The sequence below is a fragment of the Saccopteryx leptura genome, chromosome 2 (genome assembly GCF_036850995.1).
Source record: "Saccopteryx leptura isolate mSacLep1 chromosome 2, mSacLep1_pri_phased_curated, whole genome shotgun sequence".
NCBI classification, from domain to species: domain Eukaryota; kingdom Metazoa; phylum Chordata; class Mammalia; order Chiroptera; family Emballonuridae; genus Saccopteryx; species Saccopteryx leptura.
Genome location: NC_089504.1, coordinates 381,242,237 through 381,303,184, shown reverse-complemented (window position 1 = coordinate 381,303,184; position 60,948 = coordinate 381,242,237). Strand labels below are relative to the sequence as shown.

At 47.8% G+C, this 60,948-nt stretch overlaps 3 protein-coding genes across 4 annotated transcripts; 1 reads left to right on the top strand and 2 right to left on the bottom strand.

Moving 5' to 3' along the window:
* Nucleotides 1–353: 353 nt before the first annotated feature.
* On the bottom strand, nucleotides 354–17,053 carry UFD1 (ubiquitin recognition factor in ER associated degradation 1). The gene is made up of 12 exons (XM_066365379.1): nucleotides 16,941–17,053; nucleotides 13,555–13,687; nucleotides 13,154–13,186; nucleotides 11,316–11,437; nucleotides 9,780–9,910; nucleotides 9,232–9,304; nucleotides 6,751–6,819; nucleotides 5,621–5,686; nucleotides 5,330–5,377; nucleotides 4,476–4,564; nucleotides 3,311–3,392; nucleotides 354–766 (listed from the first exon to the last, which is right to left on the bottom strand). The coding sequence occupies exons 1-12, from the start codon at nucleotides 16,941–16,943 to the stop codon at nucleotides 692–694; spliced, it is 924 nt and encodes a 307-aa protein (XP_066221476.1). The 5' UTR covers nucleotides 16,944–17,053; the 3' UTR covers nucleotides 354–691.
* Nucleotides 17,054–17,728: 675 nt separating this feature from the next.
* CDC45 (cell division cycle 45) lies at nucleotides 17,729–46,369 on the top strand. 2 transcript variants are annotated; one of them, XM_066366486.1, is made up of 19 exons: nucleotides 17,729–17,853; nucleotides 17,982–18,041; nucleotides 18,797–18,889; nucleotides 19,902–20,039; nucleotides 21,642–21,788; nucleotides 22,877–22,932; nucleotides 24,280–24,328; nucleotides 24,993–25,054; nucleotides 26,280–26,330; nucleotides 27,709–27,828; nucleotides 29,507–29,638; nucleotides 29,914–30,012; nucleotides 30,660–30,821; nucleotides 37,748–37,886; nucleotides 37,965–38,048; nucleotides 39,340–39,458; nucleotides 41,159–41,235; nucleotides 45,054–45,120; nucleotides 46,252–46,369. In XM_066366486.1, the coding sequence occupies exons 1-18, from the start codon at nucleotides 17,803–17,805 to the stop codon at nucleotides 45,116–45,118; spliced, it is 1,704 nt and encodes a 567-aa protein (XP_066222583.1). In that variant the 5' UTR covers nucleotides 17,729–17,802; the 3' UTR covers nucleotides 45,119–45,120; nucleotides 46,252–46,369. The 2 variants fall into 2 exon arrangements, with proteins under 2 accessions (XP_066222583.1, XP_066222584.1); XM_066366487.1 differs by lacking the exon at nucleotides 26,280–26,330.
* Nucleotides 46,370–48,863: 2,494 nt separating this feature from the next.
* CLDN5 (claudin 5) lies at nucleotides 48,864–50,339 on the bottom strand. The gene has a single exon (XM_066365371.1). It carries the CDS (start codon nucleotides 50,148–50,150, stop codon nucleotides 49,494–49,496), a length of 657 nt encoding a protein of 218 aa, XP_066221468.1. The 5' UTR covers nucleotides 50,151–50,339; the 3' UTR covers nucleotides 48,864–49,493.
* Between the last annotated feature and the right edge of the window lie 10,609 nt (nucleotides 50,340–60,948).

Here is a 60,948-nt window from a genome sequence, read left to right as displayed (position 1 = left end):
CTGCTACAGTATCTTGAACTTCTATTTATTCTCATGTTCACTTTTGTGCTTCACTATGAAGTACCTCCTCCCATATAACAGATTCAATGAGTTATTTTGAAATGAAATCTAAAAGTAGAAATGCTTTCAAATCAGGTTTTCCTTGTGAGAATGGTTATTTTTGGAACTAAAAAGTAAAATAAAAATAGAAATACCCATCCTCAAACATTTAAATTGCAGCCTGAGTAATGGAATAACCACTATTTATACAGCACAAATCTATTTAAACCACTTTTCTACTAGGCCAAAGGCAATGTCTAACTAATAGATTCACAGAAAGAAAGGATAATAAAAAGGAGAAAGACCACCACAAGTTAGAGCAATTCAATTCCCTCCATTGGTTTTTATTAGGAGCTGGGGAACTGTGCTTCTGCTGAGACAGTGGTAGTGCTTCCAAGGGCGCAAAGTAAGAACTAGCCAGGAGGCTGCCTCAGCGACCTCAGAGAAAGCTTTCTCTTTCCTCAATTAAAGTACACAACCTCAAAGTCCTGTTCCACTTCCAGGTTAAACTCAACAATTCTTAGGTAACTCTAAACAAACCTAAAGTGACAGAGCATCCTCTCCCTTAGTCTCATCCCTGTCAGAGCCAGTAACTAAAAGCCATTACGTTGCAATTGATTGTTTTATTTTCCAATCAGCTAATAGTCCCAGCTTATGGCTTTCTTCCCTTTTTACGCAATGACTGGCCTTCTCCAGAGAAAGCAACGAATCTGCCTCCAGCTTCATCCTGTGGGAAGATAAAATAGTCTTTTCAGAAACTTCTTGGAGATTTATAGAAAATGCTTTATTCTGTTGACTCACGTACCATCCACCCATTTTCCTTACTATATTATTCATATAAAAATGTCTTTGAAATATAGATACAAATCATAATCAATTGAATTGGAAACATAACCACACAATCACAACTATGTGCCTACCATAGCCTTTCTTAGGTTGAATGTATCCTTTTGCAGAAGCATCACATTTTCAATATAAAAAGTATAAAAATCACCTATAACTCTACCACCCCAAAGTTACATTTCTAGTCACTTTTCTGTACATGCTTATGTAAACTATTTTCATACTTCATTCCTAAGTCTCAAATCAATGAATTTCTTTTTTTTTTTTTAAGTGAGAGAGCCAGAGAGACAGAAAGAGGAACAGATAGGGACAGACAGGAAGGGGGGAGAGATGAGAAACATCAACTCTTTGGTGTGGCTCCTTAGTTGTTCTTTGATTGCTTTCTCATATGTGCCTTGACCAGGGGGCTACAGCAGAGCGAGTGACCTCTTGCCCAAAACAGCAACCTTGGGCTCAAGCCAGCGACCATAGGGTCATGTCTATGATCCCATGTTCAAGCCAGTGACTGCACACTCAAGCTGGTAAGTCTGCACTCAAGCTGGCGACCTCGGGGTTTCGAACCTGGGTCCTCTGCATCCCACTCCAATGCTCTATCCACTGCGCCACAACCTGGTCAGGCAGTCAGTTTCTTATCTAGTACATTCTAAAGCCTACAGAGAATTCCATCACATGGAAGACGTAGTCTTCTACCATTGGATACTTTCAGGTTTGTAGTATTTTAAATTACTGTGGTAAGCAGCTTAATGTGTTTGTACACAGCTCTAATAATTCCTAGAAGTTAAATTCCTCAGTAAGCTCTTCTCCTGCCAGCAGAAAGAGGGCTTATTTTTTCGGAACCCTCAGAAACAGCAAGTATCTTTCATGTTTGTATTGTTAGTCAGAGGCATTATCTATAGAAGATGAAGATTCTGAGTTCCCCAACACAGTTGTGTCACAAGTCAGCCCTGAGAGGCCTCTAGGCTTTTTTTTGTGTGTGTGACAGACAGAGAGACAGAGAGAGAAAGAGTGATAGGGAGAGACAGGAAGGGAGAGAGATGAGAAGCATTAATTTTTCGTTACGGCATCTTAATTATTCTTTGATTGCTTTCTCACATGTTCCTTGACTGGGGGTGGTACAACAGACTGAGTGACCCCTTGCTCAAGCCAGCGACCTCAGGGTTTTGAACATGGGTCCTCTGCATCCCAGTCTAATGCTCTATCCACTGCGCCACTGCCTGGTCAGGTGAGAGGCCTCTAGACTTGAGTCAGCAAGATGGCAAAGGCCTGGACGGGGCCTCAAGGAGGACTCAGAGGGTGAGGTATGACTGGGGACTACATTTGTTCCTCTGAGCCTGGGAGGTTCCCAACACTGTGTGGAGAATTTTTTTTTTTTTTTACAGTGACAGAGAGAGAGTCAGAGAGAGGGATAGAGACAGAAACGGAGAGAGATGAGAAGCATCAATCATTAGTTTTTCGTTGTGACTCCTTAGTTGTTCATTGATTGCTTTCTCATATGTGCCTTTACCGTTGGCCTTCAGCAGAACAAGTGACCTTTTGCTCGAGCCAGTGATCTTGGATCCAAGCTGGTGAACTTTGCTCAAATCAGATGAGCCCGTGCTCAAGCTGGCGACCTCGGGTTCTTGAACCTGGGTCCTCTGCGTCCCAGTCTGATGCCCTATCCACTGTGCCACCGCCTGGTCAGGCTATGTTGAGAATATTAAGCCTAGGAGTAGCTGTGAGTGGGGCTGGGGTATGCAGCCAGCATTGTGGTCTCTATCCCCAACCACATAAAGGCTACAGGTTAGATGTTCAGTTGTCAGAGGGGCCCATAGCTAGTGACTGGTCCCATCTGACAGCCCACCCTGAATAGGTTCACAGTCAGAGTCACAGTCACATTTTCCCTCTGCTACCCCTATTACCTGAGAGTGAACCTGTGAGAAAAGGAACCAGGAAAGTGTTGGTGTTCTAGAATACACAGTACACACAGCCACAGCTGCTGGGTGAAGCAAGCGACCTGCACCTACATGTGCTGGATTTTCTGAGTCAGTTTCCAGAACCTGGAAGAAGTGCCCATAGATGGAATCTCCTCTTTGCCAAAACCTCCTGTCCCTACCTGCACCCATCCCTTTCTGTCACATGAGAACTTCAGGGATGAGGGAGGCCACTCTCATCAGGTCTTGGTGGAGGCTGTTTATGGAGAGTGGTGGCACTGAGGCAGCCATGAAGCTGTTGGGAGCTCTGCCCCCAGGCCCTGGGCATCCTGACTGCCATGTACCTTCTCGCTCACAGCAGCTGCCTCATGGGACAGTCCCAGGGATTATATGATTAAGTATAAAGCATGAGCCTGACACCTGGTAAGGTCTCTGTGAACTGGTATTGTGCTGATCAAGAAAGAACTCCTCCAGCCATCATTAGAAAGTAAAATTTATCATCCATTAAATACACTCACCTCTTCAACCTTTTTGACCAGTGGACGTGAATTTCTGATGAAAGTGATCTTACCAAGTTTAAATTCATAATTGGGAATTCCTCTGTAAGGAAGACAGAAAGGAGAAATGTTAGTTCCAGGAGAAATAGGACTCAAATTCAATGTTGACCATCAAGAGCAGCGGTTCTCAACTTGTGGGTAGTGACCCCAGCGGGGGTCGAACGACCAAAACACAGGGGTCGCCTAAAGCCATATTTATTATACAATACATTTTTAAATAAAATATGTATTTCCGATGGCTTTAGGCGACCCCTGTGTTTTGGTCGTTCGACCCCTGCCAGGGTCGCGACCCACAGATTGAGAACCGCTGATCAAGAGGAAGGCAAGCCAAAGAGAAGACGAGTGTCCTCTTGGTGATTCTCATTCTGGGGTATATGTATATACTCCACCCCGGCCTTGGGCCAGCCCTCCAATACTTCCCAGCATCCCTCCATGAGAGAGTCAGGGGCCTTCAGACTTGGGGTCTGGCCTGCAGTGAGGGGTCACCTGGAAGATTGGGAGGCTCTGATCAAATCTGTCCTCTAGCCTCATGGATCACCCTGGAAGGGATACACTTGCACTAAACTCTTTTCATTCCTTCAGAGAGCAGGTAAAAAAACCATGATTTTTTTTTTACCCGCTCTAACACATAGTTGACAAGTGACATATGACAGGTGACGTATCTCATCTCTGGCATCACTGTGACAGCCACCAGAGCAAGGAATCTGCTTTGAGTCCCTGGGCCAAACAATAGAAACACACCCCAGTGAGGCAGCTCCTGATTCCTGTTTGAGGGAAGCAGAGATACAGTGACTTGATGAAGTCACAAAACAGAAAATTAGATTACTAGATAGGAACCAGAAGAGTTTTAAGTGGGAGAGAGAACTAATGAGGGGCCACTTGTGGAGGCTAAACTGTGGTGGTCCTGGACTAGGGGGGACGATACTGATACACTTCCACTGGGAAACACACACCAACCCGTCATGTTCCAGTCCTCCAGGGAGAGTGGGTAGGGGGGTGGTGTAGGGATTCATCCATCCTGCTAGTCAATTTGGTCTGGCTTTGTCTCCAGAGCTAGAGAGGCTGCCCACCCCAGAAGTCTGGCACAGACCCTCCCTAGATGAGAATAGCGACAGGGTAGACCCACCTTTTAATGTCTCCAGGCTTGATTGGTGAGGGGCTGGGCTCTACACCCTTCTTCTTCCCGTCCAGTCTATTCCCAGAGCCAGAGAAGGCCTAGACAGAGAAGCAGGAGAGTGTATGTGTCCTGAACCCCAAAAGAATAAGCAAATGCTCTTTGCTGAGACTGCTGCAGGATATGTGCTGGGGGAACCACCCAGTCTCCTCAGCAATTAAGCCCTCACTCCCCAGCTGCTGAAGTATGGGCAGCCAAGAATTCTCTGCTTAGCCTGTGAGCTGGAGGGAGCCTTTTGGCCCAAGAGCAGCCAGTAGCCAATTATAGGTTCAAAAGTCTGGCCCTGGCCTCTATAGGACAACCCATCCTGGGGCCCTGTGGGTGGATTTAGACCTCTGCTGCAACTATCCCACAGCTCAGCTTCTAGTCCTGCCTCCTCTGCTGTCTCCAGTGCTCTAGTGACCTCACACTAGCCATCTCCACTTTTTCCCCAGGGTCATGTTGCAATTTACTTTCAAACAGTGCAGGCAAAGAGAGAGAGACAACATATTCTTAGAGATAAAGCAAATGTAGTCACATTGGTGAGTCTAAGTGAAGGGTGTATGTGTGTGTCTACTGTACTATTTTAATTTGGTAGGTTAGAATTTTAAAAAGAAGAAAAAGTTCTATTTGCCTTACAGATTTGTTAGGAGAATTCCAAGAGAAAGTGGTAACACAACTGACAAAATGTCAGATATGTGAGAGTACAGATACCCAAAGGCCCAATCCCTGCAGAGGTCCATGGAGCATTAAAGAGGGTGGCTGAGAGAAGCAGATGGCAGGCACAGCAGAAGCACAGGGAATAAAACATGTGGCTTGGTACTTACACGGAAGCCCAGCTCTCCAGCATAGCCACTATGGTCAGTTTCGCCTTCCTGATGGGACAGAAAAGTGGAAGATAAGCTTCTCAGTGGGACACCCCCACTTTTCTACTGGGCCCCTTATTTATATTGCTGTCTCTGCATCTGAACAGCTAGGATATTCCCAGGGAATATGGCTGCATTGGCACCAACAGAGGCCAAACATGGGCTGGCAGTCAGGACAGATCAGGACACACTCCCAAAGACCATTACCAAAGAGGCGAAGCCTGCCAGGTTGGGGAGGGAGAAACAACTTACAGCTGACTCCTCATGCTGGACTTGTCTTTCGGGTTCTTTGTAGCCCAGCGGAGCATCAAAATCCACCTGTGTTCCCAAGGTGAAAAGTAAAATTGTGAGACATGATAGCACTTAGGTTTCCTTAGCTTTTCTGTTTGTAATTGGGACAACTATAGATTGACATACAGTTTTCAGAAATAACACAGAAAGATGCCCTATACACTTGGCCCAGCTTTCCCAGTGGTGACAGTTTATAAAATTATAGTATAGTGTCACCACCAGGATATCAACATCTACATTATTCAGAATTCCTGTTTTACAAGAACTCACTTTGTGGGAGTTCTCACAAGCTTATCAGCAGTATAGGTCTATGCATCCATGCCCACAGTCAAGATACTGAACAGTTCCAACACCACAGGATCTCTTCATGTTGTCCTTCCATATCCACACCCACACCCCTGCTGGTGCCCTGCACTACCACCCAGAGCCCCTTGCAACCACTATTCTGTCCTCCCTTTCTAAAGTGTTGTCATTTCAAGAATGTTATAAAAATGGAACCAGTGTGTAATCATTTGGGATTGGCCTTTTGCTCAGCATCATTCTCTGGAAAGCCACCAGGCTGTTGTGTGTCCCAAAAGTTCCTACTCAGGAGCTGAGTAGCTGTCCTTAGGTTTTTTTTTCAACTGAGTTTCTAGCTTCCAGGAAGATTCATTCCTTAGAATTTTAAAAAGAAGAAAAAATTGTGTTTGCCTTACAGATTTGTTAGGAGAATTCCAAGAGAAAGTGGTAACACAACTGACAAAATGGCAGATATGTGAGTGTACAGATACCCAGAGGCCCAATCCCTGCAGAAGTCCATGGAGCATTAAAGAGGGTAGCTGAGAGAAGCAGATGGCACAGCAGGAGCACAGGGAATAAAACACGTGGCTTGGCATGTGGATTTAGCCATGTCAAAACCAGAGGCAGCTCTGTCACCTCCACTGGCCCGTGAAGGATCCAAGGTCAGTGGTACTGACAGCACCTCTCTCACCCAAATAGTCCTGGGGCTATGTGACAGTGACACCCTCCTGGGGCAATGGCCTGCAGGGGCTACCAAATGCCCATCTCCCCTAGTCCCGAATGCACTGTAAGCAGTAAAGCCACTCACTCACATTCATGTCACACTCAATAATGGACACAGCCTTGTCAGGCTTGGTCTCCATCACCCGCAGTTCATAGATCTATGGGAAGAACACAGAAAACAGTTGGACAATTTCACGGCAGCACTGAGAACCATCAGCATTCATGTTACTGTGACTCCCTACCAGGCTCTTGCAGACACATCATTCACCTCCATGACTCCCTCCTCAGCCACACCACAGCAACAATAAAGCTATGGGGGTGGACTGCCTCGATGCCTGCTCATCACTCAACAGACACTATTCCCAAAAAGTACTTCAAATCAGACAAGTGAATTATGCATCAAACTGCAAGACACTCATAAACCTTATCCCAGAAAAAACACTCCTAGGATTTTTTTCTAAGTTATTAGCTTTAATATGCAGAGAGAGAGAGAGAAACATAGATTCATTGCTATACTTCCCCATAAATACATTGATTGATTCTTGTACGTGTCCCGACCAGGGATTGAACCTACAACCTTGGTGTGTTGGGACAATGCTCTAACCAACTAAACGCCCGGCCAGGGCATAAAGTATACACTTTTGAAATTCCACTGTTAAATAAACTCAGATTTTGTTTACATTAAAATATTTAAACTTTTCCGTCCCCTCCTTTAAAAAAATATTTTTGATAGTATATTTATTAAAGCTGGAGAAGTGAAAGTGTGGGTTTAGGATAGAAGAAGGAACAGGAGAGAGATGAGGTGGTGCTGCTTTGGCTCTCCAGAACGTTACAGGAAAGAAGTGAGTCACGTGGAGTTGCATGGACTCACTGAGAAGTAAAAGTCTCAGTGACAGAAGTGAGCCAAGGTGGGGCTTTTAGCTCACTGGGAAGTCAGAGAAAAGGGGGCTTTGGAGACAGTTTCAGGGGGTTAGGCTGGGATAAGCCACCACTACCCCTGCTCCCCTGGTTGCAAGTCTTGTAGTTGCCCTCATTCTTTACAGGTTTGGTGAGTTAATTTCTCTCAGCATCTGCTCTTCTTTGCTATAATGGTTGCTATTTGAAGGCCCTCTATTTGTTTTTCTTCTGGAAGTACTGTATTTTCTTTGTTCACCTCTCAGTATTTAGTATTTGTTATTTGTAATTTGCCCTATTTGATTTATATACTTCTGTAACTATGGGCTGATGGCCATTCATAAAACAAGTTCACTTATTATCTCTTCACAATATTCATGTTCCTCCATTCTCTCCTGTTGGAATTTTCACAGAGCATGCTTGACTTTCTTAGTATCTCCTGTATCTCAATTTTTCTTTCTTTCTTTTTTTTTTAAATTGAGGTGTTTTTTTTGTTTTGTTTTTTTCAGAGAGAGAAAGGGATAGACAGGGACAGACAGACAGGAACGGAGAGAGATGAGAAGCATCAATCATTAGTTTTTAATTGCGTGTTGCAACACCTTAGTTGTTCATTGATTGCTTTCTCTTATGTGCCTTGACCGCAGGCCTTCAGCAGACCGAGCAACCCCCTGCTGGAGCCAGCAACCCTGGTTCAAGCTGGTGGGCTTTTTGCTCAAACCAGATGAGCCCGCGCTCAATCAGGCGACCACAGGGTCTCGAACCTGGGTCCTCTGCATCCCAGTCCAATGCTCTATCCACTGCGCCACCGCCTGGTCAGGCTTTCTTATGTTCCATCACCTTGCCTCTCAGTGCAGAATTGACTCACTTTTCCAGATTTAACTTTCATTTCATTAACGCTGTCAGCTCTTAACTCTTTAACTGTTTTCAAAACTTTATGGGTTTTTTAAAAGTTTTTTGTTTGCTAAATTTTATAATTCTACTTTTTAATTTCTTTGACCATTTTATATACAACACTTTTATATTTGCACCTGGAAACCCCCAATACTGATTTCCTTAAGTGTAAAAACCTGCTTTTGTTTTCTCTGCTTTGTGTCTGGTAGTTATGAGATCCTGTGTGCTTATTCAATCTATAGCAATCTTGAGGGCTTAAAGAATCCGGGGATGGTTTTCCCAAACAGAATTTTGGTTCCTTGTCCTGGGATGAGAACAATATCCACCTCTGGGTCTATTTTGGCCCCTTTAGGAGTTCCAGTTTAATGTGGAAGTCTCCAATTCGGATCTACTATAGCACTGATGTGGCTCATTTCTGTGTCCTGACAGCTTAGCAAAGGGCTTATCTCAGATTTTAGGTGCAATGCAGGCCTTTCTAACTGAGGCACAGTTGGCAGTCTTGTGACAGTGATACATAAACGTGTGATTAATAAGTATAACAATGTGAAGCTCATTCACCTATAAATATAATCAATCAATTACCAAAACATAGTTGCTGAATGATTAGATTACTACAAGGTTCTATAAAGGAAAGAGTAGGCAGCAATTACTTGGCAAACATCAGGTATACACTGCTTAAACAGAACCCCCATTCAAATATGAGAATGGCAACACAGGTCCTCATTAGGTGTGACCTGCTCTGAGCTGGCACCCGACCCTCCTAGCTGAACAGCCGACACACTTACCTTCTCATTATAGTTGATGGCAATCACATCCCCAGTGGTCAGACAGGCAAAGTTTCTCAATGCATTTTCTAATCTGCAGACACACATTGTCAAGGAACAAATATAAACTGTGGCTCCAAGAATGCACCACTGTGAAATGGCACATCCCAGAGAGGATCAGAGAGTCTGAGGCAGAAAGAGCCAAGGTTCACATCTCTTGGTCACACAGCCCTTCAGGGCGAGAGCAACTTTGTGACAAGAGCCTTATGTGGTATGCTGTCTTCATTACTCATGTGAAATGCCATGCTGCAGGAGTGCTCTGCCCTCAACCTCTCCTGAGGACCCAAGTTGTTAGACCCAATCCACTCAGCCTCTGAAGATGGAAATGACTCCCATACCACTACTACCAGGGAGCACTGTGTTGCTTCTCAGCTGATGAAAAATTACAACTCTAATCACAATAAGTATGTACTCCCCAAAGTAGGCACAAGTTCACCAAAGCGCTGTTTACAGACTGCCCACATACCCCTCTTCTGTCCAGAAGAACCCTTCTTATTTCAAAAGGATACACTGCTTTGGGGTTGGTGATATCCAAGAAGTCAGGGCTCTGAGGCTGAAATTTGGAGTATGTGGCCACTTGAAGGTTGACACTCTCTACCTGAACCAGACCCCCTTCTTCCAGCAGCAAATTCTGCATCATCTAAAGGAAAAAGGTTACATGAGGCTCCTGGAAATTAAGTGGCCAGCAGGACTGTCACTGACCCATATACTAGGCAGGCTAAAGCCTCTTCCTTGGGACCCTGTTCTAGGGTGTCTCACCATGAGAAAGCCTGGGAGCCTGAGGTGAGATGGAGCCTGCCAACTGGCTAACAGGAAGCATGTGCATGGGGGCTGACTTAGCAGCAGCAGCAAAACCCCAGGCAACCACCTACTCTTGCCAAGAGCTGGAAAATTGGCTCAAGAAGTGAGCCTGCAGCTCCATGGTGCCTAAAGAGGTATTCTAGGGGATGTGATGTTTCTTAGCAAAAGGGATTCAATTATTTTCTGGTCTAAAATGGTTTAAGAACCTAGACAAGGGTCCACCCAAACTATGTCTGAGGGTTAGAGAGAGAAGCTTTGAGGTAGTGTTTTCTAGTAATCACTATCTCCTCTTGTCTCTATAGAGGGGCCAGGGAGGGGTCTCTGCACATTCAGAGTGGCCTCAGGAAGTTGTCATTGCCAAATAAAACACGTCAGCTACCCGCAGTGCTCTACTGGATGAGCAGGCGAAGGTCTTGAAACCAGAAGGACCTCCAGACACACAGAAGAGTAAGGCAATGAAAGGTAAGTGCTAGGGAGGGCAAATGAGCAGGAAAGCAAGTAGGGTCTGGGCTGTGAGGTATAAGAGCTCCCCATAGGACCGAGACTAGGAAACATTACAAGAGAGATCAGGTAGCAGGTGAAATGGAGTAGAGGGCTCCTGTGGGGGAGAGGCTGGCCCCACCTCACACTCAGGAGGGATGTAGGCTTAAGAGAAAGCCTAAGTGCTCTAGAGAGGGTTTGTTTCCCTGGCAATACAGTCAAGTGCTTTAAAAAGACTCAGTTACACCCTGGTGAGATAGCTCAGTTGGTTAGAGCATTGCCCCAAATGCAGAGGTTGCTGGTTTGATCCCCGGTCAGGGCACATACAGGACAGATTGATGTTCCTGTCTCTTTCTTCCCCGTCCTCTCTCACTAAAAATCAATAAATTAAAAAAGGACTCAATTATAGGCAAGAGAGTAAATGCGCACTCCCGCAACAGATGTGGGAGAGAAACTACTAAAAACGGGGAGAAAATATTTAAAAATCTAAAATTCTGTACTTAGACAATTTCAAAAGTACTCCTGCTTCATTATCTTTGAAAAGCCTTACCCAGAAGATTGCAGGTAAATAGTATGGCTGTGTTGTCTGGCTACCATTTGAGCAACCATTAAAGAAAAGGCTATTCCAAATGCCCTCCCTCATTCTGAACCTGGGGCAAGACACTTGCATATGCTGGTGTTGGGCAGAGGGGAGGTCCCTGCCAGAGGCCCCACCTTTGAGACAGGCTCACAGACTCTCCTGAGATTGGGATGGCCCCACTCACCCAGTGTGGCAGATAGCAGATACCCTCATCAGCCACAAATTCCAGCACACCACAATGTGTCATGCGGTCTGAATTCTTGTTGGTCAGTTTGAAAAGCATGGGGTAGGTAATGTTGAGTCGGCCTGAAAACAAGAGAGGCTATGAGACCAGGCTTCTGCATGGCAGAAATCCTGTTCCCCCAACATGTCTCGCTAGAAAGCAACCTCCCAAGGACCCACTGTGGCTCCATGCAGCCTTGCCTTGTGTGGCTCCACACCCTAGAGCAGGCACTTGGACCTATGTGGTGCTTAGCTCTTCAGTGCCTGCCCACCCACCAGACCTCACATTCCCTGTGAGATCACAGAACTTTGCACAGAACTTGGAAATTTTCAGTGACTTGTGTTCTCAGCAGCAGCTTACACTTGTGATTTTCTGAAATTCCAATTTTAAAGTGGCATGTTCACTCATTTATCTGCAAATAATTTAAGTGCCAAGCATGTGCTAGGCAGAAAACTGCCACCTTCAAAGGTTTTTAATGAGCAGGCTTAGAAAGAAAACAAATGCACCCAGATGCAAGGAACTGTGGGAAGGGTGGGGAGGGAGGAAGGAGGACTCCTGGAGGATGATTCAGGTATCATGATGGGAAGGCCAGGAAGGGAATTCCAGGCAGAGGAAGCAGCCTGATCAAAGGTATGAAAGAAAGGAGAGCCTGGTCAATTCAGGAATGACTGACAATTATGTGAGACTGGGGCACAGGACAGGGTATGGGTGTGCTCAGGAGGGGAAGCTGGGTGGGACACTGTACAGGATGACTGACACCAGTCAGCAGTGTGGGCTTTCTGCAGGGTTATGATACAGTACATCCCCTTTGAGAGTGAGGCCACATACAGGGCCATAGGCAGGCAAACAGAATTGTGGCATGCTGACTCAGCAGTGCCAGGGACACAAAAAGGAGGATCTATCAATGGGAAGCAGAACCCAGTAGTCAGGGACTGCGAGAGATGGACATAATAATGGTTTTTGTCACATGCCTGGCCCTTGCTCAGTTTTCCCAGAATAGTGAGACAGGTACAGTCATTACCCCCCCCCCCCTTTTTTTTGTGTGGCAGAGTCGGAGAGAGTCAGAGAGAGGGACAGACAGACAGGAAGGGAGAGAGTTGAGAAACATCAATTCTTCATTGCGGTTCCTTAGTTGTTCATTGGTTGATTTATCATATGTGCCTTGACAGGGGGGCTACAGCAGACCGAGTGATCCCTTGCTCGAGCCAGCGACCTTGGGCTCAAGCTGGTGAGCCTTGCTCAAAGCATATGAGCCCGCGCTCAAGTTGGCCACCTTGAAGTCTCGAACCTGGGTCCTCCGCATCCCAGTCTGACGCTCTAGCCACTGCATGGTCAGGCTCATTACCCCTTTTATCTATGGGGAACTAAGGCATGCAGGCTCAGCAACATGCCCCGGGTCGATGGCCCAGAAGTGGCAACAGTGAGATCAATCCAAGCTACGGACCCAGGTCTGGGCCATGCCACACAGCATCCTGTTGAGAGTCAACCACCATCTTCTAGGAGAAAACCTAGTAAACACAGCCACCAGTATCAGCTGCTCAGGCAGTGTGACAAGCACTGGTGCTGGAACCCTCCCTTAGTCCTGATGGGATCAGAGACTGGGGGACAGGGTCAGAGGAGATCCCTTCGCAGAAGAGGGACCTGGAGCTGAACATTCACTGGCCCTAGGGCCACCACACTGGGGCAAGTGGTGGTCTCAACTCTCCCAGGGCAGCATGCATATCCAGGGACAATTCCTGGCCAGACATGGCATCCATCCTTTATATTACCTCAGTTTTCAAGTCATGTAAAATACTTACTGAGTTGATCGAGGGCTGATGGTGGCATAATTACTGTGGAAAAGAATGTTTTATTAAAAAATATTAGAAAATAAAAATTAAAAGGACAGAACAAAAGCCAAAGTGCAGTTTCCATTATATCTTTAAAAAATATTAAAGAATGCTCATATGGTAGTCAGAATTTAAAAATGATCTTTCATAAAAAGTTTTACTTGCTGTAATTTACTTTGGGGGAACCTAGTGGCTACTAGCCATGAATCTAACCATAAATTGGACCTCCCACCCCACCAAATCTGGGATAAACAATATTTTCACTGTAAGTAGCTACTGTTACACATGCAAAATAAGGACTGTTGAAGACTATAAGCACTGCAGGCTGAGGACAAGAAAAGTTACTATTCAAAATAAAAACAAGCACATACTCTTCCCGCCTTTCTCCACATCTGACCTGTCATTAGGCCCTGCAAGCATGGACACGGAGAAGCAACGGTACTGTGTGGAAAAGCGGTTCTGGAAGACCCGGGGAATCGGGTGGTCAAACATGTTGAAAGAAAACTAGAGGGAGGAAAGAGATGTCAGAGTTAGAACAGAACAAAGGTATATTTTCCTCATCAAAAGTCAAAACATATCAGGGTAGTTAATGCTGCTAACGTTGTCAAAGAACAAGATGCACTGAAATCCTGATGGAACAGAGCGGTCTGCCTGATGTACTTCCTGGTAGCACAGTGAATCTCAAATCTGATGCCACCCTTTACGCCATGTCCATCCAATCTGTTCTTCCATTCTAGTTTTCATAATTTAAAAATGGTATGAACTTACTAAAATAACTGGGCACATTAAGCCTGTCCTTAATCTCTTTCAGCCGCCTCCTCCACCCTGTGATCCAGGTAGGACCTCCATATACTTCAGTGACTGGTAACTGAAGGCCCCACAATCTCCTACCTACACCTTCCATCTCCCCAGTCTCCAACCCTGGGCTGGTTCCTCTGCTTGGTACACTTTTCTTCTAATTAATTTAAAAATATCTATTTATTGAGTGGCCACTATCTGCCAGGCTCAGATCTAAGCACTAGGGGAACATCACACCAGTGATGTCTGTTTACTAACAAAACAGGGACCAGCTCTGCCCTGGAAGAGCTGACACTCAATAAAAGGGAAAGAAGCAAAAGAAAATGCCCACATTTCAGGTGATAAATGCTCTAAAAACAAAAGAGATTAAAAGACTGAGAGCTCCTGGATGGTCAGGAAGCTACCCTGCAGAATTGGGAATGCCTGGAAAGAGAGCCAAGCAGAAAACTAGCACTTCAGGCAGCAGGAAGAGCAGGTGCCCAGTGTTAGCACCCCTTCCCCCACTTCCATGACCATCCTTTTCCTTCCCCAGGAACCTTCCTGCTCTGCACAGGGTCAGGGCTGGTGACCTTCCAATGTACCTCGTGTTGTGCTACCCTGCTTCCTGTTAGTTAAGTAAAGCTGAGACATGGTGCCATCAAGGTAAGATCCCAGCTCTTAAAGCTGTGGATTATGATCAGGCTTTTATTGCAACAACCTGGGGTCTTCTTTTTTTTTTTGTATTTTTCTGAAGCTGGAAACAGGGAGAGACAGACAGACTCCCGCATGCGCCCGACCGGGATCCTCCTGGCACGCCCACCAGGGGGTGATGCTCTGCCCCTCCGGGGCGTCGCTCTGCCGCGACCAGAGCCACTCTAGCGCCTGGGGCAGAGGCCAAGGAGCCATCCCCAGCGCCTGGACCATCTTTGCTCCAATGGAGCCTTGGCTGCGGGAGGAGAAGAGAGAGACAGAGAGGAAGGAGGGGAGGGGAGGTGGAAAAGCAAATGGGCGCTTCTTCTATGTGCCCTGGCCGGGAATCGAACCCGGGTCCCCCGCACGCCAGGCCGACGCTCTACCGCTGAGCCAACCAGCCAGGGCCAACCTGGGGTCTTCTTAAAGCACTGCAATTATTATGACATTTCAAAAAGACAAAAGAATATAATAGCACAACAGGGTATATATTCAAAAGAATTGAAAGTGGGGTCTTGAAGAGATATTTGTACATCCATGTTTACAGCAGTGCTACTCACAATTGTGAAGAGGTGGACACAACTGAAATGTCCATTGATAAATGAATGGATAAAGAAAATGTGTATACATACAATTGAATATTGTTCAGCTCTCAAAAAGGAAATTCTGACATATGCTACAACATGGATAAACCTTGTGGACATTTGCTAAGTGAAATAAGCTCAATATAAAAAGACACTATGATTCCCCTTATATGAGGTCCCTAGAGTAGTCAAATTCATATAGACAAAAAGCAGAATGTTGGTTTCCAGGGGTGGGAGGAGGGGGAACTGGAGAGTTGTTTAATGGGTTCCACAGTTTCAGTACGCAAGATAAAAACGTTCGGCAGACCCATTACACAATGTCAACTTTACTCGACTGTACACTTAAAAATGGTTGAGATAGATGTTTAAACCACAAGTTTTTTTTAAATCTCAGACAAATATTTCTTGACTTGATTCCAAATATACATTAAATAGAAAGAAAGCCATCTACTGATAAGGTAGTTTATTAGCAATTCCAAAATTCACAAGCTGATTCAGCTGTCTTCCTAAGATGCAAATACAGTACACCATGCTCCTGCTTAAAATCTCAAATGGTTCTTCACTCCCAGTGTTCTAGCACAGTAGTTTTCAAACCTTTGACTCTCTTAACAAATAGAACTCTGTTCAACAAAACCTTGGCGAGAGCCTAACAAATGAAAGTTTCTGGGTGAAAGAAGGAAGTAGAGTGGGGGCTTCCCTGAGTGCCTCCCACTACATCACCCCACCTGAGCCATTTCTTCCCTTTGCAATATTAAAGAGGAAAATGTGCAAACCATTTAAAACCTGTATCAGCCTGCCTTCAATCCACCCAGGAACCTTTCTGCCCCGCCCTGTTGCTCTCCACACCAAATCCTACTTTTCCGTATAATCCCAATGCCTACTAGCATGTTGCCTAACACATATTAGGTATTCAATGTCTGTTATGTGGATAAACCTGAGAACAGAAGTGTGATTGGACATCGACACATTTAGGATAAACTCTAATAACTTGTTTTTTAAAAATGAAAAGGTAACACCGAGACAATGCTGCAGTACTCATTAGACTGAGTGTTGCGGCCAGCCAGATTTGATTTCAAATTTCCACTTCCCACTTTTGTGACTTAAACTATCTACCTCTTTAAATCTTAGTTTTCTCATGTTTAAAACGATAATCATCATCCTTGCCTCTAAGGACACTGTAGGGATTAAATGAGATAAATGTAACGAGGGGCTGTAAAGAAAACCAGTGTAACGGGAAAAGCGCCAACACATACAGTACTCGCTGTTATCTTTACAGAATCGCTTAAATAACCAAAGGCATGATCACCACCCAGGCATGACCAGGAGGTTGAGCTCAGGGAACTGGGGCAAGAGCGGAGTGTTCCCGCTCACAGGGAGGTTCCCCATGCATTCTTCCAAGGAAACCCCTGATTCTGCCCCTCACCATAGCAACCTCTCAACTAATTTGGCGTTTATGGAAACCTGTTTCGTGATTACCACTTGAGAAACTCGTAAGTGGACACAAACATGGAAGGAGCTCAAATCCAACAGAGAGGAAATGCGAACTTTATCCCAAACTATCAGGAATGACCCGCTCTTGCTTGATGCTTCCCGGACGGGCCTGACTCAGGTCCGGGTGACTCGGCACCTCCACAACCACGTCCACCCCGCCGGGCCCCAAACCCGGCCCCGACTCCAGCTCCCGGCTCAGGCCCCGCCGCGCTCACCATGATGGCGCCTGTGCCACAACAGATGCCGCTAAGTTCAGGGAACTTGGTGACCTGAGTTCGCCGACAAGCTCTCTCACAACAACCGCCGCAACCGCCTGTGCCCGGAAGTTCTGGGAGGCTCACCGGAAGTGCCTGACTTTAGACCCCGGGGGAGGTGCCGAGGACAGGGCTTGGTTGCAAAAGAAAAAATGCCAGGCAAAGGCGCCAGGTCTAAAGTTTCCCAGGAATGAACGCTAAAGTACCTTTTCTAACTGTGTCCTCTTTAGAGGAATTTTAAAAATTACTTTAAATTACGCTTTGATAGTTCCCTCACCTCGACGAATTTACTATGGCCCATTTTCCTTAATGACTACACTACCCAGAATGCACGTAGACCTTCTGGCCTTTGCGGCAGTTCAGGAGGACTAGGGCGGAAGTAAGCTACACGTCCACCTTCGAAGTAGAAACAAGAGCCTGTTGAAATCATAAACTGACGCCTTCATTCGATGTATAAACGTATTTAGGGTGGATGATTTCTTTTTCCTGGAGTTCCAAGGTGGGGGAAATAATAGGCTTCTCGGACCAAAATAAAGATGTCCACGAACCGCGGGGTTTCTGGGTAAATGGGCGTCAAAGTTTAAGTGGGCAATTGTGTTTTTACCATGCTTGACTACGACGCGCCTTTGGGGCGGGCCAGAACGTCCCCAGCAGTGGATGCAACTGCTGCAATATGAACCAATCAGGAAGAAAGGCTGGGAACTAGGGAATTATTGGTTGGCCTATGGGCCAATTGGAAGAAACCTGATTTGGCGGGAGCCTTGACCACCGCCGGGGCTCTTGGTGTCTGTGTGTGAGCTCTGGTTATCTCGCTGCCGTGGTCATGTTTGTGTCCGATTTCCGCAAAGAGTTCTATGAGGTGGTCCAGAACCAGGTGATCCCCTTTCTTCAACCCCCGAAACCTTTTCGAGGGGAAAGGATGAAGGGGAGCGACCATGGGAGAACAGGAGGGGCTCGGGTTAGGGGCGCTGCTTTCAGCGCTCTTTTTCTCTCCCCCGACAGAGGGTTCTTCTCTTCGTGGCTTCGGACGTGGACGCACTGTGCGCTTGCAAGATCCTTCAGGTAAGCACTGAGTACCCTGGGAGGGTGGGATCGGGCGAGAGGTTGGGGCGTAGAGTCCGGAAGGAACGTGATGCAATAGGGAAAAGAGAGGGAGGTGGTGAGCAAGGTAAGAAACAACTTCCCAGCTGAGAACTCAGGTTGGGGTAGGGGCTGGAGCAACAACTGAAAGCGGGGGAGGGGGATTCTTGAGAGGTCGCCTCCCGGGCAGGACAGTATTGGGTGGGTTATAGAAGGAGAACGATTAGGCAGAAGTGAAGGAGACTAGTTAGTAGTTTTGCAATATCCTAGGCAAAAAGTGGCTGCATTAGAGAGACTTGTTAACCTGTAGTCGAGGTTGGTTGAGACAGGAATCTGTCACAACTGAGGACATAGTGGCGCCATAAACAATACTGGAAATACAGAATTCCTTAGTATATTAGGGAAGATCATTGGTTTGTTTTTGAAAATGGTATGTTGGATGTTTACATGAGCTTTGGTCAGGCCCTTGGTTCAGGAACTACTTAGAATACTTAGAAATAAGATCATCCTATCTCCCGATGTTTTCCTTTGGTAAATTTCAATATTTGGCAAAGTATACAGAATAGTATAGTGAACAATCACATTCCTATCACCTAGTTTTTCCCATTAATATTTTACTAACTTTACTTTATTCCATGTAACTTGTCTCTCAATCCATCTTATTTTTTTTTAGTGCATTTCAAGGTAAATTAAAGATATTCCAAATATGGTAGGGTTTGAAATTAATATCTCTCCAGGCCCTGCTCCAGTGTGACCATGTGCAATATACACTGGTCCCTGTTTCTGGGTGGCAAGAACTTGAAACTGCATTTCTTGAACATAAAGAACAGGTATGTAAGATGTATTTTGGAATAATTAGCCTTTCTAAGTATCAAATGTAGTAGGCAGTACAGAAGAGAAAAAACAAGCTTTATGCCAGAGTAACTTACCCTCAAGTAGACAACTACAAAAAAGAAAAAGATATTGAATAAGGACAACCTCTAATTTTGAACTTGTGTTGCAGACATTTTATTGTAAGGTGCTTGGAATTTAGCAGTTTGTTTTAGATGTGGCCTAGTTAAAATTATTTTAGATTAGATTACTATTTTACGTTACCTCTTCTAGAAAATATGTCCCAGTTTCCAACTTGGGATCCAAGAACATAATTTAAACAGGATTCCTCCCACCTCTCCCTAGGGTTATAATGAGAGCTAGAATATCTGAGACCCCCACAGGGAGGGACTGGAGTATGGAAGAGGGTCCCTGGAGTCTACCATATCTAGGACTGTCTGACAGAGGTAAAGCCTCACCAGGAGCTCCTGTCATCATGGGAGGGACCTTTGTGAGTTCTGTTTTTATAAGGAAAGGATTTTCTATAGTGAGGGGATGTAATAAAAACTTAATATTTAGGTGTCCATTAAGTATGGGCCACTCAAAGATTTGCTAAAATTTTAAACCTGTAGAATACTGTTAGAACGGAGAAGCTGTTTATCACATAGAGTGATTGAGATCTGGAGAGGCCCAGTTATGTCTTTGAGGTTTTGGTTTGTTCTTCATCAAATTCTTGACCCTGTACATTAGAATTCGTGAGACTTGGGCATGCTGAGCCTCTGCAGGCTCCACGGTGAAGCGAGAACAATCACAGGACCTTGCTCACAAAGTTGTCATGGAAATTAAATAGTATATGGAGTATGTTAAAGCACTTAGCACAGCCAGCTATGGCCCTGTTTGGAGCCCCTTGCCATCAGGGCCTTGCCAAGTGTCGGGTTAGATGTGTCTCAGCGGAAGGACTCAGAGGCCTAGTATGCTGAAGGTAAAGGAATCCTCTTGATGTACTTCACAATATCTCTCTTCTTTTTTCAGTTCCGGTATTTTATTCTCATAAACTGTGGAGCTAACATAGACCTATTAGATGTTCTTCAACCTGATGAAGATGTCATATTTTTTGTGTGTGACACCCATAGGCCAGTCAATGTTGTGAATGTATACAATGATACCCAGGTAACTAGGCCTTTGGGGCCCGTGCCTGTCCTGCATTCTCCCATCTATCTGTCTGTTCCTTTTTATGCTGAGGACATTACACCTGGTGTCCTTAGCAAGATAAGAACCTGGTTTTGTTCATCTTTGATGAGAAACGTGACACCTAACCCTTGGAGTTGCTCAGAATGCGCTTGTGGAATTTGCTTGACCTGAAAGATATAGGGACTGGAATCCTGCACCAAGTCTGTCCTCGGAGCTTAGGGGTCCAGCCCAGCCTCATTAAATATCAAGGGACCTCAGCCCTGGCTGGTTGGCTCAGCAGTAGAGCCCAGCGTGTGGAAGTCCCTGGTTCGATTCCTGCCAAGGCACACAGAAGAAGTGCCCATCTGCTTCTCCACCCCTCCCCCTGTCCCTTCTCTCTCTCTCTCTCTCTCTCTCTCCCTCCCTCCCGCAGCCACGGCTCCATTGGAGCAAAGTTGTCCCAGGCGCTAAGGATGGCTCCATGGTCTCCACCTCATTGCTAATCAGGTGCTATAATGGCTAAGGCTTCAATGGAGTGATGCCCCAGATGGGTAGAGCATCGCCCCCTGGTGCACATGCCGGGTGGATACCGGTCAGGCGCATGTGGGAGTCTGACTGTCTCCACGCTTCTAACTTTGGAAAAGTGCAAAAACATAAAAAAGTAAAGGGATCTCAGAGGCATCTGGCCTGCCCATCCAAGGGGTGACTTAGGACCAGCAAGACAGTGGTGTGAAAGGCCATGTTAGCCTAACATGGCTCTGCTGCTTGCTTTTTGAACCCCTGAGCAGGGAGCCTGATACAGAACAGCCAGCTAACCTTTCTCTGAGTTGATCTTCTCCCACCCACATTAACAAAGTGTTGTCCTGGAACTCTTAGGCAGAGGGCTTTTCCAGGAGAAATCAGCCTGCCTAGAATTGCTTTGGGGTTGCACATCTTCATGTTCTCTGTCAGAGGCCAAGTTGTGGGTGTTTATTTTCTTGGCCTGATGTGTGGCTTAAGAAGGAGCATTTTTCCAGACTTAGTGACTATAGGTAGTTTTCAAGGTTTTGTAATTGCTGCATACAGTGTCATACAACTCCAGTGCCTTATTTAACGGAAATGAAAAATTTTAAATGCCTGAGAAGTTTGAAATTACAAATTCTCAAACAGGTGGCTATTTGTATGTACAGAAAAGTTGAGTCACCCAATCTGGAAATAAGGTTTTTCAAGAGAAAAACGTGTTGAGCCTGACCAGGCAGTGGCGCAATGGATAGAGTGTCAGACTGGGATGCGGAGGACCCATGTTCGAGATCCCGAGGTTGCCAGCTTGAGCGTGGGCTCATCTGGTTTGAGCAAAGCTCACCAGTTTGGACCCAAGGTCACTGGCTTGAGCAAGGGGTTACTTGGTCTGCTGTAGCCCCACAGTCAAGGCACATATGAGAAGGCAATCAATGAACAACCAAGGTCTCGCAACGAAAAACTAATGATTGATGCTTCTCATCTCTTCGTTCCTATCTGTCCCTCTCTGACTCTCTATCTCTGTTAAAAAAAACCAAAACATGTATTGAATAGTTTTCTGTCAAGAGAGAGGAGGGACTTGATTGTTCTTTGTTTTAATCTTAGATTAAACTACTCATTAAACAAGATGATGACCTTGAAATTCCTGCCTACGATGACATCTTTAGGGATGAAGAGGAGGATGAAGAATATTCAGAAGATGAAAAGGATGATGAGTCAGAGCCTTCTGAGAAGCGCACACGGTTAGAAGAGGTGGGTTTTGGCCTCTCTCCAGTCTTCAGGAACTTGTCACTCCCAGAGGTCAGAGGCTGGTCTGGAGCCTACTGGGCCCAGAGAGCAGGTGTGATGGAGTGGAGGGCTGGCTCCTTTGGAGATGGAGGAGAGGCTGGCCCCACCTAGCACTCGGAAACGATGCAGGCTTAAGAGAAAGCCTAGTGCACTGTTCGTAAGTACGAGTTGTACATAAGTCAGATTTTGTAACTTGGGGACTTACTGTATTGTCTAAAAGTTTTGTCTTTCAAGGCTGTTTTTTCCTGGTTCTTTGGCTTTTTGGGAGAATGTATATATCTATATACAAGTATAGTTATATCTATAGAGCTAGATTTTTTTTAGGCGTATATATTTTTTTGCCTACACTTGATGTTATCAGGTTGCCAACTTCTTCAGTTCCAAGTTTGGGATATATGAGCCGAAAATAAAACCTAGGGAATTTATCACTGTGTCATTCCTCAGGACCTGGGGACCCTAGCTAGTGAACCTTCCTCTTCACCTTTCAGATTCTTATTTTATATTTTATGTAATGTCAGGGTTTTAGGTATAGTTAGTGGACGTATACAGAACACTATGGTTACCACATCTTCCTAGAAGTGGAAGTCTCAGGACCATGGATTTTTAACACTACCATACTACCTCATGCCTTTGTGGTAAGAACTAAATTAGGTTATGCGTTTAAATTAGAATAGTCACTGACACGTAATAGGATGCAAGAAACATGAACTTTTATTAACCTGGTGGGAACCAGTATGAGCTTGTATGGTCACCCCAGATCGTGTGGTGGTGGGGGCGATGGAAAGCTGAAGCAGACAGTGTAGCCAGAGCAGGCGCTGTGGCAGCATCCACTCTTGTCACAGTCACAGTGTCTTCAATGCTGATGGCCAGAGGGGTCCCAGCCATCCCCCACCTCATCACCCTTTTGCAGGAAGAGACTGTGCTAGGGGCATGGGAGTGACCCATGTTTTATATCTGAGTCCAGTGGCTTCTGTCAGATCGGAACCTTCTTGGGCTGTGGGGATAAATTCCTGGCTCATCTGGTTAACCTGTTTTCTTTGTCCCTGTACCAGGAGATAATGGCACAAACCATGAAAAGGAGAGAGCGAAGAGACTGGGAAGCCCGGAGGTGAGTATACACTTCAGACAGCACCCCACTCTCACTGTGGGTCTGTGGTGTCACTGGCACTGTTTTTTTCCCTGGAGCTGCATGCATTCTTTTCCATTTGAGGATAATTGTTTAGTTTAGAACCTCTGGGCCAGTAGCTCCTCGAGTGAGCATGTGATCTCTGCATTGGAGAACTCTGGGTCCTATTTGTGGTCCTGGTCCCACGAATGATAGGACCAGGTCCAAAGTTCTCCCAAATACATGCCATCTGTTAAGGTGACGACCTTTGGTTCTTTTATTTTTGTTTTCTAGCTATAAATATTTTATTTTATTTATTTTTTATTCCTTTTTATTAGAGAAAAGAGAGAGAGGAAGAGATAGCGAGAACAGGGGGAGGAGCAAGAAGCATCAACTCCCATATGTGCCTTGACCAGGCAAGCCCAGGGTTTTGAACTGGCGACCTCAGTGTTCCAGGTCGACGCGCTTTATCCACTGCGCCACCACAGGTCAGGCCAGCTATAAATATTTTTATTTGCAAGTTTTTACAAATGAGTTAGATGCCAGTTGTGTGAAACTTTTCATAGGAATAAAAGTATAAAAAGGAAACTAAATTATCCATAATTCCTCTTCATGGTGCAGATTTAAAATTGAAGTACTCTAAAATACAAATGTTGGAATGGTTAGTCTAGCTTGAGGTGAACATGAAGCTAGGCCCTGAGCTGGGAATTCCTTCTGCATCCAGTCCTTCAAGATCAGACAGCTGTGCCCTGCTGTTCCTTGTGGAAGGACAGTGTAAAACTATTTCAGGACATGTAAGGAAATAAAAAGAAATGTAACCTATTTTTACTAATGGGAAGAGAGTCTGGCTTTGGCTCGATCTCCCTGAGTTATTCATACTTGCACATATTTTACATAATTATTATAAACACCTAATTTTGCATTTTACCACCTACTGTACCCTTTAGATAGTTCCTAACAGCCTTATGTGGCCATTCTCCTCCATTTTGAATTGTGTGTTACTTCAGTATTTTGCTAAGATGCATAAGGCTGCAGTGAACGACCTTGCACACATAGCAAGTTGTTCCTTTGAATTGTTGTCTTGGGATAATTTCTCAGAATTGGAGTTCTGGGATTGTGCCATTATAATTCTTTCATTGCCACAAGTGGTTTGTATTTCTGTCACTCCCTTTCCAGCCTTATGCCTGTACACTCTGAGAAAGAGTCAGTAAGTGAAAAAAAGAGTCCTATGACTTTCTTTGTATTTACTTGAGTACTGTCAAGTTATAGCATTTTTTCCCAAATGTTTGGCATCCTGAACTACTTCCTGTTGAAGACCCACATTTTGTGTTGCACTTTGTTTTTTTACAGAAGAGACATCCTCTTTGAATACGAGCAGTATGAATATCATGGGACGTCAGTAAGTATGGATCGGTAAAGTTCACCAAAGTTCTGACATGGGGGTCAGTGTCCTGAAACATAAGGAGGAATGAACATAGGTTTTTTTAGAGTCACAAAAGATCTGGTTTGAATCTGAGCCCCACAGCTTCCTGCTGTATGACCTTGGGGAGGTGGTACAGCCTCTTTGAGCCTTAAATTTCTCCTCCTGCATTAAAGGAAGAGAACAGTCTTCATTTCAGAGGCAGTTGTTAGGATGACCCTTTCCATTTAGTATATGCTCAAAGAATAGCAGTGGTTATTTTTGTTCATCGTTTGTCATGAGGATGATGAGGTCCCTGACCTCCCGAATTCAGTGCCTCCCTTGGATATCACCAGGTGGCCCAGTGAAATGTGTAGAGGCCCCAGCACAGGACTGCACCTGGCTGTCCTCCCTTGCTGGATGAAGTGTGCATGGTAATGACTTTAGTTAGCAGATTATACAGTTCAGTTCATTTGAATTACTCTGTCTTCCTCAGGTTAGCCTAGAATCCATTCACAAAGCTGCTCAGACAGACCTCAATCTTTAGGGGTTCATTTGGGCCCTGGGCAGCTCGGGTCTGGCCCAGCTTTGTGGCCTGGCCCCATTGTTTGCCCCTTCTATGAGCATGGCTGCCTCTGGACTCTGGTTTCCCTTTTTCTTGCAGTCGGCCATGGTGATGTTTGACCTGGCATGGATGATGTCCAAGGATCTGAATGACATGCTGTGGTATGTAGCCTCTAGTCAAGGTCAGTGCCACATGTGGCATCCTTCTGGCAGCTCTGTCCTCCCACGGTGAGGACAGAGTCTGGAGGAAAAGGTCACCACGTGCACTTCCCTTGTCCCTACTGGGAACATTGGACGCAGCCCCCTCTCTGGGAATGGCCCTGGTTTTCTTTCTAAGTGTAAGGCTTTCAGGGAAGCACACAAACTCTCAGAAGTAGAGGGGGCATGGCCTATGTAGAGGGTCAGACAGTGGGGCCTGTATATAGCTCCTCCCTTCCCACCCTACCACTGAGCCTTGCTGCCTGGGAAGTACAGGTAACAGAAGGAACATGAGATTTGAGCAAGGTAGCCGCTACTAGGCATCTTTGCAAACCTGGCACATAGTGAATTTTACTCAGGAAAAATTGTCCTGCCACCTCTGAGTTTGCTTCAAGCAGAAGCTCTTGGCTCACTGGGGTGGAAAAGTCAGAAGGAGGTAGGGTTGGTCCCAGGGACACTACAGGTGACATTTTCTGAAGAGGTCCCTGTGAGGTGGGATCATGCAGCACAGAGATGTAGTGGGTGCTTCAGTGACCTGGGCCTCTTTCGCCTCTCTTTGTGCCCAGTATCCTCAGCTATTTTCAGTTGTGGGCCTGGAGGGGCATCTTGAAGGACGCTGCCTGGAACTAGCAGATGGCATACAGTTCTGGCTGTGACCCCAGGGAGGCCAGGCCAGCTTAGATCTCTATTATCTCATCCACAAAAGATAAGCTTAGAGAAGGAACTTTGGAGGGTTATTAAGGGGCCTAAATGTTACTCTGTGTCTCACCATTTTACACTGGAAGGACAGGGAGCCATGGACATTGGCAAGGGTATACAGTTCTGTGGGTGTATCACAGAGAGAGGGTTAATGTGAGGGGCTCAGAGAGGTAGAGAGAGGCACCAGGGCCCCCCAGTCTCTGAGCATGGGTGTCTGCTGCTGTCCTGCACTGGCAGGATGGGGGCAGAGAGTGATAGGTGAGCCAGGATACAGAGAGTAGTGCCCTGCATCCTTGTCCTAGATCTCCCTCCTTGAGTACCAAAAGTTCCTGCAGTGGTGACACCAAACCAGGGACCCTGAATCTTTGCAATCACCTGTCTAACCTGGAGAGAGGGACTGCTTTTCAGTGTGGGCCTGGGTCTGGCCACAATGGCAGGATGCCCCCACCTGCCCTGCCCTGTTCACTGCTTCATTGCCCTCTTCTTCTAGGTGGGCCATCGTTGGACTAACAGACCAATGGGTACAAGACAGGATCACCCAGTAAGGATATATACTTGCTTGAGCTGTTCAAGGTTGACCTGTGCTATACTGATGTACACGGCCCGGCTGCAGCCTCAGTTTGCAGTGGGGAGATGGGTGGCAGCTTCACTGTAGAGCCCCATTGAGGCAAGGCTGGCATTGGGCCTGAGTCCTTGTCACCAAGGAAGGCCTTAGTACCAGGAACTATGGCAGAATAAGCATGTGGCCTTATGTGGATGTTTCATCCACTCTTGGGGAGTCCAGCAGGTGGAGCTAGAGGTGAGAGGAGGGAGCCTAGTCTCTACTCCCTAGGTATTATATATTTGTGCTCTGTGCTGTGGGTATGGCTGAGCATAGAGGTGTGGCCATGCACAGTGGACCCGGGGCAGGAGAAGAAGGTGAGGACCCCAGAAGTCTTGCCAGGGAGGGTGAGTGCGATCTCAAAGGCAGAGGGAGGGCTGGCATGGATTGAACCCTTTTTTGTCTCTCAAGGGGCAGGGTTTAGTGTTTGCCACTGGAGTTGGACAGACAAGCTGAAAGGCCACCCCAGAATGCAGATACCAGGAAGGGGCAGAGTGTTAGTGCCCTTTCTCATCCCCATTCCTGTTGGCAGTCGAGTGGGGACCTGAGGGGAATCAAAAGGGCCTGAGTTTGTTACCTGGCACTGCTCCAGGCACAGCCACCTTGTACAGTTTGCAGAGGTCCTTATGACTCCTATTTTCTGCCAACCCCACCTGACCCAAGTCTGTCGTGTGGCCCAGAGAGTGGGAGGGTCCTGAGTTTCATAGGCCTGGGGCACTTCCTAGATCTGTCATCTTGCCTCAGCCTGCCACCCTGCTGGGCCTCAATGTCCTTCCCTGTTAAGGTTAGCACGGGGTGTGTGCAACTCCAGGCAACGACCTGGCCTGTGGCCTCCTCTCAGGTGAGACCACACTGTCACCATCCTGCTCAGTAGTCACCTTTAGGTGGACTTGGACTTGGCTCTGCCCTTTCCTATTGTGCTCAGAAGCATTTTGGGTGCCTGGTCCATACTCTCTGCTGTAAATCGCTGTCACTTATGGGGTATATCCACTTGACTGTGGCTGGTGGGCACGGCTGTGGCCTTCTGCAGTGCCCACTCAGGAGGCATTAAATAACTAATGACAGGGCAGCTGACACCCAGGGGAGTACTCAGGGGATGTGAGAGAGGCCAGAGCTCACCCCTCCCAGCTCTGCTCTGCTCGCTCAGCCCTGCCACCCCCTTTGCCATGCATGGTTTCTACACAGAGGTGATGAGCTTCCTTAGTCCTGGAAAGAAAGCCTGCATGGTAGGCTGGCCCTGAGGGAGAAGGGAAGCTGAGGTAGGCTGCGTGTGAGGAGAGGAAGGAGCCCACCCAGGCCAGCAGTGCTTTCTTTCCAGGATGAAGTACGTGACCGATGTTGGCATCCTGCAGCGCCATGTGTCCCGGCACAACCACCGGGACGAGGATGAGGAGAATGCTCTCTCTGTGGACTGTATGCGCATTTCCTTCGAGTACGAGTATCCTTGTGGTTCAGGCTTTTGGGGTGCAGGCAGCACCCTGGCCCTCAGATACTTTGCTCTGTTGCACGCTGTTTTTCACCCTGCAGACCCTAGCCCACGTCCCCTGTATGTGGTGTGCTTGCAGGTTGTGCAGCTGTGGTTGCCATGTCTCCAGGATGGGCAGTAGAAAGGTAAGAGGCTTTAAGAAGAGTGGCTCCCTGTGTCCCTGGGCTGAGCAAAGCACTGGGTACTGGTGAGCAGTCTCTGCCTCACCTTGTCAGTGTGGCTTTGGCTCCTAGACACTACAGCTGGTTTAAGAAGCATCACATGTGTATTTAAAGCTCATTGTAGGCCTAGCACTAGGTGTATGCTGGTGAGGGTATGTGGGACTACCTCCTTGGTGAAGCCAGTTTAGTGACATTTGCAGACTCTGTCAAGTCAGGAAAAAGTGAGCCAGCCTGTGATTACAGATTATGGCATTTCATGAGGAACTAATGGGGTTTTGATGGAGTGATCAGGGCAGTGGAACTACATTGCTCAGGACAGTCCTTGGAGAGGCCACTGCTCAGGTTGAGATTCAGTTATGCTCCATGGGAGGGAGAGCAGCGTGGGCAGAGGCTGTTGGCCATGCAGAGACTCTAAGGTGATCTCGAGGAGGGGGCTGGAGAGATAGGCAGGGTTCAGGAGTCAAGAGAGGCCAGAGCAGGTGGTCCTGTGAACCCATAGTGGTGACTGAGTTCAGTTTTTGGTGTCCAAAAGGGCCCTGGTCTGCTGATTTGATGATTTGAAGTAAGGAGGCAGGATGGTGGGTTGGGCCAGACAGACTACAGCGGGGAGCATGAGGCATGCTGGGGTTGCTGCTAGGCGGTAGGTAGAGTAGTGGTGAGGATAGTGCCTTCCTTACCTTGGGCTGAGTGGGCTACGTTGGCTGGGTGGGTTGAGTTGGTTGGATGGGTTTTGACAGGTCATGTGGGAGGTTCCCACGCCAAGTGTGGAAGTGGTGCTGGGTGCAGAGTGGCCGAATTCCTGAGAAGGGCCACAGTGCAGGAGCCAGACATGTGACATCCAGGGACCAGGGCTTGCCTGTGGTGTGGGCAGAGAATGGTGGCCTTGGAGCTTAGCCCTCTGGAGGGACAGCAAAGAGGACAGAGCCTGCCGTGTGTCCAGTGGCCTGGGAGGTGGGTGTATTGACAAGAGCCTTGGCACTCTGATGCAGGCAGGGCCAGCCTGGCATCCTGCCCTTTACCCTCCTGTGTGAGAGAGGCCTTGGGTGTTGGGAACATCCTCACACACAGCCTCACTTCCGGCCCCATGAACAGTGAGGAGTGTATTCAGGGAGAGGGGTGAAGATGGGAGTTTTCCTGAGGGGGTCTTGGCAGGCGGATGGGTGGGAGGAAGGGCAGGGTCTGGTGGAGGACGCAGGGAGCCACAAGGCTCTCTGACTACAGTACACAGGCTCTCAGAACCCCTTTACTTTAACTTCCCTTTCTGTCATATAGAGATAAGAGTGCACACCCACCACCTCAAACTCGATATGTGGCAAATTAAGCTAAGAAGGTCAAAGAGCTCCAGTTTACCCAGGTGGTAACTGGTTGTGCCCTGGTGAGCAAGACAGGCCATCTGTTGGAGCATCAGAAGTGAGCTGTCACAGGGTGGGTGGGGCCCCAGGTCACTGCACTCCTTGACTCCGGCCCAGTCTCCGCCTGGTGCTCTATCAGCACTGGTCCCTCCACGACAGCCTGTGCAATACGTGCTATACTGCAGCCAGGTTCAAGCTGTGGTCTGTGCACGGGCAGAAACGGCTCCAGGAGTTCCTCGCAGACATGGGGTGAGTAACTGCCTTGTTCTGGACTCCCCCACCCTGCAGCCCTAAAGGAAAAGCTCCTCTCCTTTACTGTGACCACCTTGATCATAATTTTTAGCTGCTGCCTGTTTCTGCGATAAATTTCTCACTCTTGAGTTCCCAGAATGTCATCGGAAGGCCCCGGCCAGGATGTCACTTGTTTACAAACACTGGGACCCCTTGCAGGGTTCTCTCTGTCCTTGTGCATTCTCAATTTGAAGCCAGGCTGCTCCTGTGACTAGTTCTTATCATCTTTCCAGTCTCCCCCTGAAACAGGTGAAGCAGAAGTTTCAGTCCATGGACATTTCCTTGAAGGAGAATTTGCGGGAGATGATTGAAGAATCTGCGAATAAATATGGGTGAGCATGTTTTTCTGTATTGAGCTTTATTAAGGCTTCAGCTTTAACTACATTCCTAAAATAATGCAAAAAACAGGAATGCACAAATGAGCATGGCCTGTTGAGCCTTTCCTAAAGTTTTGAATTCTCTTTGGGTTAAAAGCAGGGTTTTGTAAAGTGTCCAAAAGTCTTGAATCCTTAAATCCTGGGGCTGAGGTGTGGGTGGTTGAGGTTGACCCAGCATGTGTACCCCACTGGACACAGGAAATGAGCCTAAGAAGAGCCCACTGGGGCCAGGTTCAGGTGAGCTCTGCCCAACAAGATTCTCGAGCACTGCTGGAGGACCTGTGCCCGCTGCTCCTGGCGTCCTGGGGCATGGGAGAGGACCGCACACAACCCGGCCCGGTAGCTGGTTATTGTTCTGCCCCCATGCATCTGAGTAGCTTTGGACAAGGCGCTCAGTGCTCCAGGTTATAGACCTGTACATCAGACCTTCGAACCCTCTTCATTCTCTGACCAAAATAGCTGTGCTGCTATTAGGGGGAGGGGGGGGGGAGGAAATAGCCGCACATTTTGCTGTCCTGGTCTAGTGGTGAGAGCTCACCCACGACTTGAGGGCACTCCCCTGTGCACACAGGGTGACAGCCACGTTGTTCCCCCTGTTGCAGGATGAAGGACATGCGCGTGCAGACCTTCAGCATTCATTTTGGCTTCAAGCATAAGTTCCTGGCCAGTGACGTGGTCTTTGCTACCATGTCACTGATGGAGAACCCTGAGAATGACGGCTCAGGGACAGATAACTTCATCCAGGCTCTGGACAGTCTCTCCAGGTAGTGGATGTGGTCATGGCCTCCAGCCGCTCGTGCCACCTCTTGCCCTTAACCTCACACTGCCCAGGGAAACAGGTCTCAGGGGCCCCTGGGATGTGGGGGTGACTGTGGCCTGCAGAAACTGCTCAGGTGCTAATTGGAATCAGAGTGCACCAGTGGTGGGCCAGTGGGGTGTGCACGTGACACATTTCCTGCCCATCTTCAGTATATGTCACTTTTCCTTGACATCCCTTTATCTCTTATTTTTTCCTTTTGATTTCTAAAATTTTCTTTTTACTTCTTAAGGCATTATTTGTGATAGTTATTCATTCTTATGTTTCTTCTAGTTTAGTCTTCATTTCTTATTCTTCATCTTTTCTAATTTTTTTCTTATTATACTTCCTGAGATGTCTTACATTATTTTTTAATGTCTTTTACTTGGTTTGAAATAGGATGTAGCATTACAGTTTGATCATTTGTGGGCATGTCTTTCTCATGTACTTATTGCCAATAGGGAGGCTATCCTCCTTAGTCTCTTTTTTCTAATAGTTACTTTGAGAGGAGTTGGCCTTGATACTCATCTGTTGCTCATTTTCTTTATGGATTTAGTTAGGCTAGCTTTATAGAAGGAGGCATGATTTAGAGACTTTTCTTGCTTCAGAGAGCTGCCACTCTGTTGCTTTTGTGCAGTGCTAAAAAATGTAGGGACCTGCTTTCTGGGGTTTCCTGGTCCTGTTCCTTAACATGCTTTTTAAAAACAGCTCTACTGAGCTCTGTAATTCACACATCATATAGTTCACCCATTAAAGTATACAGTTTAGCCTGACCGGGCGGTGGCGCAGTAGATAGAGCGTCGGACTGGGATTCAGAAGACCCAGGTTCGAGACCCCGAGGTCGCCAGCTTGACCGAGGGCTCATCTGGTTTGAGCAAAAGCTCACCAGCTTGAGCCCAAGGTCGCTGGCTCGAGCAAGGGGTTACTCAGTCTGCTGAAGGCCCACAGTCAAGGCACGTATGAGAAGGCAATCATTGAACAATTAAGGTGTTGCAATGCGCAATGAAAAACTAATGATTGATACTTCTCATCCCTCTGTTCCTGTCTGTCTATCCCTCTCTCTGACTCTCTGTCTCTGAAAAAAAAAAAGTATACGATTTAGCCTGACCAGGCTGTGGTGCAGTGGTGCAGTGGATAGAGCATCAGACTGGGACACGGAGGACCCAGCTTCGAAACCCCGAGGTCGCCTGTTTGAGCATGGGCTCATCTGGTTTGAGCAAGGCTCACCAGCTTGAACCCAAGGTCGCTGGCTTGAGCAAGGGGTCACTTGGTCTGCTGTAGCCCCCCAGATAAGGCACATATGAGAAAGCAATCACTGAGAAACTAAGGTGCCACAACAAAGGATTGATGCTTCTTATCTCTCTCCCTTCCAATCTGTCTGTTCCTCTCTCTGTCACAAAAAATAAATAAATAAAATAAAAATAAAGTATACAGTTTAGTGGATTTTAATATGTTCATAAGGTTGTGCAAACATTATCACTATCTAATTTGAGAATGTTTTTATTGGCCCCCAAAAAACCCTGCTCCCCTTAGCCATCACCTTCCACAGATTCCCCATCTCTCTCAGCCATAGACAACCACTTCTAGGCATATCTCCAAAGGAAATGAAAACATGTCTACACAGCTTATATATGTATGTTTATGACAGTATTATTCATAATAGTTAAAAGGTAGAAACTACCCAAATGTCCATTAACTGGTGAAGGGATTAGTAAAATGTGGTATATTCCTATAATAGAAAATGATTAGTAATAGAAAGGAAGGAAATTGTGACCCATGCTACAAGATGGATGAACCTTGAAAATGTTATTCTAAGTGAAAGAAGCCAGTGTATATTGTCTGATTCAAATGATGTGAGTTGTTCAGAATAGCAAATCCATGGAGACAGAAAGTAGCTTTGTGGCAATTTTTCCCCCCACTGATTTGAGAAAGAGAGGGAGAGAGAAGCATCAACTCACTGTTGTACTTAGTTGCTCCATTTATAATTGTGCACTCATTGATTGCTTCTCATATGTGCCCTGACTGGAGATCGCACCTGTGACCTCAGCGTGCCAGGACGATGCTTTATCCACTGAACCACCCAGCCAGAGCTGTAGCAAATTAAAAAAAACATTTTTTGATTGATTTTAGATACAGAGGGGAAAAAAGAGAGGGAAACGTCAGTTTGTTGTTCCACTTATTTTATGCATTTATCAGTTGATTCTTGTACCCTGACTGGGGATCAAACCCTCAACGTTGGCATATTGGGACAATGGTCTAACCAACTGAGCTACCCAGTCGGGGCCTGCAGCAAATTTTGACTATTCTGGGTTCCTTGGAATTCCATGAATTTTAGGATCAGCTTGTTATTTCTGCAGAGAAGTCAGATTGTGTTGAACCTATAGATCAATTTGAAGACTGTTGCTATCTTTTTTTTATTTAGAAAATTAAATTTAACAAGGTGAGGGTATTGCTATCTTAATGATTTCAAGTCTTCCAACCCATGAACAGGTTTTATAATTCTTTTTAGAATAAACTTTGCTCTTCTGTTGTTAAATTTATCCCTGAATATTTTATTCTTTTTCATGCTATCATAAATGGACTTGTTTTCTTTATTTTTTGTTTGCCCATTGCTACTGCATAGAAAAACAATTGATTTTTTGCATGTTGTTCTTGTATTCTGCAGTGTTGCTTAACTTCTTTATTAGTTCCAATAGTTTTTTAGTGGAATCCTTAGGATTTTCTGTAAGCAAGGTCAGGTGATCTACAAATAGAGAAAGGTTTACTTCTTCCTTTCCAATTTAACTGGCTTTTATTTATTTCATTTTCTTGCCTGATTGCCCTGGCTAGTACCTTCACTAAATCCCCATGTGTTTTTATCTGTAGCTTATTTCCTTTTTTGTATTGTCCCTATCTTGCTCTACTTTGGTTCCATTCTCAGCATTTTCTCCATATGAGAGCCCAGTGTGGAAAGGACCTGTTGAAGTCAGGTGCAACTCCCAGGGCTAGACTGCTCCTACCCCCTAATCTTTACCATACCCCTTGTACTTTAACAAGTTCCTTTGTGCTTTTCTGCTTGGATAGGGCAGAACTCCTCATAGTGTTCCCCAGTTGCCTATAGTTTTCGTCATTCTTTTTTTTTTTTTTTTTTTTTTTTAATTTTAATTTTTTAAATTTTTTACAGAGAGAGTGAGTCAGAGAGAGGGATAGACAGGGACAGATAGACAGAAACGGAGAGAGATGAGAAGCACCAATCATTAGTTTTTCATTGCGCGTTGCAACACCTTAGCTGTTCATTGACTGCTCTCTCATATGTGCCCTGACCGCGCCTTCAGCAGACCGAGTAACCCCTTGCTGGAGCCAGCGACCTTGGGTTCAAGCCGGTGGGCTTTTGCTCAAGCCAGATGAGCCCGCGCTCAAGCTGGTGACCTCGGGGTCTCAAACCCGGGTCTTCTGCATCCCAGTCCGACGCTCTATACACTGCGCCACCGCCTGGTCAGGCAGTTTTCGTCATTCTTAAGTCTTATTGATTATCTGCTCCCTCCCACACTAACACTGATAATACATTAGTCGAGTGGCCAGTTGGTGGTCTGTTTCTACTGACTTATATTAGGGGGGTTGTGGTGTTTCTTCGTTTTCTTGTGTTATAAATGTGGGTCTTGGGGCTTGGTTTGGATCAATTTGCTCTATTTGTATCTAGAAATATGGGGAAATTCAAAGACTAATGTGATCAACTGCTGCCTTCATCCCAGGATTGATGGGTCAGTTTTAGACATTGTCTGCTGACTTCCTGCTGTGACAAAAGAGCATATTTCCCACCTTTGTGCTCCTTCCCCTCTGTTGTGACAGTCTGTCACTATTTTTAGCTTCTTTGTAACTTCAGATACTTATATCTTGTTCTATCAGGAGTGTTTCTTGTCCCACTTCTTTGTAATAAAAGGGTATCAGCATCCCCACTTTTCCCTCCCCTTTTCCTCCCAGTTTCTGAAATCTATGCCATTATATTTTCAAAATTGAGAACATTTAACCTTGAGTAAGAGACTAGAATGTGAATCATTTCGTTTGTTGGCTATAGATTGGTGTAAAACATGAAAATAAATAATGTTACTTCACTGTGCTATTGAAATATTTCAGAGTCAATAATGAACAGTGATTACATTATTTTCTGGTATAGTTCTTTGTTTTTCCTAGAGTTCTTAATTGCCTCTTGTATCATATTTGGTTTTTTCTCAGCTTTCCTTTCAGTGGGTCTTCCCTGAGCCCCTTTTTTTTCTAAGAGCCTAGGATTCTCTGTCTTTTGACTCACACTTAGACCTACAGCTCACTATGCCTCTGGGCTGCTGCCATCATGGACGACCTTAGACTGCCCCCCTGGAACCAGCATTTCTTGGGATTCTTTTCCTTTGTCTATTTTTATTCCCTTATTTTGCTAGAGCACAATTCTTGAGTAACTTTTTTTTTTGTAAGGACAGACAGGAACAGATAGGGACAGACAGACAGGAAGGGAGAGAGATGAGAAGCATCAGTTCTTTGTTGTGGCTTCTTAGTCTCCTTAGTTGTTCGCTGATTGCTTTCTCATAATTGCCTTGATGGGGGTGGGGGGGTAGGGGGGCTTGGTTATAGCAGAGCTAGTGACCCCTTGCTCAAGCCAGCGACCTGGGTCTTAAGCCAGTGACCACGGGATCATGTCTGTGGTACCACGCTCAAGCCAGCGACCCCGTGCTCAAGCTGGTGAACCCCCATTCAAGCCGGATGAGCCCGCACTCAAGCTGAGGTTTTGAACCTGGGTCCTCCACATCCCAGTTCGACGCTCTATCCACTGTGCCGCCACCTGGTCAAGCTTGAGTAACTTTTAAAGAAAGAGTATATCTGAGGTATAAAAGTTCTGAGTGCTTGCACATCTGACAATATTTATTCTACTCTCATCTAATTGCCAGTTTAGTATAGAATTTGGGCCTGACTAGGCAGTGGCACAGTGGATAGAGCATTTTTCCCACCTTTGTGCTCCTTCCCCTCTGTTGTGACAGTCTGTCACTATTTTTAGCTTCTTTGTAACTTCAGATACTTATATCTTGTTCTATCAGGAGTGTTTCTTGTCCCACTTCTTTGTAATAAAAGGGTCAGACTGGGACACAGAGGACACTCTATCAGGTTCAAAACCCTGGTCCCCGGCTTAGTTTGAGCTTGTCCGGCTTGAGCGCGGGGTTGCTGGCTTGAACGCGGGATCATAGACATGACCCCATGGTCGCTGGCTTGAGCCCAAAGGTCTCTGGCTTGAAGCCCAAGGTAACTGGCTTGAACCCAAGGTTGCTGACTTGAGCAAGGGGCCACTCATTCTGCTGTAGCCCCGGGTCAAGGCACATATGAGAAAGCAGTCAATGAACAACTAAGGTGCTTCAAGGAAGAATTGATGCTTCTCATCTCTCTCCCTTGTGTGTCTCTCCCTATCTGTCCCTCTCTCTGCCTCCCTCTTTGTCTCTGCCTTCCCCTCCCCCCCAAAAAAGAATTTGAGGTGGAAGGTAATGTCTTGTTGACTGGATTCCATTGCTCCCCTGTCTTCTAGCAGCCAGTGGTGCTAATGAGAAGTCTTAGCCATGGTTCTGTTTTTTTTTTGTAAATGTGTCCCTACCCCACCTGTAGAAGCTTCAGTGTTCTAGAATTTCACAGTGATGTGTCTAGAATGGATCTTGTTTTATGTGTTATATTCAATTCTCATAAGCCCTTTCAATTCGAGGCTCTATGTCTTTAAGCTTGAGAATGCTTTTGTGCTATTTCTTCACTACTCCCCCACCCCGCCACATACGTCAGTTGTTTTTTTTTCCATTTTTCCGAAGCTGGAAACAGGAGGCAGTCAGACAGACTCCCGCATGCGCCCAACCAGGATCCACCTGGCATGCCCACCAGGGGCGACGCTCTGCCCACCAGGGGGCGATGCTTTGCCCCTCTGGGGCATCGCTCTGTTGCGTCCAGAGCCACTCTAGCACCTGAGGCAGAGGCCACAGAGCCATCCCCAGCGCCCGGGCCATCTTTGCTCCAATGGAGCCTCGGCTGTGGGAGGGGAAGAGAGAGAGAGAGAGAGGAAGGAGAGGGGGAGGGGTGGAGAAGCAAATGGGCGCCTCTCCTGTGTGCCCTGGCCGGGAATCGAACCCGGTACTCCTGCACGCTGGGCCGACGCTCTACCGCTGAGCCAACCGGCTAGGGCCTACGTCAGTTTTTTATTTTCTTACCAGACTTCCTAGAATAATGCTCTATCCCTTACATTTGTCTTATATTTTTATGTCTTTGTATTGTTATTGATGTTAAGGAAGCTTTTCTTGACTCCATCCTCTTGCCTTTGAAAGAGAACTTCTTTTTGCAATTATTTTACTTTCCACAAACACTTCCTAGTTTCAGATGGTTCTGTTTCCTCTGGGGTAATTTTTTGAGAATCCAGGTGTTTCTCAAATGGCTGGTGGTTCTTCGCATTCAGGAGCGGGGTGTGGAGCCCTGGGTCTGTGGGCACAACTTGCTAGCCAGGAGTCATTTCATGTTGATGGGTGAGGAGTCAGAGTGGTACTTGGGGAACCTTAACTTCTGAGTACAGAGACTTTGCTTGAGGTCCTCACTTCTCTATGAGGATTCATTTTAATGTACTCAGAGAAAAACCCTCCTTTTGTGGGGAAGGGTAAAAACCAAGCTGGGCCTGGTCTTCCCCCACTGTTGGCTTTTAGTCTTCTGCCTTCTGATGCCAGCACTCCTTCCTACCTCTCACGTTCGTCACCGTGGGTTTGTACGTTGTTAATTCCTTCATTCCACGTGAAAGGGAACTCAGGAGAGTGAGAAATCAACTGTCATCCCCATATCCCCTCCTGACCCAGGAACCAAGCGTTTTGTTTGACCCTGTGCCAAAGTCACAGCGTGCCTGCTGTCTTACAGGGGTAACCTGGACAAGTTATATCATGGCCTGGAGCTTGCCAAGAAACAGCTGCTTGCTACGCAGCAGACCATCGCCAGCTGCCTCTGCACCAACCTCGTCATCTCCCAGGGGCCTTTCCTCTACTGCTCCCTCATGGAGGTCAGGCTTTCCTGGGACTATGGGCGAGCACTGGGCCATATCTGCTGGTGACCTCGTCTGACTGTCTTCTCCCCGCAGGGCACTCCAGACGTTGTGCTGTTCTCCAAGCCAGCGTCCCTGAGTCTGCTCAGCAGACACCTGCTCAAGTCCTTTGTGTATTCGGTGAGGAGCTAGGTGGGTGGGTGGGTGCCAGTGTCTGTTCATAAGGGGCAGGGTCTGGGCAAGCCCCTCCCTTTCTCTAAGCTGTGTTTGTTTTTTCCACTGATCCCTAGGAACTTCCTGGTTCCCACAAGCTCTGATTTTGTCACTGGCCAACCTGGTCAGTCAGACAAGTAGGGAGGGGCCTCACAGAGCACGTGGGACTAGGGTTTTGTTCCGCTGCTTTAGATCAGGGAAAGAGGTTGGTTGGCGCAGACTTGCTTCCCAGCAAAAGTTTTTTTTTATGGGCTGACTTCCCTTTTCTGTGTGTAGTTCTGTCTTCCCTTGGCCTAACACCCTTCTTTTTCTTGGTCTGGGACACCAGCCCTAACTCAGCTGGCATTGGGGCAGGGACCCTACCCTGATAATGTGAGCTCTTTCACAGGTGTGGTCAAGGAAAAGATGATCTGTACATTGCAGCAATCAGTCTGCTCCCACGATGAGGGTTCATTCACTCTGGGGGCTACTTTAGAGAAATGTAGAATATAAGGTTGAGATTATCTTATACCACTGAACTGACCAATAAAATTACTTGAAGACAGTCAGTTAACGACAAAAGATACGGTAGGAATAAATCATGAATTCTGAACTCCTCTAGGCTGTGTTTAAGTCTCAGCTTCTTCATTTACCAGTTGTATAAGGTGTGAGGTCTATTATTTGACATGAGCCTCAGTTTCCCCATCTGTAGAATGAGAGAGTGAATGCCTACTTCACAGGGCCACTCATTTATTAGACAGTTATGAAGCATCCACTACCCCCAGGGCTCTGATGTTGTAGGATGACCAACCATACAGTTTCACATCCCAGAACGCCCCTCAGGCCGGGACAGACTAGGATAGTTGGTCACCTTTCTTGTGGCGTGTGGGTGTAATGGACACAGCAGTGAAGTAAACACTTGTGTCCCCATGTTGAGGAAGCATACATACTAGTGAGAGGGACAAGGAATGAGTACATGCAGTGTCAGGTGGGGGCACTCGCCGTGGGGGGGATGAAGCATGATGAGGGAGAAAGACTTAGTTGGGGAGGGCCTCCTGGGGGAGGTGATAACTGTCAGGACCTAAACAGGTGAGGGAGGGAATGGCTAAGGGGCAGTGGGACCATGACCAGCACACCAAAGGAAGCCCCTTAGCTTCTGGTGAAATGGATCCCCCAAAGGCTTTTGGGGACTTGAGTGGTTGGCTCTGTCAAAGTCCTGAGTGCTGAGTGGGCACTCACCCTGTGGGGCCATGACTGAGGGTGTGTTTTGCCTGCACAGACAAAGAACCGGCGCTGCAAGCTGCTGCCTTTGGTGATGGCTGCCCCACTGAATGTGGAGCAGGGCACAGTGACTGTGGTGGGCATCCCTCCAGAAACCGACGGCTCGGACAGAAAGAAGTGAGCCTTGTTCTGCATGTCCTGGGAGCTTTGGGGCGGCACGGGTGGCATTGACTTGTGAGCCCTTTGCAATCAGGTTTAGTTTGCCCTTAAGGCCACACCAAGGATACCCTTCTCCATGAGGCAGGGCTATGAGGGCTTCGGTCCACGGGCAGCGGTTTATCCCTTCTGTTGGACATTATACTGTTTCCAGTTCTTTGTTATTGGTAACAAACCAGTGGGTTTGAGAACACACAGGCTCATCCTGCACTTCTGAGGAGTTTTTCCTATGTCTTCTAAATGTCTCTGGGCCTCCCCAGGATCTCCAGCACGTGTTCTTGCCCTCCTCGTGCACCGGGGTTGGGTTTCCTCCTGCCACTCCTTCCAGACCTGGTGTTGGCCAGCAGGTAGGGCTGAGGGTCTCCCTGGTCCTCTGCTGCCCCTCCATGCTCTGCAAACTGGAGAACCTGGTGACTAATCCTGGGCTGCCTGTCATAGTCCTTAGGTGTCTGCCTCCGAGGCGCAATCAGTGCCCTGGAACTAGTGTTCTCAGCACATCCCATAAGGCGACCTTGGACAGACACTGAGTGCAGCGGGTAGCAGGAAGCTGCTTCCTGGTGGGGCAGCTTGGAAGACTAAGGACCAACTAGTGTCCTATGCCCCTCATTTTTCCCAGATGGCCTTTGTTGGCCTCTGCCATGGTGGACACTCATTTTGGATCCAGCTCAATCCTAGCTCCACCGTCGTGAGCTTTGACCTACTATGTCTGCAAAGACCATTTAGTAGGAAGTTGTGAGAGACAATGGACTTTTTTAAGACAAATGGTTCTATGTGTTCAGGCTGCTCTCCAAAGCTTTTCTGTGGGTCTCCAACTCATGATCATGCAGGTCATAGCTAGCCAGGGACTCCTGACCTGGATTCCCAAGACAGCCAACAAGCACTGCCCCCGTTGGTCACGGCCACCTGCATCCTTCCTCCAACTGTCAGTTTGTCATTGTGTGTTGTGTGTGCAGCCATGCTTAGTGTTAGTTCTGACTGATGTGCACAGTCCCTTGTGAGAGTTGCCATGGAAGCTTGAAGCACATGCCTCTCCTTTTCCTGTACTCCATGGTGGGTCCAAGAGCCCCTGCCCCCCAACTCTCTGCTATGAGCCCTTAGCTGCTGCCGCTCTGAACCCCCAGGGGGTGGGTCCATGCTCTAGGCTGTCTTCCTGCCGCCCTGTGCTCTTAGCAGCTCAGAGTACTCCTGCCTCCTGTCCTTGCTGGGCCAAGTTCCAGCCACGTGCCACAGCCTAGCCCTGCAACCTCCTCCCAGTCCTACCCTACTGTGTGTGACTGGGTCTCACCTGTGATCCCCGCCCCATTCCAGCACAGCCTCCACTGAGCCTCTGCCTCTCACCTGCCCCTGCTACCCACACACTGCCGGGCGTAAGGGAGGCTGCAGTCAGAACCCTTGGCGTGAAGCCCTGGGGGGTACAGACATTCTCTCACCGAGGGCAGTGAAGGGTTCAGCTGGGTACAGGTGGGGAGCGGCAGTGAGAGGCAGTGACGGTCCCCTGAGTGGAGGTGAGGCCTCAGAGGGCGGTGGCCAAGGAGGAGCATGAGTGCTGATGTTGGAACCAGCTACTGCAGAGGAGTCTGAGTCGACACTGGTGTGTGTCCCAGGGGCGTGGGAAGGGTTCTTCATAGTGGCCAGGCCCCAATTGCCTCATGTGTTCACAGCTTTTTTGGGCGGGCATTTGAGAAGGCAGCGGAGAGCACCAACTCCCGGACACTGCATAACTATTTTGACCTCTCAGGTAAGGGTCTGTTGCATTGGGGCCCCTTCAAGGTCAGTGCTGGCTGGCCTTGGAACCAGGGAAGCTGGCATCACCAGAGTATCCTGCCAGCAGCCCTCTCGTCCTGCTGGAACCAGTCCTGGGCCCTACTTCTCTAAGGCAGCTCCGGGAGTGCTGGCATGCCTCGGGCCCTGCACCTCCTATCTGGGCCCTGACAGGCTCCTGGGAGAGGGAACGGGTATTGCCCAGGTAGTCATAGGCTTGGCCCTTGAGAACACTTCACCAATGAGCCTGGAGGACTGGCCACCAGAGCCTCCAGGGCCCAGCCTTACCCATAGGGTTACTAGTCCCTTCTATGGGTTATAGAAATAACAAGGCCTAAGCTCTCAGGGCTTCTGATCAAGATAGTGACAGAGGTAAATATGGTATTCACATCCTCTGATGACCATATCAGAGTTACAACTAACCTACAGAACAGCCATCATTGAGAATCACCTGAAGTATAGCTGAACAGAAGTCTGATAACTCAAGATATGAAGAAGTCACATGGAGACTGGTAGAAGGGATGGAGACATGGAATGGGCTGGTCCCACACCCACCTTTGGTGGTTAAAATTCAGGAGAAATACTTTGGCTGTTGAGGTTTCCCCTGAGGAGCTAGTCCCAGCCCCACACCAGACTTCCCAGCCCAGGGTTCTAGTACCAGGAAGAGAAGTCCCCATAACTTCTGGCTGCAAAACCAGCGGAGATTGTAGCTGAGTGAGACGGAAGGCTGCTGGAGTCCCAGGGGTTCTTAAAGAGGGGGCCAAGTATGGAGTTACTTGGATTCAACTGTTCTGAGCTCCAGTGCTGAGGCAGCAGCTCCAAAGGTGCCAGAGACATTCGGAAAGAATCTGAATTGTCTGCCTTCATGGTTATGATTGGAGAGGCAACTTTTTCTCAGACACAAGTGCTGGCAGAAGCCATTGTTCCTTTTCTTAGCCCTCCTGCAGGTTCAGGCAGGTGCCATATCTGAATTCCCATCAACCTGGCTAACACCTTTCGTCCTGCCCTGGGATTCCCTGAGACTCTGCCCCACCCAAATTGCAGGCCCACCTAAGCCACTTAGATGGAGTTTCAGCCAGCCTTGGCTCATGCTTTCCTAAAACCTCTCAAAGCCTGACCTGTGGTGGCGCAGTGGATAAAGCATCGACCTGGAAATGCTGAAGTCACCGGTTCGAAACCCTGGGCTTGCCTGGTCAAGGCACATATGGGAGTTGATGCTTCCAGCTCCTCCCCCCTTCTCTCTACCTCTCTCTCTCCTCTCTAAAAATGAATAAATAAAAAATAAAAAAAAATTTTTAAAAAACAAACAAAAACAACCTCAAAGGTTAAATACCAAACAAGCAGTATCTGGCCTTGGCTTGCCCCATACCTCTTACTAAAGCAGCCCCAGCCCAGCACTAGTGGCATCCAGCCCCAGTTCATGGCTTGGTCTCCCCCAGGCACCTCTAAGCTCAGCACAAGTGGCAGCAATCTGCAGATCACTTTGTAGCTCATGCAAGGTGGCTTCAGGCAGGGCACAGGCAGCAGCTTACCTTGGCCTGCACCTCCCAGGAGTACCCAGAGCCAGTGCATCCAGTGAACAGCTTTATACCACATTAGAGCACCACCCAACCACCTCCATGAGCAACACACTGAAGGGGTGGACTTGGGCACCAGAGGCCGATTGAAACAAGTCCTGCTTCATGCAGTATGCCTCTGCATAGCAGATCCTCCACTATAGTTGCAGCAACAAATGCAGGGAGGAAACCAAAATGAAGAGAGAGGAAGGAATTGAAAACCTTTTTGAAAAAATAAAAGTTTCTGAACTTGATGAAGGAAATAGACACATGTCCAGAAAGTGCAAAGTCCCAAAGAAGATAAATTCAAAGAGACCCACACTAAGACATAATTAAAGTGGCAAAGGTTAAAGACAAAGAGAATCTTTTTTTATTCTTTTTTATTTTTCCAAAGTTAGAAGCTGTGAAGCAGTCAGCCAGACTCCCACATGCGTCCGACTGGGATCCACCTGGCTTGCCCACCAGGGGGCGATGTTTGGTGCCTCTGGGGTGTCGCTCTTCTGCAACCGGAGCCATTCTAGCGCCTGAGGCGGAGGCCATGGAGCCATCCTCCACACCCAGGCCAACCTTGCTCCAATGGAGCTTTGGCAGCAGGAGGTGAAGAGAGAGACAAAGGAGAGAGGGAAGGGTGGAGAAGCAGATGGGAGCTTCTCCTGTGTGCCCTGGCCAGGAATCGAACCCAGGACTTCCACATGCCGGGCCAATGCTCTACCACTGAGCCAACCGGCCAGGGCTGACAAAGAGAATCTTAAAAGCAGCAAGAGAAAAGCAGTTAGTTACCTATAAGGGAGCTCAGTTAATTTTCAACAGGAACTTAAACTTTGCAGACCAGAAAGGATTGGCAAGAAACATTCAGTGATGAAAAGCAAGGACCTACAGCCAAGATTACTCAGTAAAGCTATCATTAGAGTCAAAGGAGAGATAAAGAACTTCCCATACAAGAAAAAGCTAAAGGAGTTTATTACCACCAAACTAGTATTAAAAGAAATGTTAAAGAGTTTTTAAGAAGCTGAAGAAGGGAAAAAAAGATTAAAAATATGAATAATGGCAATATATACATATCTATCAACCATTACATTACAGTGTTCAAATCTCTTCCAATAGGGCACCAGCCAGATTGGATTAGGGCCAACTCTAACTGCCTTGTTTAAAGCCCCATTCCAAATATAGTCACATTCTCAGGTGCTGGGGTTCGGCCTTCAGCATACAAATTCAAGGAGAATATACTTTAGCTGGTAACATCCATCTCAGAAAGGACGTTTTCTGACATCACCACCTGACTCCTTAATGACGGTCACTGCAGAAACCCAGTCTTCATTTCAGTTGCCTCAGTGTCTAGAGCCAGCTTCTTCACACTGGGTCCACTCAAGCTGTCGCTGTGTTGGGTGGGTTCCCCTCCAGCAGCAGCTCCCGAATGCTATTTCATGTCTGAGAGGTTGAAAAGGTGCTTGCAGGGCCAGGCCAGACCAGTTCGCTCTCTGATGAGGGCCCATGTGTTTGTGCCTGATGGCCCCCCAAAGACAGCCAGTTCGCATTGTGTGCCCCTTCTACAGAAAAGGACACTGATGCTGAGGGACTGGCCAGAGCAGGATGGAAGGCTGGCATCCTGCCTGACATCAGGGCCGCCTGCAGCCCACTGTGGGTCAGTACTCTGTCCAATAAGTGGAAAGGCCCATCTCTGCCCAGGACTATGGTGTTCTAAGTCAGTGTTTTTCAAATGCTGGTCCGCCAGGAATTTCGTGCCAGCCCAAGAAAGAGTTTAAGAGTTAATCACCCTGATGTATGAAAATGATAGACCCAATGATCTTATTTGAATACACTTATGCTCAGGGTGATTTCTGCCTTAGCAGTCCCCGAAATAATTCTATTTTCACCAGTGTAAAAAGGTTGAAAACCACCATTTCAAGTCATCACATCCCCTCTGTCCCCTCCGTTGCTTGTCAGTGCTGGTCCCCTGGCTGCCTGGAGAGTCCTGCCCACAAACCACACCCCAGCCTCACCAACTTGGCAGCTGGAAGTTTCTGAGGACTAAATACGAGGGATGGAGAAGTATGACCTCTTAGTCCAGAATATTCCAGGCCATCAAGGAGCCAAGTCCATTTTGGAATGTGCTGGAGGGTTCCAGTCCTGGATGGTTGGAAGAGGAGGTTAATGTGCTCTGACTTGTTTGTCTCACTTCACCCTCACTGCCATCCCTTCTCCTCCCGTCTCACAAGGTGTTTTTCTTTCATTACTGCAGTAATTGAACTGAAGGCGGAGGATCGGAGCAAGTTTCTGGACGCGCTTGTTTCCCTCCTGTCCTGAGAGTGAGTGTGGGGGTGGGGGTGGGGGGTGCACCACCAGCGCTACCAGAGGCCCTTCCTGATTCCTGCTGTGGTTTCCCTGCTCTTTTCCTCCCAAGCCAGGGTTTCAGACTAAAGTGGGGCTCCTGAGATTTGGGGCCAACACAGTTTTCCCAAGAATATGTCTGTGCTGGCAGCATTACCACAATGGGGTTTTTGGGGAGCTAATTGCATTAAGTTCCTGTGACCCCTTCAGAAACAGCCAGCATTTGCTTTCTTCCCAACCACACTGCAGGCTGGGCAATAGCCAGGGACATGCCGGCCTCCTGTCACTACCAGGACTGAGGGCGCCCCTATGGGGCTTCGTTGCCCCTCCGGCCTGGCTTCAGGCCCTGTACTCTCTCGTGCTTGACTTTTGAGAAAGCAAAGCTGTTGTCAGCCACTCAGCTGAGAATTAAAAAATGTCGCCCTCTGCGAGCCTGTACCAGCATGTGGCTATAACTGACAGACCTCTTTTCTGCAGGGCTTCTCAGGATGCAGGTCACAGCTGACTAGGTCAACAGGCTGCTCTGGGTCTAGTGACCAATTCTCAGCATAGCCTCCCCCACACACACACACAGTGGATGCCTACACCCAGCTCTGTGTTCCCCTGAGCCTAGGTTGGCTAGGCCACTGCTGTGGCAGATGGGCCTGTTAAGGCTCTGATGTAGGAGGATCCCCTCATGCTGGCTCAGGGTCCTGCTGCTTCCCCATCACGGTGAGCTGGCAGCTGAGAGAGCAGGTGCCCTTCCCCTATTGGGGTCCAGTGGACTCTGCTGAGAATGGCATAGGGGGCCCGGAGGACTCCACAGTCCTCTCAGGCTGGGCTAGGGCACACAGGTTTCCTGTTTGAGAGGGGCTCTGCAGTCATACCCTTAGGGTCTTCAGCGAGGTCTGTTTCCTCATCTGAAATGGGGCTGATACTTCTTAGACAAGTGCTGAGCCTTAGCACAGGCCTTAGGGTGGGGGCAGAGGTATGAGTTTGTGACCCACCCCGCGAGTGGAGGAGGCTACTCCAGAGCAGCAGCCTGGCGTGTCAGGGAAGACTCAGGCACTGAGTTTACTTTGGGGAGACATCAGAACTGTTTGACATTTCTTTCTTTTTTTCTTTTTCAGAGTTGAATTTCTTCTGAAGTGACCACCTTCTCCTTATTTATATTAATAGGCTTTTATTTAGATTGTAAGTTATGGACATTGTTTTAAGTGAAGGGACCAGTTTTTAATGGAATAAAATGCTTATTTTAGCTTTGGTGTCCCAACGTTTGCTGTAGTCACAGGGCCAGCACTTAGTTGTGCCCTGAGCCTTCTGTGAGTTCCTAAGAACCTTGATCCTGTGCCCTCAGGCACAGCAAAAAATCAGCATGGGTAGGGGTTGTTTGGACAGCAGTGGGCAGAGGCTTGGGCCTGAGCATCCGGGCATCCATACAGCACCTGTGCTGACCACTACCCAGCAATGCCAGCCAGAACCTGGCTCCGTCCACTCTCCCACCACTTCCTCCTGTCCCTCCTTGCCTTGGTAGCATCTCAAGTTAACCTCCACCATGTCCCACTCCCAGGATCACTCCCACCTCCATCCCTGGGCTGTCATCTTACTCTCCAGCATCTATCTATGTATCTATCTATCCCTGCACCACCGGCCCCACAGGTGCACAGTGAGGCCCGAAGCCAGGAAGGGTGAGGCTGGCTGAGGGGTCCCCCACTGGAGACATGACTCTTGCAGCTTCACCTGCATTTTGGTTACAGAAGGTCCAAGTTGGACAGCACCTCAGCGACCTCCTAAGTCTTCAGAACAAAGTTTTCAGGAGAGCCATGGGATTGGCTGGTCCCACTCTCCCAGAGGAAAGGATGCTCCCGCTCCCATCCAGTCCTGCCCTTTGGGAAGTCTCGGGTACTTCACCTATTTCAGGGGAGGAGACAGCTGTTCATACAAGTGGCTGAGCTTGTCTGTGGCCACCACCTGGGTGCCAGGGAAGCAGGCAGGCTGTGGGAACATGGCCACCTGGGTGTAATACGTGCAGCTTTGGACAGATGGAGGCAGAGTAGTTTGAGCAGGCTTTAAGTTGGTGGCGGGAATCCTGGAAGTGATGTGGTTGTATGTGTGGCCAGGTCTCAAGTTAGTCCTTGGAAAGGGGTAGTGGCCGCAGTGGGGTTGGCTGCAGTGACAGCCAGCATCTCTCCTGACTTCTGGCAGTGGGGTTTGCCCCTGTTCTTCCTGGCATAGGTCAGGAGGCAGCGGCCTGGCTTTCCAGGGCTTGCCCTCAAGCTGCCCTCCCTGGCAGTTTATAAAAGCTGGGGCTGTGCAGTTGCCATTCAGAACCCCAGCTGATGCCTGGGGCCTGAACAAGTTGGAGAGCTATGGGTTTGTGTAGGACCCAGACTTTGCTCCTGGCCAAACACCGTGTATTCAGCATTAGCTGGCTTCAGCAGCAAGGAGCAGCAGTGCAAGGACCAAGATGACAGACTCCCACACTCAGGAACTATTCTTGGTTCCTGTAGCATAGGCCATGCGAGGCTGCTGAGGCCCTCTGTGGTATGCAGCCCATCCCACTGCAGCTCATCCCTTTGTTGGGAACTCAGGCCACCAGATGTTTCAGCTTCCCTGGAAGTCCCACTCACTGGCTTTGCTGCAGTCACCCCGAGCAGCTCTGAGCCCATATCCTCTGTTCACCTCTCTCCTGCAGCCCAAAAGGCCTGACCAAGCCTGGGAGACTTATTGCCGCTGGACAGGCCTCCAACCCCTGAGTCCAGGGTTGGAAGCACATGCCAAGCCTTTCTGCTGGCCAGGCTTAGAATGCCTCCCTTGCTCCTATCCACTGCTTTCCTGCCCTAGCTTTTGGCAGAAGGTAAAAACGCATTAATTTCAAGTGCCCAGGACTGAGAGCAATGAACTCTTGGTTGCTGTAACAGCTCTGGTTTGCTCTGCTCTCCTGGGACTCCCTTACTGCCAGGTCCCTGACAAGGGCCAGCATGGCTCCTAGGGGTCCCACCCACAGAAGGAAGGTCACACAGGGTACTCCCAGCAGATGCTGATGGTTGGCACAAGTCTGAGATGGTCATCAGGTTGGGTATAGTCTCACAGAAGGCTGGCAGTACAGCCAGGACAGAGGGGTTGGAGCTGAGCCTGGGCACTCTCCAGGCAACTGGCCATGGGGCCTCCTGCCCATGACAACATGCTTGTCGATCTGCAGCTCTGCTGGAGCCCAGCCAACATCCTGTATTAACTCCTGTTCCCACTGCATCATTGGCAGAAAGGGTCCAGTTGGTATACAGATGTCTGTGGCCATTTGATGTGACCCAGAGACAGGCGAGCTGGTCAGGTAGGTGGAAAACCCGCAGCCTGTGGAGCCCAGCATCTAAGCAAAGCCAGCAGCCTGGCAGCCCAGCCTCAGCACTTCCTGCATCCCAAGCCCCACCACTGGCTTGGGAGGGGCCCAACCAGCATCCTCTGCTGGGGTCTCAACCCTCATCCCTCCTCACCTAGGTCCCATGACTCAGGTTCTCTGACTACAGCACCTTCCTGGGTTGCGAGCTGTGGCTGTTTCCTACCCAGCAGGAAGGTGGTCAGGTAGCAGGGAGAACCTGAGAAAAGGCTATGGGTGAGGTCATAGGACTCTAGAGCCAGCAGTGGGAGGATCCCATAGGAGCCTTTCAGGGAGAAGTCTGTGGGTGAGTGTATGAATGGGGGCTGCTGGGCACAGGTGGTGACTGGACAGACAACACAACACAGGTGGGAGGGTATTCAAATCATTTACTAAACAAATTCTTACCCTCCTCCAAACTGCGAAGGAGGTCAGGGCCACAGCCCCACATTCAGGATCTTCTGCACCTGGGGAGCCTCTGGGTGGGAGGGGGGTGGTCCAGACCACGTCTCTTGGACCCCCTTGGCTCAAGCCCTTCAAATGGGGTAAAGGCCAGCTGTACACATCCTTCAGGCAACCCAGGCAGGGGGTCCCCACCTCAGTTTGTCCCTCTGGAATCAGCAGGAGCCGCTGGAAAGTACAGTGGCACCCAAAACCACTAGGGACAGGAAGAAAAGTGGCATCTTTAGTCCAGTGCCCACACAGCCAAGGAACCCGCGCCCCACCCACATCGGAGCTAGCACTGCCCACAGAAAAAGAAACCGAGCAAGTCCTCTCAAGTGCCTGTGGCCTGTTCAGAGCAGGCAGGGAACCGCCCAGGGCCCGGCGAGTGGCGGTGGGAATGGACCAACTGCGGGGGCGAGCAGGGTCCCATTAATGGGCCGCGTTGCGCGGGTCGCGTGCGTGGCCTGGCTCAACGGACGCCTCTGTCCATGCAGAGCTCCTTAGTCCAGTTCGTGAGCGTGGCTGGCACGACGGGCCCCGATGTGCCCGGTGCTCTCAGACGTAGTTCTTCTTGTCATAGTCGCCGCTTGCCGCGGGCCGCCTCGGCGCCGAGTACTTGACCGGGAAGCTGAGGTCGGGGCGGCCGGCGCAGACCCAGGCGCCGCAGCACACGAGGCCACCGCCGCACATGAGCAGCGCCGAGGCTGCCCAGCCGATGTACAGTGCCGCGCCCAGTTCGTACTTGTTCGACATGGGCACATTCGGGTCGTAGAATTCGCGGATCACGATGTTGGCGAACCAGCACAGCGGCACCAGCGCCAGCAGCCCGCAGAGCGCGTAGAGCGCTCCGCCTGTGAGAGCCACGCGCGCCTTGCCAGGACCCGGGGCCACGCAAGTGGTGCATTGCGCGCCTGCCAGGGTTACGATAAGCGCGACGAGCGCCAGCAATACGGCTCCCACGGTGAGCGCCCTCGCTGCTTGCACCTCGGTTTTCAGCGCCAGCACAGACTCATACACCTTGCATTGCATGTGCCCCGTGCTCTGCACCACGCACGACATCCACAGCCCCTTCCAGGTGGTCTGCGCCGTCACGATGTTGTGGTCCAGGAAAGCGGTCACCTGCCACATGGGCAGCCCGCACGCCAGGATCAGGCCCACCCAGCCCATCAAGCACAGCACCAGGCCGAGAATCTCCAGCGCCGCCGACCCCATGGCTGGAGGTGAGACGCTCGCCGGACGGCCCCGGGACCTCCGCGGGGGCGCGGCGGTGCCTCGGCGGAGCAGGTCCACACCCTCTGTGGATCCTGATGCCTTTGCGCCCGCGCGACCAGCTCACCGTCCTCTGTCGGCTCGCAACCCCTAGCCTGCAGCACAACTTCGCATCTGCGGGAACCTCCCGGGGTCCTTCCCATTTGAAGGTTCCGGGGGCGGGCTGGGGTCCGGCCCCCTGGCCCAAGCAGCCAATCCGTGCATGAGTCATCTGCCCGCAGCCAATCACGACGCTTTGCAGCGTAGGAAAATAAATGAGCGTGAGGGTAGCGGAGGACCACTCCCCGCGCAGCGGTCTCTCCCAAGCCCGTACTGGGTTTGTCTTGTCGAGGCCGAGCGCGTTCCGAGTTGACCTGGGGCAGCTGCATACTCGCTCCTGGGGCTACCTCCCTGTTTGTCCCCACCTCGCCATTTCAGAAGCTGTAGGATCCTCAACTTCCCCCGCACTTCCCGGAATAAGCCTGATGGTCTCTACCCCCGGGCCAGCTCTTTTCCTGGCCAACGTCTGCGGGAGTCGCCACCGTCACCACCACACAGAGGCTTGCGTGGAGGACTCTCACGGCCTCTTCTCTTGGTTAGCCAAGTACAGCTTGGCCTATTCCTCCAGGAAGCTCACCCTGGAGTCTAACCCGACCCAGGCCCCTTCATCGCATTCTTACTGCGCAGTGCACCTCTTGAGTCTTGGCGCTTGTCTCTCCCACAGGCTGAGAGGCCAGGCAGGATTGTGCGAGTCAGGCTGGCCTCCTGCCCCGTCCAAGGTCCTGCCCACCGCCACTGCCCAACTGTTAATTGACTCCCTCGGGCCTGAGGCTTCAGCACAAAGCGGGCACCACAGGCACAGTCTTGGATGATCCCCCCCCCCCCCCCCCCATTCTGCTCCTGCTGCAGAGACTTCCCAGACTTCCCAACTTTCTACCGGACAGCTCCTCTTCCTGAGATGCTGCCCATCCCCCATTCTGGGAGGCCCAGCTCAGGATACCACTTCAGGAAGTCCCCAGTGTTCCCCAGTGACCCAGCATATAGGTTGTATTCCTGGAGCGGCCGGTGGCCCTGGCTCCAGGCCTACTCTGGCCTTCAGACAGGAGAGACTCAAAGAGACAGAGGGGCTGTGCTCTGCCCTCCCACCAGTGGTAATCCTGGCACCCCAGCCCCCAGGCCGCCCTCCGGAAGCCAACTTGGAGTTTCCTGGCCAGGAGGAAGAGCCCCCATCCTCGCTGGAGGAGGGAGGCGCGGGATTTCCGGGCATTCTTCTGCACAATGGCCTAGCAGTTTCTCGAAAGGCCCAAAGGGGTGAACACTAGGGCCTCCCTGAGGCTCAGGTGGGGCACCGGGCCCTGCAACCCACAACCCCATGGGGCACTATCCCTTTTCTGGCAGCCCCCTCTCCACAATCTGCCAGCCCCTTTGCTTCCAGCAAAGTTTACTCTGTCCTGGACTGGGGCACCTGGTACTCCTGTGCTCTCCTATAGTCCAAGGTGCTTGGCTTTGCTAAACAGGGCCCTCCCCAAAGAAGACCTGATATTGAGGCCAGCCACACAGCCTGGGAGCTTTGACAAAGCTGTCCCTCCTGAGCCCTGGTTTCTTCTCCTTCCTCAGCTGGCTCTGAGAAAAGGCCAATGCCGTGTCCCTTCAGCATGGGGAGGTAAGGCAGATTTGTTGGGCTGTGTGGGCAGAAGTGGAATACAGGGGTAAGTTTTACCTTCTTCCTTGCCTCCACCTCACCTCCCAGCACCAAGACTCATTGCCTCCTCCCAGCCATCACCTCACTGGCTGCTACCCTCCTGCTGCAAACTGTGAGCCATCCCCCCTCCACGCTGCAGACCCTCCCGGACATACCCTCTCCCACCCACTCCAGAGGGCCCAGCTGTACCTCTCAATCCTGCTCCCCCTAGCCCAAGTCCAGGGACCTTGCCCAAGGCCCCCTCACCACGCTCCACACACTGCTTTCTTCCCAGGATGACTGCTGTGGCCTCAGGCTGTCTAACCCCCAACCTTGTCCACTGGGACTGTTCTCCTCAGGGCAGGTTGGCTATCCCAGCAGGCCCCTTCCCTGGCTCACACTCTGCCTAAAACCATCCACGGCTTTCACTGCCCATGGACAAAGTGCTGACTCCTGGGAGTGACCTAGGGTGATGTGTGTCTGGCTATGTTGGGCCTGGTCAGTCTAGTAGCACATACTCCATGCTCCACCCAGACTTGCCTCCCTCTGGGCCCTAAGGCTGGTCTGTACCTCACCCACAGCCTCTTCTACCTGCAGCGTGTGTCCCTTGGCTTGGGGCCTGCTCATCTTCTGCATTGTGTTGCTGAGGTCACATCCTCTCAGAGGCCTTTCTGCCCCATCCCCATCCCCCAGAGGCCCAAGCTGGAACTGTCCATCTACTTGTTGGTTTCTCCCCCCAGTATCCAGGAATGAATCTCAACACAGTGGCCATCTTCATGCATCTATACCAGGTAGGGGGCTGCCTGCTGCCCCTCCAGAAAATTGGAGTGCAGCTTCATGAGGCTCTCCCCCTTCACCTGCCCACCTACCTCCCTCTCTCTACCACTTTGGGGCCCATCTCCAGCCTGGCACCCCATGGTGCCTCCAGAGATTCCATGACTCTTTGGGGACAGCCTCACAGTATCTTGGGGATCACAGCATCTTGGAGGTGTCAGGTCCCACTTACCACAATCTGACTTCAGAGCCACCACAGAGGGGCCCAGCCCAGACCTGAGTGCGGGTGGAAGTGGGGAGGTATGAGGACAGCCCACCCTTCTTTCCACTCAGAAGGCTCTTCTGACCACTTATTGTGTGCCAAGCACATTCTCTAGTGGAGCACAACCAGGGAGTTCCCACCATCAACCAGTAACTGAGTAAGGCCCTTTCAGGTGTGCCAGTGGCCTGGGGAAAGAGATAGCAGCGTGGTGCAGAGTGATGGCCTCTCTGAGGAGCTGACAGTTCAGCCAAGAAGTTGATGCAATAGCTCAGAGATGGGAAGTGGGTGGAGCTCCAAGGGGCAGATGGAAGCTGGCTTGGCGAGGACCTCCAAACCCAAGTTGTTCAGAGAGGATCCGGGGTTGGGCAGGTACGTCAATCCCTGATCTGTGGCAAGAGGCTCTCACCAGCCAAGGCCACCTGCTCATCTACAGCCATTGTTCTCTTTCCCAGGGGAAGTGCAGCAGGATCTCATTAATTGTGTCAGGGAAAGGCCTGACTCAGCAGAAAAGCAAAGTTATCTTGAGCAGCTGCTGGCTGACCCCGAGGGTTATCCGGTGACCTTCCAAGGACAACCTAAATTTAGGCTCCAGATCTTAGGGTTGGGGGAAGCTCCTAGTTAAGGGATTTCATTTCAAGGGAAGTGAAAAACAGCATTCCTTCTGTCTTGCAGCTTTGAAACAGTTAAGGATGTTTCCTTCCAATGCAGCAGATGTTTCTTGGAACAAGACAGTGCTCAAAGAGACAGCTCTGGTCCCAGGTGTCACCCTGCCCTGCTCTGGGGGTCTGAGGTGCTCTGTGGGGGCGGGGCACCACACACACTTATGCACAGAGCAGCACCCTTTGACAAACAGCCAGTGAATTTACAATGCAGACTAGTGAATTGGCTTCTCCTTGTCTTAGTTTCACCATTGGCTACAAAGTCCTACATTGTGAAGTCTGCAAGGTTGGCGTGGAGGCTATTGCTGATCCTGGTTCCTTTGCTGCCATTCCTGAGCACCCTCCAGGTTCCTGAGACATCTTTACAGGCTTCCTTGACTTCACAACTCATCTGACTTTAGTACCATTCCTGAATGCAGTCACCACCTGCTGTTTGTCAGCACCGAAGGGCACTATGGCTTTACCTTCTCCAGTGGGGGCAAGGAACTTGGGGGTTCACAGAGCTCAGGGGCTGTGTACCTTCACAACTGCACCAGATGGTGGTCTCTGTGTGGCCCAGCCCACGCCTCAGGAGCCTGGCAGAGGCCAGCCAAGGCTCTGTGAAATAGCAGCAGTGCCCTCCCTGCCCACCACGTCTCATCTTTCATGCTTGCATTGCCTCTGACGCCTCTCTCCCAATCTTTTCCTTTTTAGCTTCTTTCCATCTCTGCATTTTGCAACAATTTTATACTTTTTTTTTTTTTGGTATTTTTCTGAAGCTGGAAATGGGGAGAGACAGTCAGACAGACTCCCGCATGCGCCCGGCTGGGATCCACCTGGCACGCCCACCAGGGGGCGATGCTCTGCCCACCAGGGGGCGATGCTCTGCCCTTCCGGGGCGTCGCTCTGCTGCGACCAGAGCCACTCTAGCGCCTGGGGCAGAGGCCACAGAGCCATCCCCAGTGCCTGGGCCATCTTTGCTCCAATGGAGCCTCGGCTGCGGGAGGGGAAGAGAGAAAGGAGAGGGGGAGGGGTGGAGAAGCAGATGGGCGCTTCTCCTGTGTGCCCTGGCCGGAAATCGAACCCGGGACTTCTGCACGCCAGGCCGATGCTCTACCACTGAGCCAACCGGCCAGGGCCCAATTTTATACTCTTATTTATTTATTTATTTTTTACAGAGACAGAGAGTGAGTCAGAGAGAGGGATAGACAGGGACAGACAGACAGAAATGGAGAGAGATGAGAAGCATCAATCATTAGTTTTTCATTGCGCGTTGCAACACCTTAGTTGTTCATTGATTGCTTTCTCATATATGCTTTGACAGCGGGCCTTCAACAGACCGAGTAACCCCTTGCTTGAGCCAGCGACCTTGGGTCCAAGCTGGTGAGCTTTGCTCAAACCAGATGAGTCTGCACTCAAGCTGGCGACCTCAGGGTCTCGAACCTGGGTCCTTCCGCATCCCAGTCCGACGCTCTATCCACTGCGCCACCTCCTGGTCAGGCCAATTTTATACTCTTAACACTTAAAATCATAGAGTGATTCTGGATCCTCCTTTTTCATTTAGCATCATATTGTAAACATGTCCACACTTTGTTAAAAACATCCTCTTGCCCTGGCCGGTTGGCTCAGTGGTAGAGCGTCCGCCTGGCGTGCAGAAGTCCTGGGTTCGATTCCCAGGGCACACAGGAGAAGCGCCCATCTGCTTCTCCACCCCTCCCCCTCTCCTTCCTCTCTATCTCTCTCTTCCCCTCCCGCAGCGAGGCTCCATTGGAGCAAAGATGGCCCGGGCGCTGGGGATGGCTCCTTGGCCTCTGCCCCAGGCGCTAGAGTGGCTTTGGTTGCAACAGAGCGACGCCCCAGAGGGGCAGAGCATCGCCCCCTGGTGGGCAGAGCGTCGCCCTCTGGTGGGCGTGCCGGGTGGATCCCGGTCGGGTACATGCGGGAGTCTGTCTGACTGTCTCTCCCCGTTTCCAGCTTCAGAAAATACAAAACAACAACAAAAACAACAAACAAAACAAAAAAACATCCTCTTGATTATTGTTATTTCTAACTGCCTAGAAGATGGCCTTGGCAGTTGAACAGAGCCAGGATGTAACTGTCTATCTCCACCAGTCCCAGGGTGGGGCCAGGCACAGCCGGGCAGCCTGTTCTGAGGTTCTGTAAAATGGGGCTGATAATGGTCTGGACATCAAAGGATTGTTAAGAGGCTTAGTGGACAGTACCTTGCGGGTCAATGTGGATGCTGGATTGACGTTGATGCTTATTTTGATTATGCAACCTTCCCTCCAGATAGTTTTATAATGACAATTTTTCTATTATAAAAAGTGTTGCTATAAATTATTCATAAGCTTTGGTATTTTGGATGATTTCCTCAGGAAAAATTTCTTGAAGTAAAACTCCTGGCTCACACCCAGAGGGTTGTATCACCTAGACCCCTTATCTGAGTATGCATTTCCACTGCCTATCACCAGCGATAGGTAGTCATGGTTTTAAAAGTTTACTAATTGGATAGGTAGAAAATGATATCTTACTTTAATTTGCATTTCTTTAGACAATGAGTTTAAAATTTAAAAAATGTTTAATTTTATTTTTCAATACAGTTGACATTCAATATTTTTTTTCAATATTATTTTATACTAGTTTTAGGTGTTAAAGTTTCTTTTCTAATTTATATCATTTTTTTCCTCTTTAATGAATTGTCTATGTACCCACATTGAATATTGATGTTTGGGCCTGACCTGTGGTGGCGCAGTGGATAAAGCGTTGACCTGGAAATGCTGAGGTCGCCGGTTTGAAACCCTGGGCTTGCCTGGTCAAGGCACATATGGGAATTGATGCTTCCAGCTCCTCCCCCCTTCTCTCTCTCTGTCTCTCTCTCTCTCCTTCTCTCTCTCCTCTCTAAAAATGAATAAATAAAAAGAAATTAAAAAAAAAAGAATATTGATGTTCGTCTCACTATTTATGTTAGAAACATTACTTGCTATCATATTATGTGGCACATCCTTTTGCCATTTGCTACCTAATCTATTAAATGATTTTTTTCAGGATGTAATAGATGTTTAAATTTTTGAGTATTTAAATCTGTTAGCCTTGGCCAGTTAGCTCAGTTGGTTAAGAGCATCGTCCTGAAACAACAAGGCTGTGGGTTTGATTTCCCAGGGCACACATGGGAAACACCCAAAAAATGCATGACGGAGTGGAACAACAAATTTTTCCCTTCCCCCTTCCCTTGTTCTTTCTTCCCCCTTCCTTCTTTCTCCCTTTCTTTCTCTGTCTCTCTAAAAATCAATAAAAACTAAGCCCTGGCCAGATAGCTTGGTTGGTTGGAGCATCATCCCAGAGTGTGGAGGTTGCTCAATGTTCTTGTCTCTCTCTCCCTGCCTATCTCAAACAAACAAACAAACAAACAAATAAATCTATTAAGGTTTTCCCTGTGTGGTTTCTATCTTTTTTTTTTTTTACAAAGACAGAGAGAGAGTCAGAGAGAGGGATAGACAGGGACAGACAGACAGACAGACAGGAACAGAGAGATGAGAAGCATCAATCATTAGTTTTTCGTTGCGCATTGCAACACCTTAATTGTTCATTGATTGCTTTCTCATACATGCCTTGACTGCAGGCCTTCAGCAGACTGAGTAACCCCTTGCTCGAGCCAGTGACCTTGGCTCAAGCTGGTGAGCTTTTGCTCAAACCAGATGAGCCCTCACTCAAGCTGGCGACCTTGGGGTCTTGGACCTGGGTCCTCTGCATCCCAGTCCGACGCTCTATCCACTCCGCCACCGCCCAGTCAGGCTCTATCCTTTTTTTTTTAACCATCAAAAAATCCTTCTATATTCATAAGATACAAATTAAGTTATATTTTCTTAGAGTTTTTTTTTCTGCCTCTCCTCATGCCTAGGAGAACTTCTATTTCTGACCAAGGTGAATAGGTCTAATAGCAGATTAGAGTTTTGCTCAACCTTGAAATGGGTGGAGGGCAGAGGAAATAATTAGTAACTTTGAAAATAGAACAATAGGATTATCACATCTAAACAAGACAGTGCATGTAGACTACAAAAAAAAAAATAGATCAGAACCTCAGGAAATGTGGAATCAAAACAGAAGACCTAACATCCATGTCATTGCAATTCCAAAAGGACAGGAGAAAGAGGTTGGAAATAAGAAGTACTTAAATAATATCTGGAAATTTCCTAAATTTAGCAAAAAGGAAAGAAAAAAAGAAAACTCCTACAGATTTAAGATGTTACCCAAATCCCAATCAGGATAAACCCAAAGAAATACACCCCAAGACCCAACATAATTAAAATTTAAAAATTAAAAAAACCCTGAAAACTAAGGCCAAAAACAAATATTGAAAGGAGCTATACAGCCTGACCAGGCAGTGGCACAGTGGATACAGTGTCGGACTGGGATGCGGAGGACCCAGATTCGAGACCCTGAGGTCTCCAGCGTGAGTGAGGGCTCATCTGGTTTGAGCAAAGCTCACCAGCTTGGACGCAAGGTTGCTGGCTCGAGCAAGGGGTCACTTGGTCTGCTGTAGCCCCACAGTCAAAGCATATATGAGAAAGCAATCAATGAGCAACTAAGGTGTCGCAACGAAAAACTAATGATTGATGCTTCTCATCTCTCTCCATTCCTGTCTGTCTGTCCCTATCTGTCCCTCTCTCTGACTCTCTCTTTGTCTCTGTAAAAAAAAAAAAAAAAGGAGCTATATAAAAAAGGACACTTCAGAAATTAAACAACTGAGGATTTCTCATCAGAACATGGAGACCAGAGAAAGTAGCACTTTTTTTTTAAGTGCTGGAAGGAAAAACTGTCCACCCAGAATTTACTATCTAGTGAATATAATCAGGAATGAAGGAAAGATAAATATATACTCAGATGAAAGAAAACTAAGAGAATTTGTCATCAGCAGATGTGCTTTAAAAGAATGGCAGAAAATCTTCAAACAGGAAATGGTAAAAGGAATCTTGAAACATCAGGAAGGAAGAAAGAACATGATAAGTAAAATCCTGGTAAGTACAATAGACTTTTCTTCTCCTCTTGAGTTTTCTAAATTTTGTTTAATGATTGAAGCAAAAATTAATACACTGCCTAAAGTTGTTCTCAGTGTATGTAGAGGAACTATCTAAGATAATTATAGTATAAAGAGAGGAGGGTAATTAATAGGACATAAAGGGAGTTAAGTTGTCTATACTTCATAAAATGTTAATACCAGTAGACTTTGATGAGTTTTGTTTATATAATATAACCTTAGAGCAGCCACTAAAAAGCTATGTAGATATACTTAAACATACTATAGATAATTCAAAATTAAATTCTAAAATATGTCCAAGTAAACCACATGAAGGTAGGAAAAAGTAAACAGAGAAACAAGAAAAGATAGAACAAACAGAAAACAAATAAAATGGCAGACTTAAGCCTTATCATATAAATAATTACATTAAATGTAGATTATCTAAATATAGCAATTAAACAACAAAGATTGGTAAACAAAAAAAATATGTTGACCCAGATATGTTATTTAAAAGAAATTTACTTCAAATACAATGGCGTGTAGGTTGAAAGTAAACATGAATCAAATAAATGTAGGAGTGGCTATATTAATGTCAGATAAAGTAAAATTCATTAAGCAAATTATCAGGGAACAAGAAAGACATTACATAATGATAAAACGGTCAACCCATCAAGAAGACAAAGCAATACTAAATGTGTTTGCACCAAAAAACAGAGTTAGAAAATATCTGATAAAATTGAATGGAAAATAGATAATTTGACAGTTATAGTTGAAACTTCCACACTTTTCTCTCAACAACTGATAGAACTAGATGAAAATTTAGCAAGAAGATAGAAAAACTCAGCAACATCATTAAACAACAGGATGTAGTTAACATTTGTATAACACTACCCAACAACAGCAGAATACACATTCTTTTTAAGTGCCCAGAGAACCTATGCCAAGACAGACCATAGTCTGGGCCACAAAAAATCCTCAAAATCAATGAAAGCAAAACTTGGTTCTTTGAAAAAGTCAACAAAACTAACAAATTTTTAGCTAAACTGACCTTTAGAAAAGGAAGACAAAGTAATGAAATCAGGAATGAAATAGGAGATATTGCTAATGACATCTTGCTAATAATAAGTGATAATAAGAGAGCAATTGTATGCCACCAAGTAGATAACCTAGATAAAATGGACAAGTTCTTAGAAACACAAACTACCAAACCTGACTCAAGAAGAATCCGGAAGTTAAGAGATTGAGTTAATCATTTAAAAAAACTTCCAACAAAGAAAAGTCCAAGACCAGATGGTTTCACTAATAAATTTTACCAAATGTTAAAAGAATAACTAACATCAATCAATTTTAAATTCTTACAAAAAATGGAACAAGGAGAATACTTCCCAACTCACTCTATGAGGCCAGAATGGCCCTGATCCAAAGTCAGACAAAGATAGCCCAAGAAAACTACAACCAATAACTTTTATAAATAGAGATGCAAAAAGACTCAACAATATATTAGCAAACTGAATCCAACAACACATAAAAAAAGACTATACAACATGACCATAAGGAATTTATTCCAATAATGCAATATTGTTTTAACATCCAACTATAATACACCACATCAATAGAATCAAGAACAAAAACAATGGTGTTACATTGAGTTGAACACTTGAAATCTGTATGGTTTTGTGAACCAATGTCATCCTAATAAATTAAATAAATAAATAACATGTAAAAAAAAGAATGAAAAAAATATGACTATTTCAATTGACACAGAGATAGCATTTGACAAATCTAACATCCTTTCTTGATAAAACACACAGCAAACAAGGAACAGAATGGCTCTTCTTCCATCCAATAAAAGGCATCTGCAATGATGAAAGACTTGAACACTTTCTAAGATCAGGAGCAGGACAAGGATGTCTGCTCTCATTACTTCTATTTAGTTGTGTTGGAGGTTTTAAACAAGTCACTTAGGCAAGAAAATAATTAAAAGGCGAAGATTGAAAAAGAAGAAGTAAAATCATTACTATTTAGAGATGAAATGATATTTCATATAGGAAATCCTAAACAATCCACTAAAATATTATTAGAATAAATAAACAAGTTTATCAGGGCTACAGGGGTACAAAAAACAATTGTGTTTCTATACACTAGCAATGAATAATGTGAAAATAAAGTTAAGAAAAGTTACAGTTACAATAGTATTTAAAAGAATAAGATGCCTTTATTCTATTAGCTTTTATTCCTATTTTTGTTCTTTTTTTCTTATTATGAATGAATTAAATTTTATTGGGAATTTTTTTTGTTGTTGTCTTTTTCTGAAGTTGGAAATGGGGAGGCAGTCAGACAGACTCCCGCATGCGCCTGACCGGGATCCACCCAGCATGCCCACCAGGGGG

Coding starts and splice junctions, on each gene's coding strand:
- UFD1 (XM_066365379.1), bottom strand. Junction 9,911..11,315: donor TCTGCTATCTGCCACACTGG/GTGAGTGGGGCC, acceptor TTTTTCCTTTAG/ATGATGCAGAATTTGCTGCT. Junction 767..3,310: donor TGGTCAAAAAGGTTGAAGAG/GTGAGTGTATTT, acceptor ATCTTCCCACAG/GATGAAGCTGGAGGCAGATT.
- CDC45 (XM_066366486.1), top strand. CDS start 17,803: ATGTTTGTGTCCGATTTCCGCAAAGAGTTCTATGAGGTGGTCCAGAAC. Junction 17,854..17,981: donor ATGAGGTGGTCCAGAACCAG/GTGATCCCCTTT, acceptor CTCCCCCGACAG/AGGGTTCTTCTCTTCGTGGC. Junction 38,049..39,339: donor TCAAGTCCTTTGTGTATTCG/GTGAGGAGCTAG, acceptor TTGCCTGCACAG/ACAAAGAACCGGCGCTGCAA.
- CLDN5 (XM_066365371.1), bottom strand. CDS start 50,150: ATGGGGTCGGCGGCGCTGGAGATTCTCGGCCTGGTGCTGTGCTTGATG.